Below are 72,089 nucleotides of genomic sequence, written 5' to 3' on the forward strand. Positions count from 1 at the left end.
GAAAATGAAAGCATTGATGACATGTTTGGAAGATTCCAAACCGTCGTTAATGGGCTCAGAAATCTTGATCGCAAATACGAAAATGTTGATCAAATCATAAAGATTCTAAGATGCCTTCCCAGAAAATGGAGACCCAAGGTCACAGCCATTCAAGAAGCTAAAGATCTCAGCACCTTGAGACTGGAAGACCTCCTTGGATCTCTGAAGGTTCATGAAATAGAGCTGGCTCATGACGAAGGATTGAAGAAGCAGAAGAACATTGCATTCAAAGCAAACAGTTCAAAGGCCATTCAAACAAAAGAACAATCTGAAGAAGAAGAATCCTCAGAAGAAATGTCTGATGATGAACAAGCCCTTTTCAACAGAAAGTTCAAAAGGACGTGGATCAAACAACAAAGAGGAAAAGGAACATCAAGGATGTAACGCCCCGATTTCTCGAGTGTTACACAGTAACTTATTAACCAATTTTCGTAAAGAGTTTTCGTCGATTCACTTATTAATCTTGAATTAATGATAAAAGTTCAATTTTACAAAATTCTCGAAACTTAACCATTTCAAACTTGCGGAAATAATTATCAACTTAAACCTCAAACTTTGTTAATCATTGAAAAGAGTATGAAATAAATATCCGGAAGAAAACTTCAAAGTAAATTACATCAAGTTAAACTATCTCAACTAAAATAAAGTAATGGTTCAATACTTCCAAAACTCGGTACTCTCAACCCAAAAGAAAAATGGATGTCTCAAAACCCAACCATATCCTTGGCCCCTTCCTCTTTATCTTCTTCCTCTTCATCAGAAGTGTAGTCGTCATCCGGTAGTGGCTCATCACGTAGCATCAACTCCCAAGAATGAGTCGTCGCCATTATCTTCACGACCATCTACCCCCCCCAAATAAACACATAGCAAACAAGCAGGGTTAGGTCTAACAAAAAGAATGATAATGAAAAAATCAACAACAACATAATATAAGTACATTATATGTCTTTTATGGGAAAGAGTCAGTTACTAACAGAATCTCACATCATACAACCCACCAATCCTGCCTTGGCCAATCACTTACATCCGCAGATGTACAATCACGTGAAGCTGCAATACTTCACAAAAATCTCATGGTGACCGCAGTCAACCCAACACGTGGAGCCGCAATGATCCACAAAATCTCTAGGTGACCGCAGTCAACCTTTTCACGTGGAGACCAACAGTCAATCCACAATTCTCCCTCGCGTGCAAGCCCATCGTTCTCATGGACTATAGTCTACACTAGACCTATGCCCATAATATTCACATTTACTTGCAAGCGAGTTAATTACACGTTTCTCTTTGTTTAAGTCTCTAAAGTCAACCTAGAGTCTTACATCAACATCGCATAAATACAACAATTAAACGATCACAGACACATCGGGAATTACAGCTAGATGAGCGACCCTTTGAACAATTTCCAATAATATCACAATTCACGTAAGGCATAGCATAAACTTACACTTACGCATGGCACATCATGGCATAAATTATCAAATAAGGTAACATAAGGCTTATGCATGGAAAACAACACATTTTCGCAACTTAGCTTTTTGGACAGCAGAAACAACGTTCATTGAAACTGGTCTACAGAATGCGTACTCCAACCAAAAATCATGTATAATATCTTTCTGGAAAGATATTTTAAAGATCTACAACTCTCTAGTTAAAATCATTTTCATTTGAGCCCCAGAATTAGGTGATATTACTCCTTAAAGTTTCTGTCCGACACAGGGAAAAACAGCAGGTATGACAGTTACCCAAAACGACCTACAACACACAATACTAGACCAAAATTTATGATCTTTATATTCCTGGAAAGCTCTTTCGAATATCTAAAATTTGTATGTTAATCATTTCTTTATTTGGCGACCAGAAACAAGTGAAAATAGGACCTGAAGTTTACTGTCCAGCACAGAAATCTGACAGAGAATGCATTTGCCATCAATTTCGTTTTAGCATTCTATTCTAAGGGTTCTAAGTCATCTACCAGCATCAAATATAGTAACATGTTCACAGTGTAACCCAATATCACATGGAAAAAGTCCAGCACACATCGCATATTCAAAACCTCAAGCACATCAATCAAGTTCATACATAAAATCATGTCAAAGCATGGCAATATGGCCTAGACATGCTACCCAACTCCTAGGACCAGCCCTTACCTTGGCTAACTTGGTGAAAAGGAAAAGGTTTTGGTGAAGAAAAGGTCCAAGAACGCTGCTGTCCACGTCCCCTCACTCTCCCTCTCAGCTCTCTCTCTCTCTCTCGCAAGGTTCTCCCTCTCGCGCGTGCGTCACTGGCGGTGGTGGCGGCTTGATCGGTGGCATGTCTCTCTTGCTCTCTCTCAGGTTTTCACGTGGAGCTGTATGGTTTCTGTTCTTGTTCAGAATGAGGGGAAAAAAAGGGTTTTCCCCCCCTTATTTCCCATGCAACCCGCGGCCTCACACACATGTGGACTAGGGTTTCATTTTTTTTTCTTCTTTTCACTTAAGCCTGCAACCACCCTTGACCCATTAGTAATCACCACTTAACCAGGTCCAAATTACAGATAGGCCCCACTCTTTATAGTTAAAACCCAATTAAACTCGGAATTAAAAGGAAAATACAACACTTAATCCGCTGGCACATTACAGCCCGATCCTTGCTCAGTAAAATTCGAAAATCTCGAGCTACAGAGGTCGGAATGACCTGATTCTACTTCGAGAATTTTCTACACTTAAAGGGCTACGACTCTCATGAAGGACGTTTTCCGAAATGAGGTCGTTAAGACCCTCTCAAAATTCACACAAGTTGACAGTTGTAATCTGTCAAAACTCAAACTTAGCCAAAAGTCTTATTTTATTCAATCTATCACTTAAGCATTACATAAGTAAGTCTAGGGTCTTACAAAGGAAGGACAACAAACGGGACTCAAGCATGAAAAAGAAACCGCTCACTCACAAAGGTGAAGTGGCTCAAACTTAGACAAAAGCAACATCACCTGCTTCGAGTGCAAAAAGCCAGGACACATCAAGCCGGACTGTCCAAGACTAGCAAAGAAATCAGGCAAGAAACCCTTCTACAAGAAAAAGAAAGCTCTAGCTGCTGGATGGGATGAATCTGAGGACGGTTCAGAAGATGATGATGAAGACGAAGATGATGATGCACTCTTTGCTCTTATGGCATCTGCAGAAAGCTCAGATGATGAAGATGATGATGAAGTAAAATCTGAAAACCTTAAGGAAGAATTCAATGAACTACTTGAACATTCATATGCTCTATCTGAAAAGTACAAAACCTTGAAGAAACAATTTGCTAAATTACTACTCGAGCATGAAAAAGTCTTAATAGAAAAAGATCATGTAGTTAAAGAAAATACTGCTTTAAAGGAACAGGATTCTGTTAAGGAAGTAACTACTCTAAAGAAAAGAATTAAAGTATTAATAGATGATCTATCCACGTTTACTATAGGTCATGACAATCTAGTTAAATTGTGTGGAAATAGTCGCGAATTGTACGATAAAAGTGGACTAGGATTTGATAGTGAATCAGCTTCATCCAGTGAATATATGTCTGATATATCTTTTACATCATCTGAATCTAGTCAAAGTAAGTTTGTCGTAAATTGCAAGATTGAGCGAGATGAACGAAAAACCTCTTATGAGAAGAAGGTTCCTTCAAAAGTTATTGCTAACCCCTCAGGACCCAAGAAATTCTAGGTACCTAAAAAGTCAATTATCTCTATTGCAGACCTATTTAACAGAATGAAGGAAACGCCAACAATGGCACCTGGACAGTGGTTGCTCGTGTCACATGACGGGAGAAAAGTCTATGTTCCCAAAGATCCAAACTAAAAGAAATGGTGGATCGGTTACCTTTGGTGGAAATCAGAAGGGACTCATTGTCGGAGAAGGTAATGTTGGTAAGGAACCACTTCCTGTGATTAGTAATGTTCTATTGGTTGAAGGATTAAAACACAATCTACTTAACATAAGTCAATTATGTGATAGTGGGTTCACTGTTTCCTTTAATAAAGTGAAGTGTAGTGTCACTGATATTGATGACAAGATCATCTTTGAAGCTCAGAGACAAGGGAATCTATATAAGACGAACTTGGAAAACCTAGCAAATCAAAATGTAACGTGTCTAGTATCATCAGAGGACAATACATGGCTTTGGAATAGGAAGCTAGGGCATGCTTCCTTAAGGACCATCACTAAAATCATAAGTAATGACTTAGTACGTGGTCTGCCAAAACTAAATATCAAATTTGATGTTACATGTTCTGCTTGTGTTCAAAGCAAACAACATCGTACCTCCTGTCGTGCTAAAAACTTTGTCAGCACCAGCAAACCTCTGGACCTGTTACATATGGATTTGTTTGGTCCTACTAGAGTAGCTAGTATTTCTGGAAGGAGATATTGTCTTGTCATAATTGATGACTACACAAGATTCTGTTGAGTATTCTTCCTAACAAGTAAATATGAAACCTTTCGAGCATTCAAGATTTTCAGCAAAAGAGTTCATAACGAAAAAGGATACTGCATCACAACCATTCGCAGTGATCGAGGAGGAGAATTTGTAAATGAAGAATTTGAAAAATTATGTGAACAAGAAGGCATTACTCATCAATTCTCTGCTCCTAGAATCCATAAGCAAAACGGAGTTGCTGAACGAAAGAACATGTCACTTCATGAAATGGCAAGAACGATGCTAAGCAAAACTTCTCTACCCAAGTACTTTTGGGCTGAAGCTATTGAAACTGCATGCTACATCGAGAACAAAATTTCCATGCGACCTTTGTTAAAGAAAATTCCTTATGAGCTTTGGCGCGGAAGACGTCCTACCGTTTCGTACTTTCATCCTTTTGGGTGCAAATGCTTCATACTCAACACTAAGGACAATGTCGGAAAATTTGACAACAAATCTGATCAAGGTATTCTCTTAGGATACTCTACTCACTCTAAAGCGTATAGAGTTTTCAACTCTATGACGAAAGCCGTAGAGGAATCCATCAATGTCAAGTTTGAAGATCACTCAACCGAATCAATCAATCGTTTAGAAAGAGACTTCCTAAACCTTGACCTATCTGATCAAGATGATGATGGTCTCTCCAAAGAAGCTCAACCCTCGAACATCTCACATGTAGAACAGTTCACTACTCCTCAACCAGAAGCTCAAGAACAGTCTGATCAAATCATGACGTCAAGTGGTATCTCTCTTCCAAGGGAGTGGAAATACAAATTCGATCATCCACCAGAATAGTTTATTGGAAGCATCTCAGAAAAAGTCAAGACAAGGTCAGCCTTCAGAGAAGAATCCAACAGCGCATTTATCTCAGAGATTGAACCCAAAACCGTAGATGAAGCCCTACAAGATGAAGGATGGATTCTAGCCATGCAAGAAGAACTGAGTCAATTTAAAAGAAGCGAAGTCTGGACACTTGTACCCAAACCAAAAGGAAAATCAATCATTGGTACCAAGTGGGTCTTCAGAAACAAGATGGATGAAAATGGAAAAGTAACTAGGAACAAAGCAAGACTGGTAGCTCAAGGATACAATCAACAAGAAGGAATTGATTACACAGAAACCTTTGCTCCAGTGGCCAGAATTGAAGCAATTCGTATTCTTCTAGCTTTTGCATGCCAACATTCCATTAAACTATATCAAATGGATGTCAAAAGTGTCTTTCTAAATGGAGTAATAGAAGAATAAGTCTATGTGAATCAGCCTCCAGGTTTTGAGGAGCCATCTTGCTCCGAGCATGTGTTCAAACTTAAGAAAGCTCTCTATGGTTTAAAACAAGCGCCAAGGGCTTGGTACGATCGTTTAAGCAGTTTTCTCATGAAGAACGGTTTCTCAAGAGGAAAGATTGACAACACCTTATTCAGAAAGCAACTGAAAGATGACTACATTCTTGTACAACTGTACATTGATGACATCATCTTTGGAGCCACTAGTGATAACCTATGCAAGGAATTTTCAACTCTCATGCAAAGCGAATTCGAGATGAGTATGATGGGGGAACTAAAATTCTTTCTTGGTCTTCAAATCAAGCAAGAGAAAGAAAAGATCTACATACACCAGACCAAATATATAAAGGATATACTCAAGAAATACACCATGCAAAACTCAAATAAAATGAGTACTCCTATGTACCCAAACACTGTTCTAGACAAGAATGATGAAAGCTCACCGGTCGATCCAACATCGTACCGTGGAATGATAGGATCTCTCTTGTACCTTACTTCATATAGACCTGACATTATGTTCAGTGTTTGCCTATGTGCCAGATTCCATGTAAACCCTCAACAATCTCATCTCAGTGCGGTTAAATGAATATTTAGATACCTAATAGGTCCTGCTAATGTTGGTCTGTTATATGAGAAAGGTAGTGATTTCAGGCTGAGTGGATACTGTGATGCTGACTATGCTGGAGATAGAGTTGAGCGAAAAAGCACCAGTGGAGGATGTCACTTTCTAGGAAACTGTTTAGTTTCCTGGTCTAGCAAAAGACAAAGCACCATATCCCTATCCACTGCTGAAGTTGAGTGCGTAGCAGCTAGCTCGTGTTGCACTTAACTTCTCTGGATCAAGCATCAACTTGAAGACTACAACATCCATGAAGATCACATACCTTTACTATGTGATAACACAAGTGCTATAAATATAGCGAAAAATCCAGTTCAACACTCAAGGACAAAGCACATTGAAATATAGCATCACTTCATCAGAGATCTAGTTGGGAAAGGACATATTGATATGTCTTATGTTCATACTGAAGATCAACTTGCTGACATTTTGACAAAACCTTTACTGGAAGGCAGATTCTCTGACCTAAGAGAAAGAATCAATATGCAATATGCAAATTGAAGATATAGAAATGCAAGTTTGCTATTTTGCAGGTACCGTTCAATGAACTAACTGGGTACAGTTCAAGAGCCATCTCAGAACGAACTGAGCCAACTGCATACGTGCCACATCGTACTATGAGTTTATCTTTGCTACTGTTCAGCCTTTCCTGAAAATTGACTGTCAAAAGTTCAACGTCATCATATTTGTGACACGTGCTTCAACAGTAATTTTCTGAAAAGTCACATCACATTCAATGCTCAACAGTTACTCAGTCAGCCTTTATCGCGTGTGCAGCCCCAACTCAATTGTTTAATATTTTCTCTTTTCAAGGAAAACCGCTCTTTGCACTTCCTTCCAAAACCGTCATTCCATATTCCCAATCAACATATCTCTAAAAGATTTTGCAAACTTACTTCACGCTTTCTCATTTGCAAAATACTCTCTCTCTCCTCCAAGAAAAGCAACTTCATTTCTCTACAAGTTTCTCCTCTTCTCAAAAACCTAATGGCCGGAGTTCTTGCAACGGCCTCTAAGGCCCCTTCCAAGAAAGGTGGAAAGACACCCTACACTAAGGCTGAAATGGAGATTCTGAAGAGAAGATCTGAGAAGATCAACCTACAACGGTCTGTTCAGAACCAAGAAATAGGAGTTGTGAAGACTGAAAAACTGGGTGATAACGCTCTGGTTTCACCAAGATACCTTGATATGAAGGTATTTGCATTTGTAAAAATGGCAGGACTCACGGACCTTCTCTATCAAGACTGGGAGACGGTGTACAATGTAGCACAGCGTGAAGTTTATGTGCCTCTTGTCAAAGAATTCTATGACTGTGCTGTGGTGAAGAATCGTGAAACCATCAGGTCAAGAGCGTACAACAAAATCATTGACGTCACTTTGCAAGACGTCGCTGAGGCTCTTGATGTGAGTCTGGATCAAGGTGAGAAATACTCTCCCTCATGGTGGTCAAAGACAGAAGACTACCGTTGCATCTGGAAAAATCAAAAAGATCCCTTGCTAGTGGAAGTGAGCAATCTTAGAGATGTGCTCAAGTTCAACAATGCTGTGATCAGCAAAGTGGTTCTTCCCAAAGATGATGCAAGAGGACATGTAAGCGCACATGCAAGGTATGCAATTTACAAGATTGTAAAAAGGGTGAAGATAAATCCTGCTCATTTGATGTGGAATTACTTGATTAACTTCCTGGATATGGGAAAAGGATACCTTCCCTTTGGGTCCCTACTGACCGTGATTCTTGAGAAGAAAAGAATTACTGCTGAATTTATGGAAAACAAGGCTGAACAATTGGAAGAGGATATGATCTGGCCCACTCCTATCAAGCTAGGAGATGTAAGCAAAATGAATATCCCTTACGATAATTCAGAGGTTCCTGATTAATACCTGAAAAAGAAGAAAAGAGTTGTAAGAGAGAAGGAGAAAACATATGCAAATGTTAAAGCTGGTAAAGGAAAGGTGAAAACCTTGAAAGAACTAGCGAAACAAATCAGCAAGGTTCCAAGCAAAAGAGTCGTTTCTGCTGCTTTGCGAATCGCACCGTTCTCTGAGGACGAGCCAGAACAGTCCAGGGACGTGCCTAAGGCACCTACTAAGGAACGATCCATCCGGATCATCAAAGGTGGAGTTCCTGTACAATCTGCTTCTCATCTCATCGCTTCAAGAACAAGATATGGGCAAGGGTCTCCTGCTTGCAAGCTTGCAGAACCCAAGAAAAAGCTTAAACGTTTAAGGAAGCAGTTTGATGATGAATCCACTGTACAAGTTCAACAGCCTCACTACTGCAAAAGGAAGATTTTAGCAACTTAGACTCCAACTTTCCACACCACGAGGTAAACCCTGAAATCTCAAATCAAGAATTTGTCAATTCTCAGTTTGATGATTCATATGATCCACACCACAACATCACACCACAACAACCACACCTTTCACCAAAACCACTTTCACCCTCCTCACACCAAGAAGAATTCACTGTGAATCCCACTGATCACAGTTCACCAAAATTTTCTCATGTTCTTACTATGGATTCTGTTGGTAAATCCGCAAGTGTACGAATCCACCCGGTTTTAAATATCGAACCACAGGGATTGTGAGTGACTAAATTCAGCTTAAGCCTTGAGTTTGAAGGTTTGTTTTATTGAATCAAAGATATGTTGAAGTAGTAATAAGGAAAAGGAAAAATAAAAAGACAATTCAGAAAATAACATGCTTTGGGTTCTTGTTCAACTAGTCAATTCAAGTACATCATTCTAAGCACATGTTCTCATGGATCTCTCCTTGATGATATAACCTAGTTACTCACTTATTGATTCCTCACATAAGCAATTCTCTCATACTAAAAGCTAAGCCCAATTCCTTGTGTACTTAGTCATTTATATGAGGTTTTAGATCATGCAAATTCAGCCATCAAACCCCAACCCTTCCTCTATTCCTAGTAGCAAGTATAGAAGGGGTAATCCCAAATCAGTTCCCTAATCTATAACAAACTTCCGTTCTGATTATAGAATAGTATAAAGCAAGCATGCATACAAGCTTAGATTGAAATTCAGAAAATGGGATTCAAGGGAAGAAGAAGAACATGTGGGAAAGAACTTAAGATTATAACTCAAATATAAAAAGTCTTACAAAGAAATCCAAAGCAAAAGAAGAGAGATTAGCCAAGCATGGCAAGAGTCATGCTTGGCTAAAAACCTGAATTACAAGCTTAGAAGCCCTCTCACACTCTCCTAGATGCTCTACCTCTGAGTTTATGTAAAAATGAAAGTATCAAAAGATTACAAAAGAAAATGACTAAAATCCTATTTATAGGCAAAATTCCCGAGTCTGGGCTGTTCTGGGTGCTCAGGCCTGAGCGCCAATTGCATGCCCAAAACATGCTTTCTGGAGCTAATTGGTGCCTAGGTGCCCATTCTCAGCGCCTAGGCGCTTAAGCTCGCCTGAAAAGGACTTTTTGGCTTCTGAAACTCCTCTTTTCAATCCTCTTTAAGTTCTTCATCAATTCCATGCTTCTTGGCCTTCTTTCTCCTTCAGTTTCTGCTCTCCAAACCTAACCAACAAGTCAAGGAAGATTCTAGAAGCTCCAAGAGCTCATTAGCACAAGAGGTCCTTCATAAAACACAACAAAACCATGCAAGTCCTAAACTTTACTTAAAATGCAAGAAAACTACCTATAAAACTACTAAATTACCAAAACAAAATAAAGACTAAAGAAAAGAATAAAAATGCATGAGAATGCATGAAACACTACATGAGACACAAGAAAAAGACTCAAAACCTACAAGGAAAACCCTAAAAACATCATATAAACCCGGGTCATCAGATTCCTCCGATGAGGAACGCACTGTTCAACAAACCAAGACAAAATCTCAACTGTTTAATTTCTTCCCTTTGACTCTAGCAACCCCAATTGATCAACCCTTTCAAAACACTCCACAAGCACAAAATAATGAAAGCACCCCAAAACCACACTCAAGGCCAGGTGCAGTCTGCATCCTATCTCAGGCGAGAAAGAGGCGTCTTCAGACACTAGTGTCCTCTGCTATTAAGCATAGGCGCACTACAAGAACAACCAAGGCGCACTTCAAGGTCTTTCAGGCAAAACTGATTAAGAAAATTGAGAAGGCTCCCAATCATTCTGTGTCTGTCTCATGGAAAAGATCCTCTAATGTTGGCTACAAATATCATTTGGAAGCAAGCAAGGTACCAGATTGGGATGAATGGCAAGTTTGTGCAACTAAAGGCTATGTTGGCACACTGTCCTACTCCCTTCTGAACAGGTTAACTGCTTTAATTGTTTTCTTGGGCAACTGGGTCTTCATTTTGCTGCCAAGGAACATTCCAGACATCCTTATGCGTCCAGAAAAACTTCACATCGTCAAAGGAAAAGCAAAACTTCAGGAAGAAGGTGAATGTTCAGCTCCGCTGAACAATGCAACCAGAGATGAGCAACTCATAATTCCTGATGCTGACAATACTGTTGATGATCAAGGGAATGAGCAAGAGAACATGGAGCAACCTATGGAAGATCAATTTGTTCGCAGAAGCGATTTTGAGGATCATAAGAATCAAATCAACACTCTCTTCTATGATCTGGCCTCAAAGGTTGACCTGCTCCTGAATCGTTTTGGCTAATGGCCACTCTCTACCTCTATCGTTCTATGTTATTTATCTCTGGCCTCCAAGAATATTTACACTTTAATTCTTGACCTTTGTCATATCCGTACTTAAGTTATCCTATATGCATGTCTCTTTTGGTTAACATGTCTTTTTAATAATGCCAAAGGGGGAGAAGAGAAAGGAAAGAGAAAGGGTAGAAAAGATAAATTTTTTTCCTCTAAATCTATTCTATAGATAATAGTTAAAACATAGATTCATTTAGTCAGAGGGAGTGGGAGTGAAGCGAATGAAATTCTTTTTGAAAACATTTCTAAACTCAAAATTCTTTGGAAACTTCACTAAACTCGGGGGGGAGGGGTTTATTATGTCAATTACCTCTTTCTATAAAATTTGTCATTATCAAAAAGGGGGAGATTGTTAAGTTCAAACGCATCATAACGTTTTAAAAATCTTATTTTGATCATAACAATTTTATAATAGAAGTTTCATTGAATATTTAACTACTGATAACGTTCTCAATTTTAGGAGAAATTCGGACATATGTCACACGCTTCAACGTTCTATCAATTCTTAAAAAGATATCTATCTCAGAAACTAGAAGGAACTCTGTCTTTACAGAACCGTTCTGTAAGTGGTCGCGTAGTTTGAAGACTCAGACCATTTCAATGCCACGTCATCAGTCAGATATATCAAGACAAATTTTGAGCGCCAAACTTTTAGTTTGATTTCAACCGGCTGTCTTACATTCAAATCCAATGACAACCATTTGAGTTTCATTCAAACTGAATCACATGAAGACAAGTTTGCTTTAGCAAAAGGCACGCTGACCAACGAGGAAAAGTTCAAGCTGTCAACATCAAATTGCCAAATTGTTTCTTGTCTGAAAAGTATCCCAAAGTCTATCACCACCTACTAGCTGACAAACATCACCTTTTGAGCTAAAGGATAGACTTGCTTCAGAAGTAACATTTAATGAAGCTACCAACCAAGCCTTTTGAATCAACGGCCCGATATCATTTCTCAACGGCTATCTCAACGGTTGGATATTGTCTCACAACGGCTACAACACTAGCAAGCAAGTATTTAAGACATTCTTGAAGATCTGAAGGAAGAAGAATTAATTCAGAGAATACAAGCATTCAAGCATTCATTTTCAAAACTTCTCTAACGCATTCAAAGCTCAAGCAGATATTCCCAAGTGTCAAACACAAGCCATTAAATTCTGCTCAGTGAAAGAGAAAACCTCGTACCTTAAAAGAGTCATATCTCTTTATTCTCTTTACACTCCTGTAGTAACTCTTAAGGGATCCAATAGTCAGATCTGAACCCAAACACTTATAGTTTCAGTTCAATAAAGTCTCTACCCTTGCTCTTGAAAGAAGAGAATCTTCGTAGAGTGATTTAAATCTTTGTAAGATTTTGGAGAAGTCTGGTACAATACTTATAGGAGGAGTCCTACAGAATACTTGGAGAAGTCCGTGATAATACTTGGAGACGTCCTGTCTAATACTTGTATTGGAGAAGTCCTTGATACTTGCTAGTGAAAATCTTGGTGGTGGCCAAGTACTGGACGTAGCCCAATTGTTTGGGGTGAACCAGTATAAATCTATGTGTGCTGATCGTTCTGTTCTATTTACTGTTTTACTTCCGCTGCACTATACAGTTTGTGAAAAGTCACACTTAAACGTTTTTACCAAAGAACTAATATCCTTTTCATAAAACAAAGTTTAAAAAAGTAATTTTCAAGAACACAATTCAAACCCCCCATTCTTGTGTTACTTATTTGCAACTCATCTCCGATTGTTGGGGCTTCGGCCGTCATATGTGGTATTTCTTGGTTATTGCTATTGATTGATTCACATGCTATACGTGGTAAATGGTTAACCATAGGATGTGTTGATATATGTGCCATGTTTTGCCGCTTCTTCTTCTAGACCGTTTGAGCCGGAGGATGAGCCTGACACTACTACTGCCATTCGCTTCAGGCCATCTGCTTCCTCCCGTGGTTATTGCGTGGTACCATTGGTCCATGTGATGGAGGGGGATGTGATCGTTAGAGTGGTGGATGCGGAGACATGAGTGTCTTGTTCGGTGTCTCGGTTTGAGAGGAGAGAGTGCATAGATGTGGATAGCGAGTTGATCATTCTGGATTCTAACTCTGACGATGACTATGCCAGGGAGTATGAGGAGGAGTGTTGAGACACGCTTCTCGGGTGTTTAGAGTAGGAGTATGTGTTGTAGCACTGATTGTCATTTCTCATTTTGGGGCAGGGTAGGTCCCCAACTTATAGCTTTTTGTGTGGTTCTCTTTCATGAGGATCATATGACGTTGGTCGGGCATAGGAGGTCTTGCTGAGGCCGTTTTGGACTGACTTACTCTTTTGGAGTACTGTACTTACATACTTGTGACTCTGATTATGGTTTGTACCTATTAGCCTCCGAGCATCACTTCCAGTTACTTTCCGTCACTGGAGGTTTCTCGTGACGTTGACTTTTACTTACAAGGGGGGTTGTATATATATTGTATATTAGTTTATGTTCATCGCATTGGGTTGAGTCTTTATTTCGTTGAGTCTTTTATTTAAAACAAAACAAAAATACCTGCTTTTCCGCTTTTTTGTTTTTTAGTTACTAAAGTGACCCCCCAAAATCGGGGTGTTACATTGTTGTATCAGATCCAGCCTCTCCCAATACGGTGTGGTTCGAGGATGAACCAAGGGGAAGTTGGTGGGCCTGTGATGCCCTGAGCTGACGACGGTGAGGATTGATCGCCTTCTATGTGGAAGGACGCACCACACCCGAACAAGAGGTATTCTGAGACTGTGTAGGGATGAACTATATAGTTGAGGAAGGCATATATGATTTGATTGTACTACCCACAAAAACAAGTTGAAACTTCTTTTCGGGAGCCCAACTCATAATAACTTCATGGTTAAGTGTGCTATCCTTGGAGTAATATTGAATGGGTGATCTCCTAGTAAGTTTTTCCGGGAAGTGCGCGAGTGAGGAAAAAGCGCACTGAAAAGACTCGTGTTGTTACCGTGAGGCCAGTCGTCAGAATGGGATGTTACAATAATTCTAAAAAATGCCTGGAGAGGCAATGGCCAAAGAATACTCGGTAATGCCTGGAGAGGCAGTGGCAAAAGAATACTTGTTATGGCTGAAGAGGCAGGGACAAATAATAATTGTATGGAGAAGTCCTTAATACTTGAGCTTAGTGAAATCTTGGTTCTGTCAAGGACTGGATGTAACCCTATCGTTCTGGAGTGAACTAGGATAAAATGCCAGTGTGCATCGTCTACTCCTTTGCTCTTACACTTCCGCTGCACTAAACGATACCAACGAAGATGATAAATCTTTATATAGTTTGGAAAACCAAATTTTTTATGGGCACAATTCAACCCCATCCCCCTCCCCCCCGGTTTCTTGTGCTACTTTGATCAACTTCAAGTGGTATCAGAGCTTCGTCTCTGAATACTAACACCTTAACATGTGTGGAGTAAAGATCCATGGGAAGGTCTTCAAGATCAATTTACCTTCAAACATGCATCCAAACCATCAAGCAAGAAGATTTCATAGGCATCCAGCTCTGAAGATCAACAAGATATCTGATGATTAAGGACTTTCCAAAGTCGAAGAAATCACTTCAGAAGATCAAGCAGAAGACACTCGAAGAAAACAGAGAGGTTTACACGATAATCTGTCTCAAATCTCAAATGGAAGAGTTGACTCAACCAGCAGTCAAAAGGGCAAAAGGTTTCGTCCATAAAGAAAATTCAATCCCTATCAACTCAGAGAATTCCTGTTGTTGACAAACGAAGCTCCACAGTTGATGAATGGACCTTGTCTACATGAGCAACATGAAGCTCTCCCCAATAAAGTCAAGTAGAAAAACTCCAACAACTTGATAACACCTTGTGTAACATTTCTATTTCCAAGAGAACAAAGATAGAGGAAGTTTCACAAGACCAGATAGTCAACACCTTGAGTGACTAAACTCTTGCAGTAATGTCTGCCCCATGAAGTCTGCACTCAAAACCGTTGGCGTTGCCAAGTTCAAACGCCAGTGGCATCATTAGTCTATATGCTTCTCTCGGTTGAAGTCAGCTAAAAGAAAGTAAAGGCCCCGGTTATTCATTGCCAGTGCAGTTTCCCATGGAGTGTGTTGTTGAAAAACCAGAAGACGAGGCCATCGTGGGGTTAGACACTATGCCTATAGTAGAAGAAGTGCAAAATGGACATGTCGTTCATTCATCCATTCATATTGAGGAAGTACTTGAAGACGAAGCAGATGAAGAGTTGGAGACGCCACTTGAACATGAAGGTATAAAAAACGATAGAAAGGGGGGGGTTTGAATAGCGTTTTCAAATAAAACTTTTCCCACTTGAGATTTTAACAAATCTCTCAAACAAAGAATGCAAAGTGCTAAGATAAGAGTTGAGAAAAGCACACAAGGATTTTATCCTGGTTCACTTGATAAATCCCTCAAGCTAATCCAGTCCACCCGTTAAGATGATTTCTTCCTTCTTAGAATGAAGGCAATCCACTATTCAGAGTTTGTTACAACTGCACTAGCAACATGCTCAGTGACTAACAATACAATGAACTAGTAAACACTAAGATTCACTCTCTGACTCAAGGATCTGACCAACCTTGGTCCCTTAAGGAAAAACAAACTAACTGTTTGAATGTTTGGGTTTACGATGAAATGCTTCTCATAAAGCTAAGGTAAACACAATGAGATCGGTTTGAAGAAATATTGCTAAGAGAATATTTTAATATTGCTTGATCTTGAACAAGGTTTCTTCAGCGGCATCTTTCATCTTCAGCCTCTTTATATACTCCAAGGATTAGGGTTGTATCCGTTGCATGGATTGCTACCGTTGGAGGGCAAATCTGTAACTTCCAGATTCTGTTGTGGTTGATCGTCTTAGGTAAGGTCGTCAGGATAGTACAATTGCTTTTGTACTTGGATAACAACTTGACCTTTATCCTAGATGACTTCTGATCAGAGCGACGCTTCATGTTGGAACTTGTGAGGCTTGGTGATCAGAGTCAGAGGGAAGCTTGGATCCTCTGACCTTCATAACTTCTGCTTCTGGACCTCAGAGTAGAAAGTACTTGGTCTTCAGAGCCAGCTTACTCTTGGACTTCAGAGTCTTCACTTCTCAGCTTATGGACCTTAAGAACTTCTGATCCTTCAGAGCCTCTGGACCTTCAGAGCTTCTGGTCTTCAGAACTTCAAGTGATCTGAATCCATATCAGAGCTTGTAAACTTCAGAACTTCTGAAGCAGATACTACTGTTCAAAAGAACATAGTGAGTGCGAAAGCGTTGCATAGGTTACTCTTTGGGCATAGTGCTTCTGATAAGTGTGAGTATTGACAAGAGTCAGAGCCTGTCACATAAACACTCAGAAAACAACGTTAGAGTACCATAATTATTCATACACAATAGTTAACAAGTAATCATCAAAACATAGAGTTGTACTACATGATCAAATCTTGATCTTACAATCTCCCCCTTTTTGATGATGACAAAACCAAGTATTTTGATGAACAATTCTTAAACAATAAACTGAATTCACTCAGAGTATAGAGAGTAGAGAAAAACTTATCCTGAGATGAATGGTTTATGTTGCTCATTCTGAATCCAAGTCACAGCTTGATTCTGAGCTTAGCTCCCCCTGAATCTAAGACTTAATGAAAGCATTAGTAATATCTAGATTCTGAGCTAAATAATAAACTAGATCAGAGTGAGAATTTATGACATAGATAATATGTGAATATCAGAGTGCATAAATATTCAGAGTCATGAGCAAGGTAAAGGTATCAGAGTCAACTGATTGAGCATACGATCACTTCAGAAGAAGTGAAAATGTATTCCTTGTATGTGCCCACGGACAGATCTATGGTCATAAAGGTGGAACTTTTGAATTCTCCAAAAGAAAATGAAATCACACTAACACAGCATACACATCAAAAACTGGGTTGTACTCCCCCTTTTTGTCATAAGCAAAAAGAATGGGGTGTGAAAAACTTAGCTTGAAGTACAAGGTACTCCCCCTTAGAGAAGGTCTAAGCTAAAAAGATGGAGAAAATAAAAGGATTAAAGAAAAAGTAGTTAATTAATGCATATGCAGAAAATTAAATGCGAGAGTGGAACGTTTACCACCGGCCAAGGAGTTAAAGGTAAGCATCTGTTTCCAATTAATAATCCTCGAGAAACTGCTTCAGCAATAACTTCTGGATACTGAACCGAGCTTATAAATAGCGGTTAAAGCATAACAGTCTTCACATATCATCTGCTTCTGAAATCAACATTGCAATGGCATCCTACATAGCTTGCATCGAAGAACTAAGGAAGAAGGCCTTTGATGAAGATCTCTTCATCAATGTGCGGCATCCAGAGGATCCGAGTGTCTATAGTCTGACAAACCAACTATTAGGCATAGGCCTAAGTCCAGAAATGGACAACATCCTCAGAGGGTTCCTCGCTTTTGTAGAGGAGCTTCAAGATCTTTTCCAGCGGGAGCTGGATAACTTTGTCAAGATAGAAGCGTTGGAGACTGCACTGGAGACCATGGCGGAGGGTCTTGAGAGGCAGGAAGTGCGCCGGAGCTTGGTCCAAATAGAGTATAGGCAGCATCGTCTGGAGCTTGAGAAAGCAGCGATGCGTAGGCAGTGTAGATCTTTGAAGAAAAATCCTCCTTTTTGAATGTATGAATGCAAATGTATGAATGATTTTAATAAAATAAGCTTGTTTGTTGATTAATGCATATGTGTAAAACTAAGTAACAAAGAACAAGTAATTATGCAAGCACATAAGAAAAAAAAAACATAGTCTGATAAAAAGAACAGAGTTAAAGATAAGAAACTATAATAACATAGTAATAAAATCAGAAGAAAAGAGAGTTCCTAAACTAAGGTTTAGTTGTCCTCTTCAGAATTTCTGCGCACATCTCTTGAAGACTCTGGAGAAGAGCTTCTTGAGAATCAAGTCTTCTTTCAATAAGGTCAAGTCTGGAGTCTGACTGAACTAGAGCAGACGGAGCAGCTTGATCAGAGAGTGGAATCTCAGAGCCTTGTGCAGAGTGAGGAGCTTGTGTAGAGGTTGAGGCGATGTCTGTGACCTGAACATGAGCGAGCACTTGAGCTTTAAGGATTGCAGCCTCAGCTTCTAATCTTGCAGTTTGTTCCAGAGCATCAAGCCTAGCAGACTCATGTAGAGCTGCTTCAAGCCTTGCAGCAACTTCTGCTTGCTTTTTCTTCTATTATAGTGTAGAGCTTTTCCCTTAAGCGTATTTCATGTAGAGCTTGTCTTCTTCTGTTTCAGGCTTCAAATCTATGTCTAGCAGCATTAATTCTGGCCTCTCTTTCTTCATTGTAAAGTAACATCATCTCATCAATCTGGTTATGCATCCAATTGCACAGACGACTCCAGTCTTCAGCAACCAAGTTAGGTTTCTCACTGTGTTCAGTTTGACCATACAAGTTGCGAATGCGTGTTGATGCTTGATCATGAAATAAGTTGAGGCAACTAAGCAGAGTGTCTGGTTTAGGGTAAGTGTATGAGATGATGGGCAGATTGGTTTCAGGTGAGGGAGGATGATTACTGCAAGTGGCTTCAGAGGTACCTTGAGGAGAGCCAATATTCAAAGTCTTAGGAACAGTGGTATTGGTCTCAGGGTTTTGGTTTGAAGTGCCAGTGTCAATATTAGGAAACTCAAAGTCAACAGATTTGATTGAAGAGAGATTTGAAAGGGACACTTTAGAGAAATCCTTTTCCTTCTGAGGAGGAGGAGAAGGAGGAAGAGAGGGAGGAGGAGGGGGGGCTGAGTTCAGAGGGACCGCATTGATTGGAAAAACAGGAGCTACCAGAGGTTCTGGTCTAGGTCCAGGATAGCGGTTTGGGCTTGGAACTTTGATGAAATGCTCAGGAATCTCTGAGATCCTTTCACTTGCAGTTTGAAAGAATTGGCAATTAGATTCAGATTGTTGGATGGTGACGAAATTGGAGTATTGGTAGGAAAAGAAACAGATGGAGCGGGAGAGAGATTTTCTCGATCAGAGTGATCAGGTGATTTTGGTTCAGAGTCTGGCTTTTCAGAGGTTTGTGTTTCAAAAGCTTGTGTTTTAGAGGCTTGTGGATTGTATGGAAGTATAATAGGTGAGGTTGGTTCAGAGGGTTTGGGATTTTGAAGCATTTGCCAGAGGGGTTCTTCCTCAATGGAAGGTTGAATGAATGAAGGCCTAGGTGGTGAGATGTGAGTGGTTGTTTGGACAACAGGTGTGGATTCAGGAAGAGGGGAAGGTAAAGCTAAGGCTGGAGTGGGGTTAGACACAGCATCAACAACATCAAATTCATCTTCATCAGTAAGAACAACGAACTTACTTGAATTCCTGACTGAAGATCTGGTAACTCTGGAAGTAATTGCTGCTCGAGTAGGTTCCAGCTGAATAACCTTTGTAGCAATTCTGACCTTCTTTTTCTTCTTCTGAGGTGGTTGCTCATCATCATCACCATCAGAGTCATCCTTTGTTTCAGCAGTATCCTCTTGCTTACTCTTAGTCTTCTTCTTCTTGGGTGATTCAAAATCAGGAGGTTCTGGCAGAACTCTGAAGAACTCATCCACATCAATTTCATAGCCTTGCCTCTTCAGATCATCAAGATAGAACATGATTGCCTCTGGATCATGAACCTTTGACTAGAGGGGGTAGTCTGTGAGAGGGACTCTTCTTTTCCTGACTTCATCTGTTGTGGCAGCAGATTCAGCTTCAACTTTCATATCTATCAGACCCATCTTCTCCATTGTTGTAGGAGTGAAAGCATCTCCAACAATAGTTGAGAGATCTTTAGTGCATCCTGCTTTGGTCAGAGCTTTTATCAACTTGCTCTCAATGAAGAAATCAGATAGTAGCCTTCCAAAAGGAATGTACTTGATTGTAGGCTTGGTTGAGGCTGCAGTTGTTCTTGACTTTCTGATGCAGTCCTTGAGATAGGTGAACAAGAAATGTAATTCAGGTTCCCTGTAGTACGAATGTCCTGCACGATGATAGGACAACAGGTTCGACAATCGCTTAACAGTAAAACAGAACTTAAACCAGAAACAACAAAACACAAGGATTGTTAACCCAGTTCAGTGAAAAACTTTCACCTACGTCTGGAGGGTTTGCACCCAAAGAAAGGAAATCCACTATCTCAAGATTCAGGAATTACAGACACTCATGAACACAACAGTTCATAGTTCACTTCCTAATCTACCCAATGTATTTCTACTTAGAACCTCAACCTAAGTATGAGAACCCCTCTCACTTTCTCTCAATCACTGCCACAGTGATTGGTGAATACAATGAACAATCAGAGTTTGAACGCTATCAAACACACAGAACCCTTCTTTGCTTTATAGAATCAGTGAGCAAAGAGGATTCACAACTAACAAAGGACAAAGAACAATCACAAATCCTAAAACACTTGATCTCTCTCTCTTAGCTTCGGTGGTCTTCATGTTTTAGGTCTTCATCCTTTTATAGACTTCAGCAGCGGTAGCATCGGCTCTAGGGTTACCATGGGCTGAAGAAACAGATTGCAGCAACAACAATTCAAAATGCAATCTTGATAGATTTGGTTTACTTATTGCACACGTAAAGATATAAACCAATCTTTTAACAAAGATTGTTTCAACAAATAACAACCCATAATTAAAACCCTTCTGGAATAGCTACTTGCACCTTAAGTAACTTGAAAACATATCTTCAAATAATCTTCAGAGGGCCCACAACAGAAACTCAAGCTAAGGACCGATGCCCTAGCTTCACGGAATCAGATGCCACGGCATCTGCTTCGACAATCAGTTGTTTTTGACAAAATGCAAGGCAACATGTACCAACAATCTCCCCCTTTGTCAAATTTTGTCTAAAACAACACATAAACCAGAGAGGATAAAAATAGAGAATTAGAGAATCAATTCTCCCCCTTAGTCAGAGCTCCCCCTCAAAAGATGCATCCACACTAACAAAACACTTAGCAGCAAAAACACACAAACAGAAGTACGATCAGGCCTTAGCAAATGATGACTCCACAATAGATCATCTTGAACATCAACATATCAGAAATACTATCAGAAGCTACGTGCACATAAGCTATCCCCATAAAACCAGAAGATGCAATATAAAACAAAACATAGCCATTGTCTTGAACTTGTCTTCAAATTTAACAGACCAAAGCTAACACTAGCAAAACACATAGTCTTCACAGTAGCAGCATAGGTCTTCTTAGTAGCAGCACAAATTATTACAAGTCATAACAGATAGAATCTTCAAATCTTTAAACTACAAATTACTCCCCCTTTTTAGCACAAATTTGCAAAGGGTGCACAAATACATCTAAAAACAAACGACAATAGCAGAAGTACATAGCCATCTAGTCTTCAGAACTGGATTCCTCTCTAGACTCTTCTGCACTTTTCTCTGCACTCTCATCAGACCCTTCCTCCTCTTCATTGCTCCCAGCCTGAGCAGCAGTAGCAGCAGCACTTTGCTCACCTCCTTGGCGTTTTTCTTCCTACAGCTTGAGAAGCAAAGCATCAACCTTGAGCTTCCTGGCAGTGCTCACCCTAATTGTCTCCTGCAAAGCCTTGGAGACTTCCTGTAATTCAGCAATGATGGCCTGAGTTCCAGATTCAGTCACAGGAGGGGCATATGTCCTACTGGTTGGCATGGCAATGTCAAGGACATGTGGCTCCATAAACAAACGTTGATCCAAGGTTATTGGAACTCTACGAGACATAGCTGAAGGTATGAAAAACGATAGAAAGGGGGGGTTTGAATAGCGTTTTCAATCTAAAACCTTTCTCACTTGAGATTTTAACAAATCTCTTCAAACACCAAAGATAAATGTGCTAAGATAAGAGTTGAGGAAAGCACACAATGATTTTATCCTGGTTCACTTGATAAATACCTCAAGCTAATCCAGCCCACCCGTTAAGGTGATTTCTTCCTTCTTAGAATGAAGGCAATCCACTGATCAGAGTTTGTTACAACTGCACTTGCTACCTGCAAAGTGACTAACAATACACTGACTTAGCTATCACTAAGATTCACTCTCTTAGTCTTCTCAAGGATCCGATCAACCTTGGTCTCCTTAAGGAAAAACAAACAACTGTTTGAAAGTTTTTTGGTTTACAAAGAAATGCTTCTCAGAAAGCTAATAGTAAACACAATTAGTACAATGTGAAGAAAGATTGCTTTGAAAGAATATTTGAATTTTGCGTGAGCTTGACAAAGTTTCTTCAGGCGGCATCTTTCATCTTCGGCCTCTTTATATACTCCAAGGAATTAGGTTTGGAAGTTTGCATGGAATGCTACCGTTGGAGGGCAGATCTGGGTTTTCCAGGTTCTGCTGTGGCTGAATAAGTTAGGTAAGGTCGTCAGGAATGGTACAATTGCTTTTGTACTTTGGATAGTGAGATGACCTTTATCCTAGTTGACTTCTGATCAGAGTGAAGCTTCATATTGGAACTTGTGAAGCTTGGTGATCAGAGTCAGAAGGAAGCTTGGATCCTCTGACCTTTGTACCTTCTGCTTGTGGACTCAGAGGAGAAGTACTTGGTCTTTAGAGCGAGCATACTCTTGGACTTCAGAATCTTCACTACTCAGCTTCAGGACCTTCAGAGCTTCTGGACCTTCAGAGCTCCTGATCCTTCAGAGCTTCTGATCCTTTAGAGCTTCTGATCCTTCAGAGCTTCTGATTCTTCAGAGCTTCTAGTGAGCTGAATCCATATCAGAGCTTTATGATCTTCAGATCTTCTGAAGCTTGATCTACTGTTCAGATTGACCATAGCACGTGCGAAAGCGTTGCGGATGTTACTCTTTTAGCAAAGTGCTTCTGAATTATGTGAAATAAGACCAGAGTCATGTCCTGTCATTAGAACACTCAGAAAACAACGTTAGAGTACCATAATTGTTCATACACAATAGATAACATGTAATCATCAAAACATAGAGTTGTACTACTAGATCAAAACTTGATCTTACAATAGCCACTTCATCAGTCTTGAGAATCTGAGGATGTTGCTTGATAATGATCCCAGTAAGAAGTGAGGGAAAAGAAACACGCAGCTTCACAACACAAGTATCAGCATGCTTCAAGGTCTGCTAAAAAACAAAAGCACTAAAATCAAATGCAATAGACTTGCCAATCCTATAGATCAACTTGGCAAGGGTTGCAGAAACACCAGAGGTATGCTGAGTAAGAACCCAATTCACAGCACCAATCCTATTAAGGATTGCATACTTCACACTAAGATTTCCAACGGACAACAATCTCTTGATGGGCCACTTCTTCACATGTCCAGCAGTAAGTTCCTTGGCAACATCATCCATGGAAACTTCCTCATCAGCAAATTCAATGGCACTTCTTCCAAGTGTTTGATTTATCACAGCAGGTGAGAACACAACACATTCAGCCCTCACAAAAACCTTCCTGAATTCATCACTCTCAGGAAGTCCAACATCCACAGAGAGATTCACCAAGAATTCTTTCACAAGCTTCTCATAGCACCTTCCAACATTCTGGATAGTCTTCATCAGACCTGCTTTTTCAATAAGTGCAATAACATCTCTGCATTCAAGAACATCAGGGACAACTTCCCTTTCCTTGGCCATTCTTCTCTTACAAACAAACTTCCACTTCTAAACATTCTCTTCCAAGTGAAAAGACACTTTATCAATAGGAACAGCAGGAACATTTTGAGGAATACGCTTACCAGAAAACTTCTTTTTCTCAGAGGGTCAAATGTCCTGGACATCGGCTTCAGCATCTGACTCAGAATCTTCAACATCAACTGGAATCTTCCTTTTCTTCTTCTCACTTGGAGTCTTGATTTGTAGGTTACAGGAGATGACTTGGATCTCTTTGGAGAAGTAGGAGTGACTTTAGGAGTAGAGACCCTTCTTTTTCTTTTTATCCTTGCAACAACGCTATCAGGAATGGACTTAACTAGGGGCACATCATCAGAATCATCATCAGAGATGTCCTGAACAAGACCTTGAGAAGAAGTGGACGAACCCAAACCTAAATCTCCTCCCAGCTTTCCAATTCCGCTGCACGAAGTGCTTCCCAATCCTCCCAATCTTTGTGAAAAGGGCTATGATTTGGGGATATCCCACCAATATCTCCAAATCAGAAATCCCATCGATAAATAGAGGAAAAATCCCAAGAGGTCGCAACTCAATCCTCCATGCAGCTTCCCCCTTCGCCCTCTCTGCTTCATCTTCGTCATCCACGTCGTCTTGTTGAGAAGAGTCGTCGTCGCCCCTCGCAGTGCCTTCGGTCTTGGTTGACGACGTAAGAATGCCAAGTTCATGAGGAACCCTAGCAGAGGAAAGGGTCGAAAGTTTTGCCATTGTTCCTAAATTTGAAAGAAAATTTATAAGAAAATTATGCATAAAAAATCCACAGAAAAAATCTGTAGAAATAAACATTTTTTAAGTAGTGATGGATGTTGTACCAAGTAGTTATGCTCGATTAGAGGTTTATCTTGCGGGGTGATTTGAAATGGATACTTGCTTGGTTGTATTCATGTTCTGTTGCAACTCCTTAATCTCTAGTTTTGTTGTTTTTTCTATTGGTTCAATAGTCTCCTATTGTATTCATGAACTTTTACTTATATATTGTCATTTAACCATTCTTTCTCTAAAACTTTCTACCCTTAAGCTCTCTCTGTGAATTGGCTCTGCATGGGTGGCCTCTGCCCCGTTCAGGTGCGGTGGAAACCCTTTATTGAACCTTCCTTTTCGTTTTCTCCCCTTTCCTTTCCTTACCTTGACTTAATTTCTCTCTCACTAGGATCGACCCCTCCCTTGCGCCGCCCCATCGTTTTTTCTCCTTCCCTTTTTCGTCATACTTGCCTCCCAGAGTCTCAACATTATTTATTTTATGCTGAGGTCATGGTTCACTTCGAATTTGGCTTTGATGGGGCTTTTTTCCGTTCTGATCTGGCTCTAATGGGTTTGGTGGTGGCTGGCTTGTTTGTGGGTGTTGGCACTGGTTCTCGGGGCGTGTTGCGGTTCATCTGGGCGCATCGTTCTAGGTGTGGGGCGGTCGGGTTCCCGTTTCTCCAGCCAAGCCTCTTGGTGTTCCAAGAACTCGATATGAATTGTTCCACATAGCCCACAAGGTCCCAGTTCGGGATACTCCTTATGTCAGAGAAAAAAATGTTTAGTTGATTCCTTGTAGAAAAAAATGTTGCGGTTGTACTTGATTCAACAATGGTTGACTTTCAATGGAAAGCGCATGAAGACTGTAAAAAATCAAGAGTCAAGTCTCTGTGGAGCAAGAAGCCACTATATTACTGGGAAATTTGGGATGGACATTGATGCAGTAAAAAAACTACATAAAAGCAAACTTGAAGCTTCCTGAGCCGTGTTTTTGGGTTCATTTCGGTTTGGTGTTGAATGTTGTTTATTCTTCTTTGTCTTTCTGGTGATTCTTCCAACTTTGTTCGTGATGTGTTGGAAGGTGGAGTTATGGATGAAGACACAGTACATCTGTTGTTGTGTTGGTCGTTGTCACAGATCTGTTTTGGGGGATATGGTTTTGGGCTTCTGGAGTGCTGCTCGAGGTCGACAGTGAAGGTCGGGCCGACTATGTGCTGATCAGGAACGTTGTCGGGTGTTGTTCCCATTAGGTTTTTATGATTTCGCTTTCGGGTTGATGTCTTGTGCTGGTTTGCATCCCCTCCAATTACAAGATGAGCTCTGTTTTTGTTGGGTTATGTGACTTTTCTTTGCAACATATCGGTCCTAGACAGATGCTCCTTCTCATTGGTCATTTAATGTTTTATCTGGGTTTGGATCTTGTCAATGTCACTTGCAATTTTTCCTGCATTTTGTGCAGGGTAGGTGTTTTATTAGGTGTTAGAATTCTAAAGTTATATCTTTGAGCGCACCAAAACAATTTGATTTTTAGGTATTTATGTGTAATGTTGGAGGAGATTATGCTCGCTTTGTTGAGTTTTGTTTGTACAATTAACCATTCCATCTAATAAAAAATTTTCTTACAAAAACAAAAACTTTTACTTGTATTGGGTTAAAGTACCTCTTGTACGTCTAGTCAATTTATCTTTCGCTTTATAAAAACAATGTGAAGGTGAAATTGGCCATAAAGTACAGGAAAAAAAAGTGAAGGATTTAATTAGGTGCATTCACCTTTCATGCAACTTTGTAAAACCAAGCCACCATAGACCATGTTATTTCTCATGTTGTGAAGGACAAAAATTAATTTCATTCTTTTTACGGGAACCTAATCCATATTTTTTTAGAAGAGGCACATACAAAGAAATGCACATAAATATATGGCAAAGTAGCTATCATTAAAAGAATACAATTTCCTTCGACTTTGAGAATGAAGGAGAATGATCATATAATCACTGGAAGCTTAACTTGAATGATGTATTTTATTACATAATTTATAGAACCGTTAGTCATCCAAAGTCTAATGTCTTTTGAGAAAATTCGTGAACCATTTTGCGGATAGCTTTTGGTATCTCTTCAATCCATTTTTGTAATCCACAAAATTTATTCCAAATCGCACTGTATAACCTGAATTCCATTCATAATTGTCCAGCAATGACCATGCGAAATATCCTTTGACGTTTGCCCCATCCCTTAAAAATTCACCAAAACGAAAGTATTAAATTAGATATACAAAATCAACATTAAGAAAATACATGTAAAAAATAACTCACCTTATTGCAGATTGAAGATAAAATAGATGCCGATAATGATAGTCAATTCTGTAGGTGTCTATGAGAGCTTCCTCTAATGATAGTGTTGGATCATTGAACTCATCAATACCTACAATTCAAGTGCAATTTGCAAAGTATAAATTCTTTCATACATGATAATTGTTAATATATGTTAAGAAAAATTCAAGGTAAACATTCAATGTTATATTCTGTGATTACAAATGTAAAGTTTAATGGATTTACCATTTTCAGTAATGTAGATTAGAGGGTTGTTGTACTTTTTCTTGATATAGAGCAACAATTCTTGAATTCCTTTTGGATAAACATATAACCAACTTGAAGCGGCCTGCAAATATAATTAGAAACATAAGTTATTGCTATAGTCAAACAAATTTTGAAAATGCTATATTGACATACATATTTTTTAGAACATCCGATGGACATGTGCTTAGCAGTGGTATGAACCGATGCTACTTAGTGGCTTAAACCGCGTTAAAAAGTATATCCATTGGATGTTAAAAAAAGCCATATGTCTACGGATCATTAGCCAACAAATTGTTTCTAAAGATAAAAAATATTTATTAGATAATTAACATGGAGATCATATAGCGCTACACAATACGTACCCTTTGACCTATAGGATTCCCGTTACGCTCAGCTACCATAAAAAACAAAAGATTTTCTATTAATTATCAAATTAACTTATATATAAGGAGTAATAATTTAAAGAATTGATAGATAAAGATGTGCTTACTTGTAAGATTAGCAAGAGAGTCCGTGAAGAAATAGGGTCTATCATTGCTTCCAGAAGATGCGTTGGCAGCATAATAAGTGGTGTAATAGTTTAGTCCAAGAAAATCAAATGAACCTTTAACTAGACTAGCTTGCTTCTTAGAAAACTTTGGTAATCTGCTTCCGACTAGTGAACGCATACTCTGTGGATAGTTTCCAAATGTCAATGGATCCATAAACCTACAATCATTGTGTACAAATGAAAATTGACTCGATGAATCATGAAAAATAAGGCGATTCATAAGTTAAAAGACTTTTTTTACAAATTAATTTTAGCACATGATTAACAAACCTATTGTCAATAATATATAGGAAATAGTAGTAGTAAAATGATTTATGGATGAGCTAAGTTTTTAGAATATTCTACTATTGCCCATGAAAATTACTTGACTTCAGATGTGTTTTTAGTGAGCTAAATTAAATTTTCAGGGGTTTTCTAGTTCTAACGGATTGTTGGGAGTGGTTTTAATTTGATGTGCACTAGGTAGTGCAACAGGTTCTATGTTGTCATTTGTTCTTATGTTGGTACTGTAATGAATTGAAGCATCCTTTTACTTCAAATAATTTATATTATTTGAGAGCGTTTCAAGCAAATACCATCCAAACATGAAGTCAACTGCTCGTCCAGCAGCGTCATGATCATATTTGTTATCTGAAAATGGTTCGAACCAATGAGTCACCAATGTTATTCCTATAATACCCTTTTGAGATGCCTGTGTAGAGAATTCAAACTTGGTAGTTAGTTAACAATACCTACGATGTATGTTATGAGAATGAATTTTTTACATGAGAATGATAAGAATAAATCATGAATTTTAAAAATGAATGATCAAATATTAAAGTTATGAATGTTCACGTGACAACTTAAAAATGTCATGTCACATGCTTGACTTCATGTGCTCATCTTGGTCATTCATAATTAGATCCAACGGTCATAATTTATTCATATCATTATCACATTAACTATACATCCCCAACTTAACACCACTAGTAGTAAGTATATTTAGTCATTAATTCACAATAGTACAATGAACCTGATATTTCTTCTTGTACACTTGAACAGCTTTTGCATGAGCAAGAAGTAGGTGGTGTGAAACCAAATATGGCTCTATCCCTAAATCACCACCGGTGCAATTTGGATTAACCCATTTAGAACATCGACCCGGTGCAAATGCCCCAAGTACGTAGCCATTGCTACTGTAACCCCATGGTTCATTCAAAGTAATCCAATGCTTCACTCTATCTCCAAATTCCTTGAAACATAGCTCCACATAATCTTGAAAATCCTCTCTGAAAAATCGATCATGAACTTTGACATGTAAAATATAAATTTATGCATATACATACCTTGAATTTAGGTGCACATATGAAATTTTCATTTTAAATTGATATTAAAATTTCATGATTAAGGAACTATACTCTTTTTTTTTTTTTGAAATAGGAACTATACTCTTTATTAATAAAAGACTAAATTATCCAAAAAAAAACCAAAATAATTAAAAAAAATTATTTTATGACTTTGTATATTCTGACCAAGAAAAATTTGCTTCACAAGTTAAAATAACTTTTTGTAAGTTAATATTAGCACATAAAGATCATATTGTAAATAAGACGTACTACATATTAGTAGTAAAAATATGATTCACCAATAAACTAATTTTTAACATGATCCCACAATAAAGTTGTGCTTATGATATTTTTCTTTCTGTTTTTACTTATTTGCAAAAAGGACGGGGCTAAGGCTTAACTTGGGCGGAAAATAAATTCAGCCAAGATCGGTGTACATCCGGTGACTAGTGAATGTTGATCATTAAAGAGAGATAAGAAAAAAATAGATAGATACATCATAAATTTAAGGATATAATGCGATCGAAAAAGTGATAGAAAAAATAATATTCTAAGGTGTATATATTATTTCTGATACATGTATCATTACCGACATAAATTTTATAGCACTTACACAATTTCAGGACTTAAGAAACCACCATACTCATCTTCCAGAGTTTGGGGAAGATCCCAATGAAAAAGTGTTACAAATGGTTGTAGACCTGCAGTGATAAAATTCAATTTATTATTTTAATTTGTTATCGATTGTTTGAGAGAAAAATAATAAAATACAATCGAATTTCAATTTTGACCATTAGCTAGCAGTTCGTCGATGAGATTGTTATAATATTTGATTCCTTCTTGGTTGATACCTCCACTGAGCTTTCCTTCTATTAATAGATTCATTGAGAGAAAAATATAAAACGGTTAATGTGTAATATCCATCTAAGCAAAATTAATAAATAGGAATTAAGAGTTAATAATTACATATTAATTTCACTCACTTGGGAGGATTCTGGACCAAGAGATGGAAAATCTGTAAGCATCCAAATTCAAAGACTTCATGAGTTCAACATCCTCCTATTGTGACAAAATAATTTATTAATAGAAAGTAGAGAATGATTTCTATACTTAAAAAAAGTATAAAGTTTTTTTTTTTTGAACTTAAAAAAGTATAAAGTTAACCAATCATATTTTAGTAATATAGAAAAATATTTAAAAAGTTATTACGTGACACATTTTTACAATCTCATTGGTCAACAATGAAAAAAAAACTACGTGTACATGTACCTTTTTCTTTGCAAAATAAATGTGTATATCAAATATTCTTTTTAGTTTTTAAGTAGTTTACAACCTATGCCACTTAATTTCATTTCCTTGTTGTCATTTGGAAATTTGATCATACCTTGTAGCGGTGATACTGGTCAATCGAGACATCTCCGGTGCTTCTATCCGTTATTTTCTCTGCATGTTTCATATTTATTATTAGATTATAGAGAAAAATTAGAGCTTGTTTTGATTTCCCTCTAAATTTAAAAACTATATTCACAACCAATTTATAAAATCTATTGTTCATAAGGGAAAACAATTATTTGAGCCATAAGTTTCTCGAAACTCGGATAATTATCTTAAAGTTTCAAGAATACATTTTTATTATTGTCCTGAGTTTTTTTTATTTTATATTTTTAAAAACTAAAAAGGTATTTAACAAAACAGTAATCAAACACGTTGTTACTCCTTAGTTTCCCATCTTTTGTTTGATTGCAAGTTAGAGGGAGAAAATTTGAGAAATACGTACCTGGATATTTATGGCTGAAGGTATCCCATATACTTGGTTCTCTACCGCCTTCTTTTGCTGCACCTTCATACTGTATATTATCATCACAATCATTTAAAGAAATTTGATTTGAACCCTTGAAAATCTTAATCAAGTGGTTAAAAAATGAAAGAAATATTCTAGTTGCTATTACCACCTTATATTTATTTAAGAGAAGATAATTTATACTATTTTTTAACTCATATTATGCCGTGTAAGCCCCATACGTTTCCCAATTTTCAAGGAAATATTTCAAATAGATTATGATAAACAAATTCTTAACTCAGGTATTATTAATTTCAAAAGGGAAAGAGGTATGTAATTGCTGGTTAGTATTCATGTGTGTGCTCTGGGCACTAGTGAATTGATGTTTTTGTTGGTTGAGGGTGCTTCCTTTTCAGATTGTACCGGTACATTGCTCGTAATTAATTTGTAAGTATAAAATTTGTAAGGGGTTGTCTAAATGAACCATGATAAATTTTGCAAATAGGAAATGTGATGTACGTAAAATTGTCAACACTATTAGTTTAGTTACCAAATAGCTATGATTTTTTTTTTGGAATGGGAAAATCGTATTAAGCCAAAATGTTCCAAGGTTACAGAAAATCATATATCAAGAAAGAATTAGCCTCAAGATTCCAAAACGGAAGATGCACAGCAGACGCAAACAAGAATTCACAGTTATTTAGCTTTGAATTTACTACATCACAACCAATTCACAACTTTTTAGTAACAATGCACCGGTGCGCCACTAGTTGGTGTACAGTAGACAATTCTCCTAGATAATTTTTAATAAATATATATTAGCACGTACTTTAAAATAAAAATTATAATAATTTTTTTTAACAAATTGAGATAAAATCTATTTATATTGCACCAACTGTTTTTGTTTTACCTTGTGTTCTCTCTTTCGTTCTTTATTGTTATGTTTTTCTTTCTTTGTTTCTCTATTGCTTTGTTTTTTTTTGTCTTTTTTCTGTAACTGTTGGTGATTTTGTATTGGGCTTTGTCCCTCTTTTCTCTCATTAATGATATTTTGGCTTTTAAAAAAAACTATATCTGAATGCACTAACTAAAAACTATAGAAAACGTCAAGTCATAACTAGCTAGCTAATTCAATTTGGATGGAGAGTCTTTAAAACTATAGATTGTAACTTGACGTAGCTAGCTAATTAATTCCTGTGCTCAAATTCTTTGAGAGTCTTTAAATAAAGATTGTGGCAGATTGGAGAGTTGGTATCGCTTGAGATTTGGTTTCTCAAAAAATCGGGTTAAGTTTTTAATCAAATAACTTTTTAGCAAGTCTTTAGCTAGTTGATTAGCTGAACATGACAAACATAGTCTATATGTGAAATTAATTATTATACATGTTATAGTTATTAAAAGAAATTAAATGGAGTAAATTCCAAGAAATTTCTGTTTTTTAATATGTAGAGGGATTATATGAGTTATAAAATATGAATTTAATAAACTTAACCACTGAATTTAAAGTTTCAAATAACCAAAAAAAAAAAGTTTCAAATAAGCCAATCAACTGTAATTGTTGGATATTCATTAGATAATTTCAATTTCATGGACGAAATGTATTTTAAAATATACGTAAATATTGACTGTAAAATTATATACTTATGAATTTCTTATTTAACTGCAATTCCGTTTACATAATTATCATAATAATATGATGTAATTTAGTGGTTCGATTTGTTAAATTCATCTCATATAAAAAATTATTAAGCAGAGGGACTCCCTCTTGCAAAGAGTTAGTTTGGAGTAACTTGATTTCTCACACAGCCACGGGCTCGCGCATGCACACATATAAATTACCTGGTATGAAGCAGATGCTGTCCCAAAAATGAAGCCTTTGGGAAAATTGCTTCGTCTCATTGAGGCATCATCAAGAGTGGATGCAGCAGATGTTGCAAATGTAACCGATGATAATGTACTAGTAAGATTGAAGAAGAGGACAAGAAGTAAAAATGCGTTGAATGCCATATCAAAGATAAGAAGAATAAGAAGTAACACAGACTAGTTTTATGTTCCAAAAAGTGATGCAGTGCAGGGGCCTTAAATAGTGCAGAAAAACTCTATGAATTGGGATTAGAACGTGCGGTTACTCATGGTCAAGTTTAGTGCCAGTGGATTAGGAAAACAAAACGATTGAAGTGGTCAAACTATATATATATTTAGTAACAAGCAAGAGATAAGTGCAATAAGAATCAATCAGTTTTGCTGTGTAGCAAACACGTAGTGACATATACCATTTTGTTTTTTTTTTTGTTTGATTTTAAGTGAAAAGAGAAGGATGTGATGAATTTTGACAGAAAAATTTACACTTTATTCTACTTGTTTGGATGGTCAGGAAAATGTATGAAATCGAAAAATTTAAATGTGGGGCCCACATTGCAGTTTTCATGCCTAACCTGAGAAGAAAATTACTTGAGGGAGGACTAGAAAAATTCAATTTTAACTTCAAATGTTTCCCCAAATCCCACCTGTTTCTAACTTATAGTTTACACTATTATTGCAGTTTATTTTTTTTCCCAAATCCAATGTGTATTTTTTTTTCCCAAATTCAATGTGTTTATTTTCTTGCACGCTTTTCTTTAACAAACTGCATATATTAAGAAAAAGATGAAACAAAGGTCATTATTCCATGATGAAGCAATGGAAGAATCGCATTTTAAACATGTTCTGGAATAAAATCCTAGGGTAGAGCAAAGAAGCTCAAGAGTAATATTGTGGTAATAAAGAACATGTATTATATATCATAAGCTCCCTCTTATATAGATGGTGAACCTTGGTGGTATTCTTTCACTAGCATCCCTGCAAAACAACTTTCTTTACAAGGACAAATTTGATTAAAGTATTTCATTAGCATTCTAGTTAACAAAACGTCTTTGTAACTTGCTGAATCTCTTGGTTGGTTGATCGGATATGAGAGACACATTTGGTAAGGCGATAAATGGTAATAAACAGTAGTTATAATGGATTCTCCACCAATTATTATTGCAACAATATGATTTAACGGGTATACTATAATAAAGGGAGGAATAAAAGGCTATTCATTAGGCACCTAGATAATAACAATAATAGGGGAGCAATATTAAAATGGGTTAACGTTTAAAACCGCAAAGGGTGATATCAATCCTAATAATGCCAATTAGGAATAGTAACAGCTAAATGAAAAGATATGATACGTTGATAAAGTTAGGGGATTTAGTCAAAAAGGAAAACATAAGTCATGAATGTAAATTCAAATTGTATTGATAGGTGATTAAATGATCATTAATAATCATAACTGATATATCAAAATGATAAATGTCGTTCATACCATCAAGTAAAAAATGCATATTAAAGTTATATAAATGTAATAATCTTAAAAAGCTAACTTGGAGCAATAAAATTGATTTCACATAAGATCGTGAAAAAATGTGGAACAGCAAGGTTGACTTAATCAAATCAATTCAATTCCAATATTTAAATGACATCACATACACAAAAGGAAGTTTGTGCCTTATAAGTGACAATTATTGCAGTCTAATTCACAGGTTAATAAATTCATACAATAATCAAATTCTTCAGAAACTCACGCATAAATCATGTTAATTCACTTCAATTGTCTTGAATGAAAACGGTATCCAACCAAACTAATCTGGCCGAAAAAATCAAAGCAACAAATAATACCCCTCAATTTATGAAAAATTTTATTTAGATAAAATTACGTCTTATTCTTATAAATCTTCTAAATCAAATAGAAATAAAAGTATGATAATAAACCTGGCAAGTATCATACTTAATTAAAAATAATGAACCTGTCATTACTGAAATCGAGTAATTCTTCAAAGAATTAAATTGAAACGTCCCTAAGCATGGGTGAAGTTGATTAGGGAGAGATATAGATGTGTTGGCCGACCAATTATTGCTCCGCCAGGGGTTTTTCGTGGAGTTCTTACCACTGCTTATGCTTCCGCAGCCGCTCACAGATGTGTGATCAAACAAGGTCTTCTTCCATTGGTTACCATGGTAATCTGTTGCTCTTTTTATCCCAAGTTTGTCGTTGAAGAGTTGATTTTCCTTGTTACTCTAAGGAGAAATAGTTATTTTGACACAGAATAAAAACTAGTTGAAATAAAACTGCACATCTAATTATTTTAGTAACTATAATAATAAAGAAGGACGAAGCTAGCAAGAGAAAAATCAAGTGAAGAGTAAGTTCATCATGAAAACCAAAAATCAGCATAGATTGAGAAGATGCACAACAAAAAACCAGCATATGATTATGATCGAGTTGGAGCACAACATGCAAGGACCCTCAGAGGTGGTATGTCAATATCAGGATCACTTGGGGCCGAGGAAAGTTTTACCGAGCCCCACGGTGGGCGCCAATGTTCTGGAATAAAATCATAGGGTAGATCAAAGAAGCTCAAGAGTAATATTGTGGTAATAGAGAACATGTATTATACATCATAAGCTCCCTCTTATATAGATGGTGAACCCATAACCCTAGTAATAAATGCATTGAATGAGTTGACTAGGTTACATGATTTAGGGAGGAAATCAAGGGGAATTATAATAACTACTTTGACTATTCTTAGGGAGAAAAGGGGGATGAATCTGGACTCCACTTCATGCTTGGTTGTCTACCTTTTGGGCTTCCTTACTTGGTTCATGGGTCGTTCTGCTTGGAAGCACGCTTGGCCCAAAAGTCCATGACGGTACAAAACCTTCTCAATCCAGACACTAAAACCTGTAAAAATAGACATTTTTATCAGGCTATGGGCAACAACATTACTACCAGGACCACAAATGAAAAAATAAGAATATCAAAACAAAAAACTAAACTACAACAATCATCAATAATAGAGTCAAGGTAGGATATGCACACTCTACTTTCTACTGCAAAACTATTGTTTTTTTATTAGTGGCTGAGGTTGCTCTCATGTTTTTATTGAGGTAATCCTATAATTTGCATTTTGCCATATTATTATTGATTTTTTTTATAGGGTTGAACACATACACTTTATCATCTTAGATAAATTTTACTATATGATATATACCATATATTTTTATTTCTAACTTGACTTTTATATAAAACGATATGATTCACGAGTTAAAAAATAGGTTTTTCGATCCACAGTTTCACCGCTATGCTTTTCAAACACCTTTTTCATTCTTTCTCCTTATCCTAACTTCAAAATCACATCATTTTCCACTTATATTCTTTCCTTTTAATTATATTCTTCCACTTATATTTCTTTTGCTCATTTTAACTCCTACAACTAATTAAGCACACAAGTAAATAGATTAACCATCACTATTGTATGTCAATTTTTCTATCCCATCAATTGAATGATAAAATGATGTCAATGTTAATTAAAAGATACATGTGTGTTGTTGGATATTAATTTACATCAGTGATTTTTAACTGATATGACAGTTTAATTTGTGCACAGTGAATGACACATGAATCGGAAAGATAAACTAAGTACAAACTTATTTTTTGGTATATCAGAAAGATAAACTACAACCCCCCCAGGCTGATCCCTGAATCCTTCTCCCTAACCTATATGTCAATCAACTTCTACAACTTGAGCTATCAGACAATAAAATACCAATTTTGATTACATATTCACATTTTTTTTCTTTTTATCTCTTTGTTTTCACAAGAGCCCAACACCGCCCCGGCCCAAACCTTATTTTGGGCTGCTAAGACAAACTTGATTCTAAATTTGGTCCCAACTTATGTCTGTAATTACTAATTTGACTAGTTTCACTTTTTAGCCAGTTCTCCTTTGTTGGCATAAACAAGAAACAGCGGCTTGCTGAGGTAACGGTGTGGATGGCGTCTTGCTGGTCCTTGTGGATAACTCGTAACAGTATTATTTTCAAGGATAATGTTTGGGACGGTGGTTTGGTTGTGGAATTAATCCAGGTTCGAATTTGGCACTGGTTAAAAGAGAAAGTGAGGGAGTTTCATTATTCATTATATGAATGGAAGTCAATTCCGGTCATATGCCTCTCTTCTCTTTGAATTTCGTCATTGGGGACATGGGTTTTTGGCTACCGTTCGTTGTGCGTTTGGAGTGGAGGTTGTGTTGTATTTTTTTGTCTCTTCTGCTATGCATTCTTGGCGCTGGACGTCTGTTGTTGTGTGCATTTTGGGTGATGTATGTTGCTGCTATATGTTGGGGCATTCTTGGTTTACTTGGAGCAATAGTTTAAGTTTGTATGGGAACTTAATCTGGTTTGCATTATGCAGATGGGTTCTTTAAACTTTGTTTATTTTTTCTTTCATTCTTTATTTTTCTCTCTTTCTTTTTTGGGTTTAGCACCCTTGTGCTATTTTTGAATACAATTCTTTGACTTACAAAAAAAACTACATTTTTTTATCGGAAAAAACAAGCATATATATATATATATATAATAAGTCTAATATTAATACTCCCTAAGAAAGTTCTTGAACCATTTTGCAGAGATTTTGGTATCTTGTGAAGCTGTTGTTGACTTGTTGCAATCAACAAAGTCCATTCTAAATCTCACTGTGTGTCGTTCAGCCCATTCAAAATTGTCCAACAATGACCATACAATAATATTGTCATTTCACACCGTAGGCATTCGGTTGTGTAATTTCACCAAAAACTAAACAAAATAGAAAGGACAATATTTTGTATGTTCTCATATAAAAGGGTATAGTTCGTTAGTGAGTCTTTTATTTTAGAGGATAATGTAAGTCATCAAACTATTGATTTAGTTGTTGTTCTATCCTAAGAACATAGAGATAGGGTATAGTACCAATGTGAGAGGATTGCGATGTGAAAATCCTAGCGAGGAAAAGTGTAATCGCATAGAGAGAGAATATAACTGAATTTCAAGCTTGTTATTTCTCAAATGAGCTAAGAGTCCCTTACAATTAGTAACCACCCCTTATTTATAGGCTTGGGGTTGGGCCTAACGCCCCGAAACGCTCTCAGTGGGCCGGTTGGGCCTCTTAGGGGAGGCCCAAACTCCCGGGTCAAATCAATTTCCTGGGACAAGCGCCCCTGGGCGAGGGCCCCCTTGGTCTCGCCCAGTCCACAAGACACCGAGCTCGAAGCATGAGGGCTAAGAGTGTCTTAATAATTGAGGCGTCCAGTACGAGAGAAACCAACTAACGTCAAAGTTTAGTGACCAAGGATAATTGCCAACATGGCATAGTAAGTAAAGCTAAAGCTAATTTATGAATCCCTTCACGAGCCCCTCCGAGTCCACAAGTCCACAAGTAAGCTTGCGGTGACGGCGCTTGGTTCCTCGCCCAATTACAGTTGTGATCACCGTGAATCATGGTTGCCTGACGCGTGTAAGCCATTTATAATGTACTTAAGAAGTGCATAGGTCAGCGAACCTGCAGAACCCCAACCGCTGTCCTCGAAACGTCCCCTCGAACCGCAATAAAGCCTGCCAATTTGAATTTAATCCAATCAACCGTCATGATTTTTATTTAATGCGCCACTCCCGCTTCCCGAAATACGCGTCCTTTCCCCCAATAATCATTTCATCTTGTCATCTTAGGTCACGACTCCTTACTTAACGGTGAACCATCTCCTTTCTTCTTTCTTTATTACCTCATCCCTTACTGCCAACTGCCCTCATACTCCTCCGGCTCTCACAACGGTTTCTCCTGACAACCCTGCAAACTCCGACCTCTCATGCTTCCTTCTTCACAACTTCTCTTTGGTTAGTATTCTCATCCCTGTTTTTACTCTTTCCTTTTGTTTTCGCGATGCCCCCAACAGGAACCCCTTCTTCTGTGGAGGAAATCAAAGTCCACCGCTTGAAAACCTTCGCTACTCTCCCTTCCCCAATCCAGAACGCTCCTGACCAAGGGATCCTTGACCAACCCTCTGAATTTGTTACCGGTGACTCTGTCTCTGACCTCACCCGCAGGGTTGGGGGTTTTTGTAGCACCCCGTCGCTAGAAAACCTCCTTCGCACCACAGGTTTCCAGGGCCAAGATTGCCCGTGGCAGCACCGTGCACTTAAGAACCCCAAGTACTCCCATTTCTTTTTTATGTATGAGTATATGTTCCTTGACCTTGGCATCAAATTCCCTTTCTCCCCATTCCTTAGCCGAATGCTAAGTGCCGTCAACGTTTCCCCTTGCCAACTTCACCCCCGCGCCTGGGCTTACTTGAGGTGTTTTGAAATTCTCTACAGCAATGTCGACGTAGTTCCCTCAACTGCCCTCTTCTTCTTTTTCTTTCAAGTGGATTCCCGATCCCTGGGGTCCCTTGGCTGGGTCGAACTGGCGCCCCGCCCGGGCCGGGAACGACTCGGCCCTTACCAGGGTGACCCTGAACCTTGTCTGGCTCACCGGTATTTCCGGGTCGTCGTTTATCCAGCCTATCCCTCATCCTTTACGCGGAGAGGCTGGAAATCCGATCTTTCTAAAGCTTCCTTGTCCGTCAGAGAGAATTTCGCTCTCGGGGTCCTCGCCCGACTTCCCCGCCTTAGTTGTGCTGAATTACTCGGCGCCCCCACGGGCTCCAAGCTACTCCCGCGATTAGGTTTCTCCTTTAAATTCTCTTTCCGGTACTCTCTTGACCTTTCTGCTGCTGACAACACCTTTTTGTTTTTGCCTTTCAGGGAATATGAAGTTCTCCACCGCTGAGCTCCTGAAGGCTTTCACTTCTGGGAGTACCAAGGTTTTCTCCTCAGCCCAAGTCGGGGATAAAAGGAAATGCTCGCCGATGCACGCCGAATCATCCAAGAGAAGAGACTTAGGCGAGCCAAACCCTCAGACTATCCCTTCGACTAGCACAGATGGAGGACCAATCGGGTCTGAACCTGCCGCCGTGGATCCCCTACTGGTGTCCACTCATCATGGTGAGACGGGCGCCTCTCTGACTCAAACACTCCTCCTACCGTGGCCCCATTAGAGGGGCAGAAGTCACCTTCCTCCGACCGCCCGCCGTCTCCCTCACCCGGCTCGACTTCCTTTGACCCATCAACCCTACACCTTCCCGGGGCTGATGGTGAAGGAGAAAATCCTCTTGCGGACCCCTCAAAGGATCCTTCCAGTGACTCCTCCCAATATCCCTTTGTCTTGCTCCTTTCTCACCCTTACCTTGAGAAACTGAGGGATGCCTCCAGCCAGGACCCGCAGAATGTTGCGCAGGAAGCCGTGTCCAACCTCCTCTACGCCGGGTGTTTGTTCGCGCAAGTGGCTCATCGAGCACGACCTCTTGCTGGAGTCGCCGAGCTCCGCCAGGAGGTGGAGAAGTTGCGTTCTGATAACCTTCAGGCGACCGATACTTGCTCTACATTGTCCAACCAGTTGGTAGCAGAGGAGGGCAAGGTCAAAAAGATGCGGCAAAAGCTCAAGGAGGCGAGGCTGGCAGTGTTAACGACGAACGAGAAAGGGGAAAAGCTTGAGACCCAGGTCGAGGAGCTCCAACGAGACCTTGACGTCAAAGAGGTCATTGCTGCTTCTCAGGTGGAAACCTTTGCCGCCAAAGACAAGGAGATCGCCACCTTGCGTGACGAACTGGCAGGCAAGGGTACGACCCTCGTCGAGGCCCAGGCGGATCTGGCGTCTAAGTGCCAGCTCGCGGATGACAAGGATGTCCAAGCCAAAGCTCTAGAAGAGAAGATAAGAGAGGAAGCGGCCAAGGAGCGCGTTCGCAGCTTCTTCATTGCTAGAGCCCAAGTTAAGCACCTCCACCCTTCCGTCAACTTCAGCTCCTTGGGAGTTTTTAAAAGGGTCACCTCAATCGGGTTGGAGGGTCCAGAAGATCCGCCGGAAGTTGCCCATGTTGATCTCGAGGATGCTGTGGAACCAGAGAAGAAAACATAATGTCAACTATCCTTAATTATTGTAACATCAGTACTTTTTTGTAATAACGTATTTGTTTCAATTTCACGTTTAGACTTTAAATTAATTAGTTCAACTTTTATTTCCTATGTCTGTTTAGTCGCTCTCCAAAATTTCCCACGCTTCCCTCTCAGTCTCCTTGGGTCTGAAATACGTTCGACGACATTGATGGTGTGTGGGGTTTAACTAGAACTTTTGCTCAGTTTCGAACTGAGGATTTGTTCACACGCTTTTCCCGTAAGATTAGGTGTGGCCCCGCCAGCTTTACTTGGCGAGGACTTACAGTGGCTCGGGACCCAATGGCCAAGTGGGTTGCCCGAGACTTAGCCTAGTTAGGTTTGCTCGCCCAAATTTCGGGGAGGTTATTTTGGATAAGAAGCTTATCCGCACACGTCGCCAACGGGTGACAGCGAGCAGCGTCGGCTTTTCCGGAGCAATCCCCAGACATCAAGGTCATGTTGGGATTGCCACCTTTAGGGAATTTTTCCCACCTAGCACTTGCCACAATTCAGTGTGATTGAAATCGCTTGATACAATTTTTGTATTTTCAATCAGACGTTATAGTCAACAATCCCAAGACATCAAGGTCACGTGTCTTTGTTTTTACAATTTTTAGGTGTTTCAGCCAACAAACTCCCGAGATGGAGAACAAGAACATGTCTTTGTTTTTAATTGTGCGGTCTTCATGAGTCTTGTTTAGTCGATTGCTCCCGCCTCTAATCCGATCTCTTCCTCAATCTTCAGTTGTAGTAATACCTCAAGCTTGATGCGTTTCAAGATCACGGCACTCGCCTCCCATCTAAACTCTCGAGGTGGTAGGCCCCCTTCCCCAACGCTCTCAAGATTCTGTAAGGGCCTTCCTAAAACTGACTCAACTTATTACCCACATTCCCAGTTCGTTTCTTAAGAACCAAATCTCCCTCTTGCATCGCCCTTGGGCGGACTTTTGAGTCATACATCGCCGCAGCCCGCTATTTCATCGCAGCCTCTCTGATATGAGCCTTATCCCGCGTTTCCGACAGCAAATCCAGCTCAACAGCCATGTTAGAAGAATTCTCGCCCTCGAACTATGGTGTCGTCCGCAAAGAGTTGTTGTCTATTTCCACATGCAACATGGCGTCCGCCCCATAGGTCATCCTGAAGGGGGTTTCCTTTGTGGTTGAGTGCGGCATCGTGTTGTAGGACCAAATCACAACCAGGAGCTCGTCTAGCCAGGCCCCCTTTGCCTCGGAGAGTCGATGCTTTAATCCTCGCAAGATCACTTTGTTTGTTGACTCCGCTTGGCCATTGGTCTGAGGGTGCTCCACTGAAGAAAATCTCCGTTGTATGCCCATTTCCTCATAGAACTCCCTTGCTTGTTTGCTTGTAAACTGCGTCCCATTGTCCGAGACGATCGCCCTCGGGACCCCAAACTAGCACACGATCATTTTTCAGTAGAAACTTACGATCTTTCCCGCGGTAATGCTCGCAAGGGGTTCGGCTTCTACCCACTTTGTGAAGTAATCCACCGCTACAAGGATGAACTTCATGTGTGATCTGGCGGTCGAAAAGGGTCCCACCAGGTCAACTCCCCCACGGCGAAAGGCCATGGTGCGCTGGTTGTGGCCAATTGCTCTAGCGGGGCCTTGGGAAAGTCGGCAAACATCTGGCATTTTTCGCACTTCTTCACAAATTCCGCACAATCCTTCAACATCGTGGGCCAGTAGAACCCTGCCCTGAGCACTTTGCACGCCAAGGACCTTCCCCCGATGTGGCTGGCGCAGACTACCTCGTGAACCTCCGCCATGACGGCCTCATACTTTCCGGGCGGCAAACACCTCAGGAGGGGCGAGCTAAATCTTCTTCGAAAAAGCGCGCCATCAATTAGTGTGTAGTGTCCCGCCTCTCGCCTGTGCTCCTTCGTGTATTTTAATACCTCGCTTGGCCTTCCTGCCAGGATGTCCACGATGGGGTCCATCCAAGTTTCCTGGCGTTCGACACTGGCCACTAGCTCCCCCTCTATACTCGGATTGGCCAGTGTCTCCTGAATTACACTCTGGTTATTCCCAGGTTTCCGGGTACTTGCTAGCTTTGCCAGGGCATCCACTCTTTGATTCTTCGCCCTTGGCACGAACTCAACTACCACCTCCTGCAGTTGACCCATGAGGAGTCGCATGCGCTCCAGATATTTTACCAGGGCAGGCTCCTTTACCTGAAACACTTCATTTACTTGATTTGCTACCAGCAACGAGTCTGTTCTAACTAGCAAATTGTCGATCTGAACCTCGATGGCCAACTTCAAACCCGCGATTAACGCTTCGTACTCCGCCTGATTGTTGCTTGCTTTGAACTGAAATCTCAAAGGCTGCTCTAGTATTAACTCCCCATGCCCTTGCAGCGTGACCCCTGCTCCACTCCCATTTTCATTCGACGATCCGTTGATGAATAGTGTCCACTGCGTACTTACCCTCTCGCCGACTTCCGGTGTTAACTCTACCGCGAAATCTGCTAAAGCTTGCGCTCCTATATTCCCTCTCTTGTCATACTGCAAACCATACTCCGACAGCTCCATTGACCACGTGACGAGCCTTCCCGATAAGTCTGGCTTCTGCAACACCTGCCTTAAAGGTAGATCAGTTCTTACCTTAACCTGAAAGCTCTGGAAGTAAGGCCTTAGGCGTCTGGCGGTCACGAGCACAGCGAGCGCCGCCTTCTCAATCTTCTGGTACCTGATTTCCGCACCCTGAAGTGTGTGGCTCACAAAGTAGACTATTTTTTGTTCGCTTTCCGCCTCTGGGAGAATTACTGAGTTGATCGCATGGTCGCTAACAGAGAAATACAGATGTAAGGGGAGGCTTTGGACAGGTTTTGACAGAACTGGCGGTGCAGACAGCAGTTCCTTGAGGAGACTGAAAGCTTCCTCGCATTCTGGACTCCACTTGAAAACCGCATTTTTCTTAAGGCACTTAAAAAACGGAGCTGACTTGTCGCCCGAGTGAGGTAGAAATCTGGAAAGGGCCGCAATCCCCCCGTTAGGCGCTGCACCTCTTTCACACTGCCTGAGCTCTTCATTTCCTGAATTGCTTTGCATTTGTCCGGGTTGATCTCAATTCCTCTCGATGTTATCATGAAGCCTAGAAACTTTCCTCCTTGTATACCAAAAGAGCACTTTTCTGGATTAAGTCTCATGTTGTGCTTTCGAAGCCTACCAAAAGCTTCCAGCAAATCTTCATGATGATTCGCTCTCAGGACGGACTTTACGATCATGTCATCCACGTAGACCTCCATGTTTCTTCCTACCTGATCTGCGAAGACCCTGTCCATGAGCCGTTGATATGTCACCCCAGCATTCTTCAAACCAAAAGGCATTGTCTAATAACAGTAATTCGCCCTGGCGGTCATGAAGGTCGTTTTGTCCTCGTCCGACGAGTTCATTTTGATCTGGTGGTAACCTGAGTAGGCATCCATCAGGCTCAGCAATTCATTGTCGGACGCCTCGTCCACTAGTTTGTCTATACTCGGCAAGGGGTAAGAATCTTTTAGGCATACCTTGTTCAGATCTGTGTAGTCCACGCACATACGCCATTTTCCGTTTGCCTTCTTTACCATTACCACGTTCGCCAACCTTGTGGGATATTTGATTTCTCGGATAAATTCTGCCGCCAATAATTTGTTTACCTCTTGCTGAACGACCTTCTCTGTAACACCCCGATTTCGGTGGTAACCAAAAGATAATAAAGCGGAAAACATGAGTATTTTTTTTCGATTTGTTTAAATAATTAAACGAAAGACTTAATGAAGTAAAGGCTCTACGACAGAAGACAATATAACTAATGTACAACATATATTTACAGCCCCCGCTGTAAGTAGTGAACCACGTCACGAGTATCCTCCAGTGACGGGAAGTAACCGAAAGTAGCGCCCGAAGGCAATATGTACAAACCAAAGTGAAAGGTCAAGTGTTCGCAACACAGTCCTCCAAAAACGAGAATAAGTCAGCCCAAACGGCCTAAACAAGACCTCCTAGTCCAACCAACTCTCTGTAATTTCCATAAAGAAAACCACACAAAAAGCTATCGGTCAGGAAACTACCCTGTCCCAAAATGAAACATGACGGTCAAAGCTATGACTCTACTCATACACTAATCCTGTCTAGAGGAGTTCACACCAGCACTCACAACTACATGCTAGCGTGATCATCGTCCGAATCAGAATCCAGAACGACTAGGTCAAGGTACGCAACCCTTCCCCCTCTCGCTACTGCGACACGCTCCTGTGCTGGTCTCTCGGGTTTAGAACCCGAGCCAAGGTCATCAATGACAGCAACAATGGGTGAGCTGGACTCTGAAGAAGTCACTCCCACAGGCTCCTCCTCCGAGGGGTCCTCATCATCCGAAGATGACGGTGGTGGTGGTGGTGCTCCTACATCGGGTCCGCAGTGCACGCCGGGTGGCAGGTTGAAGCTGACTGTACATCTCCTCAAAACTCCTTCCGTCAAGTGTCCCAAGCTGTCGACACGGTCCTCCATAATCCTCCCCATGTAAGTCGCTCGGTGGCCAGCGGGGTCGACCACCCATGAGTCGGGGTCCTCCTGATCAAGCATCTCAAATCTAGTCCCCCTCGAAGGGTGGACCATCGTGAACCAATCCGCCAAAGACATCTGACAGAAGGCGTAGTCCGCCAAAGCACACACAGAAGACGCGAGGGTCAACTCCAAAGAATTACATAAGTAATAATTCCAGTAGATACAGTTTAAGGGATAGCTACTTAGGCTTAGAAGTTAGTGATAGCATCATAAAATTGTATATTTCCCAATGAATATAAATGACAATAATAACAATTAACATGCATCAAGTAAGATTAACAAGTATCAATCACATTCGGCAACTAAATTAGTATGCATGTTGCATGAATGAGATGACGAGGAACAAGATGCAATCCAGAGGGATGGGCATCAACGAGTTAGCCCTAACACCAGCCACGGTGGGACCATTTCTGCTCGCGTGTCTCTTATACCAAACAAAAGGTAGTCAGATCAGTAGTAAACCCCGAAGGCCTGCCATTTCCCTTTGCTACTAAGAATCACCGCAGTGTTCTTATGTGGAAATCCGGGTCTTATGACCATTTTGGAATCCACCGAGGTCCGGCATCCCACCGTGTATTAACCCCAGAAATGTGTGCATCAATGCAAAGTGATTATCCAAACAACGTCTCCGACCTCACTCGACACGTCGCCACGTGTTCTAACTAACTAATTGTCTCTAAAAAGAATACCCTAAGGTAAATGTCGATTCTGCGACAAAAGGCAATTAATTATAAAAAAGTATTATCTCATGATGATTTCTCGAATCATCCGACTCATCTCCATCCGATGGTCAAAAATGCTCAGCGAGCAAAGAGTATCAACATACTCGGAAACTATCCGTTTCCCCGGCTTATCTTTTAGATAGCCAAACAACAAAACTGCTCATCGAGCAAAAGAGTATCGATATACTCGGAAACTACCTGTTTCCCGGCTTATCTTTTAGACAGCCAAACAATAAAACTGCTCCTCGAGCAAAAGAGTATTAACATACTCAGAAACTTATAGTTTCCCCAAAATTTGGATTCGACGACACTTCTCATTTTCCAAAACTAATATTCAAACCCTAAGTTTTCATTCGCGATTGTTATCATTATTTAAAGGTTCAGAGGTTGTTTAGTACTTATGAATTTTCCTTGTGAAATAGTTCCCATTTAGTTTTATCGCAAATCTTATGAGTTTCAAAGATTCCATAATCCCAAGTAACTCCCAGAGAATGTCTCGATCCTCTAAAACGATAACAAGGCCCGAACCTTCGTTCGTCCCGTCAAACTTTCCCAAAATCTCATAATAAATTTGGCATAACTGCCCGTTATCCTCACTCTGAAATACAACAGATATATGTGTATTTGCATAGTCAAATTAGCACAATCCAAATCATGGCACATATATCAACACATCCTAGATTAACCATTTAGCATATAGCATATAGATCAAATATCACACATCCTAGATTAACCACTTAGCACATAGCATGTGAATCAATCTCAAAAACAATCAAGAGATGAATAATCATCATTGTCAGCCGAAGCCTCCGAAAACATTTCCCAGTCAAACACAAACAAGTACATAAACAGTAAATCAAGTCGAATTCGTCGACACCTAAAGCATTAACTAGTATTCAGTGAGTTGCCCTCACTTGTAGCTCCTCTAGTGTGATCCTGAAGCGTTCCTTCACAATCTTCTTCTTCCGCTCCTTGAAATTCCTCAAACGAACCTTAGAACAAAAACCACAGAATTCCATCATAATCAGTCAGAAACTCAGCAACCACTACTTACTAAGGTTACACGAAGTAGCATATACTCCGAAGTACGATAATCTAACGCGATAGGACAAGTTTTCGAAAAAGGAATTTTCTCCCCCCCTTGGAGGTGCTCACGGCCACACACACTAATTGTGTGCGCCGATTTTTCTTCGATCAAACTTGGTTCCTAGGCTATCATTAGTCGTAACTAAGGCGAACCAAAACTCGGAAAAATTATCGGATCGAAAACTGTCACAGGGGTATTTTGGTCAATATTTTTAGGTCGGAATTTCAAAATTGGAAATTCGAAAAACAAATTGGATGGGGACGTCACCAACGACGTTTATGACAACTAATCCTACTAGCGCTAAGCTAAGTCGAGAGTTTTAAGCCTAAAGGGTGAAACTTTAGCCAAAAATGGGTATTTCAAGCAGAATTGAAACTCAGCGGCATTTCGGCGACATTCGGCAAAATGTAATCCGCTAAACATGCTCTTGGGCACGTAGGGAAGAGGTTTAGATAGAAAGATGAAGTTATTTGGACAGTTTTGCAAAAAGCTCAAAACTTAGAGCACAGAAAGACATAGTGAAAAACGACGGAATTGACGATCAGAAGTAAGGATTAGCATTTATACCTCGATATCTTCAAGTAGCATTTGTCAGAACAACGATCAAGCAAGAAACGGCGAAAAATCTTTTCACCCTCTTTCTCCTCTAAGCTCGCGGGTTTGGGATGAAAATGGTGAAGGGTTTTGGTTTTTTTCTCCTATTTATAGGGGATGGAAAATGCGGGAAAATGAAAATTTTGCGATTTCGATTTTTCCTGTGCCATCCTCCGTGAATTCTAAGATAGGTTCTGGTGACAGAATTCCAGAACTCAAAAGAGCTTTCTTGGAATTAAGGTAAACAATCCAAAGTCGGGGTAAATCTATTTTACCCGAAAAAGTACTTTTTGCAGTGAATGTCGGATGAGAAAATTTCCTTCTGAGGAAAGATTGGAAACATCAAGAGAAATGGGTGTACACGTGTGGAATCTTCGTTTGAAGCTCCGAATAGAAAAGGTCTTCATCAACCGTTCATTTTAGGTTTCTTGAGCTATCAGGGTTTTAGTTTCGGCAAACCTCCGAGAATTGGAATCGGACGTTCGTACACTCTAGGGTTTCGCATCGAAACGCTTGTCATGGAAGGATTAAGAGAAGTTCTAGCATTTCTCTGAAGATTTTTGGAATTAGTTTCCATCGTGTCTTTAAGTGCAAATTAGTCGTTTACTGACGCTCTCGCCCTAGATATAAGCGAATACTACTTATGTTATGACTTTTGTCGACTTTGATACAATCCTTAGCCTTTTCCTGAACTTTCTCCTTCATAATTTTATTCCATTCGATAAACACTTGTTCAGGTTTTCCTTCACGATACATCAAACCTAATTGTGAATAGGAATTTCATTCACTTATTCTAAGCTAAAAACTTGGGTCTCACATTACTACCCTCCAAAAAGAAAGTTTCGACCTCGAAACTTAAGGTTCAGTAAAAAGTTCCGGATGCTGTTCCTTGATCTTTTTCTTCAGCTCCCATGTTGCATCGCCGATGTCTTTGTTCCAAATGACTTTCACCAACACAATTTCTTTTCCCCTTAACTGTTCTATCCTTGTGTCACCAATGCTGATTGGCGGTGTCTCGAAAGACAGGTCATCCTTCAACTCGATGTCATCAAGTTCGATAACATGCGTCGGATCCGCAATATACTTCCTCAGTTGCGACACATGAAACACATCGTGAATGTTTGATAGAAATGGCGGTAGTGCGATCTGATAAGCAACTGGTCCTACTCGACGAGTAATTTGATAAGGTCCAATGAACTTTGGCGTAAGCTTTATTGACTTAATTGCTCAACCAACTCCCGTAGTCTGGGTAACTCGCAGAAATACATGGTCTCCTTCTTCGAATTCTAGAGTTCTGTGCCTTTGACCGGCATAACTCTTCTGTCTACTTTGAGAAGTCTTCATTTTCTCTCTGATCTGCTTGATCTTCTCGGTTGTCTGCTGTAGAAGTTATGGTCCTACTTGTTGGGTCCAGGTGGGCCAGCATCCTGCCTGCAGGTAGCATTCGAAACGGGGCGCTGTCTGCTACGCTATAAGAAATAACGTTGCGCCCTCACTAACACCAATTGGTTTTGGCGTAGTGGTAAGCGCGTGATCCTACAAGTGGTATCAGAGCCAGGTCCCGTGTTCGAATCCCACGGAAGGCATGCTGTGCAGCTAGTTTGGCTGGCAGGTGCTGGGGGGGGGGATTGTTGGGTCCAGGTGGGCCAGCATCCTGCCTGCAGGTAGCATTCGAAACGGGGCGCTGTCTGCTACGCTATAAGAAATAACGTTGCGCCCTCACTAACACCAATTGGTTTTGGCGTAGTGGTAAGCGCGTGATCCTACACTACTAACAAATTATCTCCATCTTGATACCAACACAAAGGTGTTCTACACTTGCGACCATACAAAGCTTCATATGGTGCCATACCTATGCACGTATGAAAACTGTTGTTGTAAGTGAACTCAATCAATGGCAATAGATTATCCCAACTGCCCTTGTTGTTTAATACGCAAGCTCGTAGTAAATCTTCCAATGATTGGATAGTCCTCTCAGTCTGCCCATCAGTCTGTGGGTGATAAGCAGAACTTAATCTCAGCCTTGTTTCCAATGCCACCTGAAGAGCTCCCCAAAAATGTGAAGTAAACTTTGGGTCTCGATCAGAAACAATACTAGTCGGTACTCCATGAAGGCGTAGAATCTCAGCTATGTAAATCTCCGATAGTTTCTCCACGTTGTAGGTAGTTCTTACAGGTATAAAGTGAGCCGACTTAGTCAATCAATCCACTATTACCCAAATCGAATCATATCCCTTCTGAGTTCTTGGCAAAGCCACGACAAAATCCATTAATATGCTATCCCATTTCCATTCTGGTACATCCAAGCTTTGTAGCATACCCAAAGGTTTCTGATGTTCCACCTTAGCCTTCTGACATGTTAAACACGCAGCTACCTACTCAGCCACTTGTCTTTTCATTCCTGGCCACCAAAAATTCATCTTCAAGTCCTGGTACATCTTTTTCATTCCAGGATGAATGCTCAACTTGCTCTTGTGACCTTCGTCCATAATCAACCTCCTCAAGTCAGGGCTGTTAGGTACGCAAACTCTATCCTTACACCGCAGGATATTGTCACTTCCTATCTTGAATTCCGGGTCCTTACCCTGAATTACCAAATTTCTTTTCCCGAGTAGAAATTCATCTTGTAACTGTTGGTCTCGGATTTCTTCCATTAACCCATTGGCGATTCTGATCATTCCGAACTTCAGTTCTCCTTCTGACGATCTCACATCTAAGCACAAATCTCGAAATTGTTCCAGCAATTGCAGCTCTTAAACCATCATTGATGAGATATACTCTTCCGGCTCAAGGCATCAGCAACAACATTAGCCTTTCCAGGATGATACTGCAGAGTAAACTCATAATCCTTGATAAATTCCATCCATCGTCGTTGTCTCATGTTCAATTCCTTCGGCTCAAATAAGTACTTCAGACTCTTATGATCACTGAATATGGTAAAAGTGCATCCATATAAGTAATGTCTCCAGATTTTCAGTGAAAATACAATGGCAGCTGGCTCTAAGTCATGAGTCGGATAATTCTTCTCGTGAACCTTCAATTGTCGTGAGGCATAGGCCACTACTTTCCGATGTTGCATCAGCACACATCCTAAGCCTTGATGCGAAGCATCACAGTACACCTCATACGGTTCCTTTGGTTGCGGTAGGACGAGTACAGGTGACGTCGTCAAACGCTCCTTCATCGTCTGGAAGCTAGTTTCGCATGCTTCGGTCCATGCAAAAGGTTGATCCTTCCTCGTAAGTTGAGTCAAGGGTCCAACAATCTTGGCGAAGTTCTCTATGAAGCGACGATAATATCCCGCCAAACCGATAAAACTCCTAATTTCAGTAACAGTCCTTGGTCGTTCCCATGCCAACACGGTCTCTACCTTTGCTGGGTCCACAGCTATACCCTCTTTAGAGATCACGTGGCCTAAGAATTTGACCTCTTCGAGCCAAAATTCGCACTTGGAATGATTGGCGTATAATTCCTTCTCCCTCAACACTTGTAAAACCTGGTGCAGGTGCTCCTCATGATCCTTAGCATCCTTTGAGTAAATTAGAATATCGTCGATAAACACCACGACGAATCGATCTAAGAATGTATAGAAAGTCCTGTTCATGTAGTCCATGAAAATAGCGGGTGCGTTTGTCACCCCAAATGGCATCACTAAATATTCATAGTGTCCGTAATGAGTTCTGAATGTCGTCTTCTGGATATCCTTAGTCTTTACTCTGATCAGATGGTAACCCGACTTCAGGTCTATTTTGAGAATATCGCAGCTCCTCGAAGTTGATCCATCAAATCATCAATCCTCGGTAACGGATACCTATTCTTGACGGTTACTTTGTTTAGTTGTCGGTAGTCGATACATAATCTAGATCTCCCGTCCTTCTTCTTCACCAATAAGACTGGCGCTCCCAAGGCGAAACGCTTGGCCGGATAAATCCCTTCGACAGAAGATCCTCTAGTTGAGACTTCAATTCTACTAACTCCGCTGGTGCCATATGATATGGTGCAATCGAAATCGGCCATGTTCCTGGTACGACGTCAATAGCAAACTCGATGTCGCGTACAGGCGGCAATCCAGGTACATCTCCGGGAAAAACATCAGTGAAGTCTCTCACAACTGGAATATTGTTAACTTCCGGGTTCCCTTTACTCTCTAAGCTTAGCAATATGGAGTACTCTTGAGATCCTTCGTTCAAAGAGACACTAATGTGATTGGCAGATAGATACTCGAAAAGATCCGAGTCAGGGAATACCACTCTCTTTTGGTGATAGTCAAAAGACGATGATAGTGAGACAACCAATCCATTCCTAGGATAACATCTAGGTTCTTGAGAGTTAGACATACTAGGTTAGCATGATAGACTCTATCTCTATATGTCACCGGACAGTACATGCATGCAGCATTAGTAAGTAGGGTTTTAGCAGGGGTAGTGAAAATAAGATCAAAGCTCAAAGCAGTAACAGGCAGTTTCAATCTGGTCACGCACTCCCTAGAAATAAACGAATGCATTGCACCGGAATTGAAAAGTACAGTTAGGAGATTACCATCAATCTCGCAATTTCCTCTAATCAGGCCATCAACTCCTTCAGCCTCTTCACCATCCATGGTGTAAACTCTCGCTTTTGCAGCAGGGCGTTTTCCTCGAGCAGTGTTAACAGTCGGTTCCGTCTTGGGTGCCCTGCACTGACCGGCAGTATGACCCAGTTTGTTACAATTAAAGCACTGGGGTCTCGTGTCCGGACAAGCATTAGCATAGTGCCCCGGCTTCCCACATTTGAAGCAGGTCACCTCCCTGTTCAAAGTCTGATCTCCAGAACCCCTAGCAGTACCAGTAATGGGTCTATAAGATCCTGAGTAAAACCCTCTCCCAGTAGAACGCAGATACGGCCTCTTGTTATGAAATTTCCCTTTACCTTGATAGTTTTGAGAGCCTGACCTCATTGGCCCTCCAGTTCCAATACGGTTCAACCTCCTGTTCTTCATCAGTTCCACCTCCGTGGCTTTCTCAACTAATGACTGAAAGCGCATGATTTCTAATGGCCTCACCGAGTCCTCGATATCAGGCCTCAGTCCATTGACAAAACGCTTACACATGTAGCGTTCATCAACGTGATCGTTGAAAAATTGAAAGTGTTTTGCCAGAGACTCCAACTTGGAAGCAAATTCAGGTACAGACATACCTCCTTGACGGAGTGTCAGAAACTGTGCCTCCCGCTCGTCCCGAGCACTAGTTGGAAAATACTTTTCCAGGAATGCAGTTCGAAAGGAGTTCCAGTTGATCTCCTCGTGATTGGCTTCCATAATTCCCCTGGTTCCTCTCCACCAGTACTCAGCATCACCAAGAAGCAGATAAGTTGCTATGCCCACCTTGGCACCTTCAGCAGTCTGCAACACACCGAAAATCTTCTCAATCTCCTGGATCCAAAGATCCGCTTTGTCCGGGTCAGTACCACCCGAGAACTTTGGTGGATCTTGTCTCCTGAAGTCATTCAGTCACTTGTTCTGATCCAGAGTCACTTCTCTCTGACGCTGGTGTTGGTCACGTGCTTCTTCAGCAGCACGCCTCATAGCATTATCATTAGCCTGTGCAGTCACGGCTTGGGCCATAGTGGCCATCATCTCAGCTAGTTGGTTAGTATTTACCATGTTCTGTTAAGTCAAACAAACAGATAGTACTCATCATAAGATAGTATCTGGCACAACTATACAATATGATTAAGTAATAACTTCAATCAATTCTAAGCGAAAAATCACTTGTAGACAATCAATTTTTACTCTTTGCAGAGTCACACAACCTAGCACAGAAGACCTATTCCCCAAAGACTCCTGAAAGACTCGACAAGCTCTGATACCACAATGTAACACCCCGATTTCGGTGGCATCACTTTAGTAACCAAAAGATAATAAAGCGGAAAACATGAGTATTTTTTTTTTCGATTTGTTTAAATAATTAAACGAAAGACTTAATGAAGTAAAGGCTCTACAACAGAAGACAATATAACTAATGTACAACATATATTTACAGCCCCCGCTGTAAGTAGTGAACCACGTCACGAGTATCCTCCAGTGACGGGAAGTAACCGAAAGTAGCGCCCGAAGGCAATATGTACAAACCAAAGTGAAAGGTCAAGTGTTCGCAACACATTCCTCCAAAAACGAGAATAAGTCAGCCCAAACGGCCTAAACAAGACCTCCTAGTCCAACCAACTCTCTGTGATTTCCATAAAGAAAACCACACAAAAAGCTATCGGTCAGGAAACTACCCTGTCCCAAAATGAAACATGACGGTCAGAGCTATGACTCTACTCCTACACTAATCCTGTCTAGAGGAGTTCGCACCAGCACTCACAACTACATGCTAGCGTGATCATCGTCTAAATCAGAATCCATAACGACTAGGTCAAGGTACACAACCCTTCCCCCTCTCGCTACTGTGACACGCTCCAGTGCTGGTCTCTCGGGTTTAGAACCCGAGCCAAGGTCATCAATGACAGCAACAATGGGTGAGCTAGACTCTGAAGAAGTCACTCCCACAGGCTCCTCCTCCGAGGGGTCCTCATCATCCGAAGATGACGGTGGTGGTGGTGCTCCTACACCGGGTTCGCAGTGCACGCCGAGTGGCAAGTTGAAGCTGACTGTACATCTCCTCAAAACTCCTTCCGTCAAGTGTCCCAAGCTGTCGACACGGTCCTCCATAATCCTCCCCGAGTAAGTCGCTCGGTGGCCAGCGGGGTCGACCACCCATGAGTCGGGGTCCTCCTAATCAAGCATCTCAAATCTAGTCCCCCTCAAAGGGTGGACCATCGTGAACCAATCCGCCAAAGACATCTGACAGAAGGCGTAGTCCGCCAAAGCACACACAGAAGACGCGAGGGTCAACTCCAAAGAAATACATAAGTAATAATTCCAGTAGATACAGTTTAAGGGATAGCTACTTAGGCTTAGAAGTTAGTGATAGCATCATAAAATTGTATATTTCCCAATGAATATAAATGACAATAATAACAATTAACATGCATCAAGTAAGATTAACAAGTATCAATCACATTCGGCAACTAAATTAGTATGCATGTTGCATGAATGAGATGACGAGGAACAAGATGCAATCCGGAGGGATGGGCATCAACGAGTCAGCCCTAACACCAGCCACGGTGGGACCATTTATGCTCGCGTGTCTCATATACCAAACAAAAGGTAGTCAGATCAGCAGTAAACCCCGAAGGCCTGCCATTTCTGTTTGCTACTAAGAATCACCGCAGTGTTCTTATGTGGAAATCCGGGTCTTATGACCATTTTGGAATCCACCGAGGTCCGGCATCCCACCGTGTATTAACCTCAGAAATGTGTGCATCAATGCAAAGTGATTAGCCAAACAACGTCTCCGACCTCACTCGACACGTCGCCACGTGTTCTAACTAACTTATTGTCTCTAAAAAGAATACCCTAAGGTAAATGTCGATTCTGCGACAAAAGGCAATTAATTATAAAAAAGTATTATCTCATGATGATTTCTCGAATCATCCGACTCATCTCCATCCGATGGTCAAAAATGCTCAGCGAGCAAAGAGTATCAACATACTCGGAAACTATCCGTTTCCCCGGCTTATCTTTTAGATAGCCAAACAACAAAACTGCTCATCGAGCAAAAAAGTATCGACATACTCGGAAACTACCCGTTTCCCGGCTTATCTTTTAGACAGCCAAACAATAAAACTGCTCCTCGAGCAAAAGAGTATTAACATACTCAGAAACTTATAGTTTCCCCAAAACTTGGATTCGACGACACTTCTCATTTTCCAAAACTAATATTCAAACCCTAAGTTTTCATTCGCGATTGTTATCATTATTTAAAGGTTCAGAGGTTGTTTAGTACTTATGAATTTTCCTTGTGAAATAGTTCCCATTTAGTTTTATCGCAAATCTTATGAGTTTCAAAGATTCCATAATCCCAAGTAACTCCCAGAGAATGTCTCGATCCACTAAAACGATAACAAGGCCCGAACCTTCGTTCGTCCCGTCAAACTTTCCCAAAATCTCATAATAAATTTGGCATAACTGCCCGTTATCCTCACTCTGAAGTACAACAGATATATGTGTATTTGCATAGTCAAATTAGCACAATCCAAATCATGGCACATATATCAACACATCCTAGATTAATCATTTAGCATATAGCATATAGATCAATTATCACACATCCCAGATTAACCACTTAGCACATAGCATGTGAATCAATCTCAAAAACAATCAAGAGATGAATAATGATCATTGTCAGTCGAAGCCTCAGAAAACATTTTCCAGTCAAACACAAACAAGTGCATAAACAGTAAATCAAGTCGAATTCGTCGACACCTAAAGCATTAACTAGTATTCAGTGAGTAGCCCTCACCTGTAGCTCCTCTAGTGTGATCCTGAAGCGTTCCTTCACAATCTTCTTCTTCCGCTCCTTGAAATTCCTCAAACGAACCTTAGAGCAAAAACCACAGAATTCCATCATAATCAGTCAGAAACTCAGCAACCACTACTTACTAAGGTTACACGAAGTAGCATATACTCCGAAGTACGATAATCTAACGCGATAGGACAAGTTTTCGAAAAAGGAATTTTCTCCCCCCCTTGGAGGTGCTCACGGCCACACACACTAATTGTGTGCGCCGATTTTTCTTCGATCAAACTTGGTTCCTAGGCTATCATTAGTCGTAACTAAGGCGAACCAAACTCGGAAAAATTATCGGATCGAAAACTGTCACAGGGGTATTTTGGTCAATATTTTTAGGTCGGAATTTCAAAATTGGAAATTCGAAAAACAAATTGGATGGGACGTCACCCACGACGTTTATGACAACTAATCCTACTAGCGCTAAGCTAAGTCGAGAGTTTTAAGCCTAAAGGGTGAAACTTTAGCCAAAAATGGGTATTTCAAGCAGAATTGAAACTCGGCGGCATTTCGGCGACATTCGGCAAAATGTAATCCGCTAAACATGCTCTTGGGCACGTAGGGAAGAGGTTTAGATAGAAAGATGAAGTTATTTGGACAGTTTTGCAAAAAGCTCAAAACTTAGAGCACAGAAAGACATAGTGAAAAACGACGGAATTGACGATCAGAAGTAAGGATTAGCATCTATACCTCGATATCTTCAAGTAGCAATTGTCAGAACAACGATCAAGCAAGAAACGGCGAAAAATCTTTTCTCCCTCCTTCTCCTCTAAGCTCGCGGGTTTAGGATGAAAATGGTGAAGGGTTTTGGTTTTTTTCTCCTATTTATAGGGGATGGAAAATGCGGGAAAATGAAAATTTTGCGATTTCGATTTTTCCTGTGCCATCCTCCGTGAATTCTAAGATAGGTTCTGGCGACAGAATTCCAGAACTCAAAAGAGGTTTCTTGGAATTAAGGTAAACAATCCAAAGTCGGTGTAAATCTATTTTACCCGAAAAAGTACTTTTTGCAGTGAATGTCGGATGAGAAAATTTCCTTCTGAGGAAAGATTGGAAACATCAAGAGAAATGGGTGTACACGTGTGGAATCTTCGTTTGAAGCTCCGAATAGAAAAGGTCTTCATCAACCGTTCATTTTAGGTTTCTTGAGCTATCAGGGTTTTAGTTTCGGCAAACCTCCGAGAATTGGAATCGCACGTTCGTACATTCTAGGGTTTCGCATCGAAACGCTTGTCATGGAAGGATTAAGAGAAGTTCTAGCATTTCTCTGAAGATTTTTGGAATTAGTTTCCATCGTGTCTTTAAGTGCAAATTAGTCGTTTACTGACGCTCTCGCCCTAGATATAAGCGAATACTACTTGTGTTATGACTTTTGTCGACTTTGATACAATCCTTGGCCTTTTCCTGAACTTTCTCCTTCATAATTTTATTCCATTCGATAAACACTTGTTCAGGTTTTCCTTCACGATACATCAAACCTAATCGTGAATAGGAATTTCATTCACTTATTCTAAGCTAAAAACTTGGGTCTCACATTCTCCTTTTCATCACCCATGCGCCGGCGTGTCTGGGTTACTGGCTTAATCCCAGGGTCCAATGCTAGCCTATGGCAAATGAAGTTTGGATCTATTCCCGGCATGTCCTTGTGGCTCCATGCGAAGAGATCCATATTTTCTTCCAACAATTTTGATAGCCTTTGTTCTTTGTTCTCAGTCAGCCTAGTCCCGATTTTAAGGACTCTGTCTCCAAATTTCAGCTGTTTGGTTTCTTCGATCGGAGTAGGCCTGTTAACGCGGCCTTCGCCTCTTGGATCCAGGCTCTCTTCTGGCACATCGACCTCATGGCACCGGTGTCCGGTCGATGCACTCTTCCGTCCGTACCGATCTACGGCGTTGCAGTAGCATTCCCTGGTGATTTTCTGGTCCACACTATTTCCCCCAATGCGCTCGCTTGCCAACGGATATTTGACCGCCAGATGTGCGGTTGAAATCACGGCACACAGCCGATTCAAAGTGTTTTTGCCGATGATTATGTTGTAAGATCCCACCGCCCCGAAGACTAGGTATCTTACGTTCAACGTTTTAATGTTCTCACGCTCGCCAAATGTAGTATCGAGGTCGAGGACGCCCCTCACCCACACCTACTCGCCAGCAAACCCCACAAGAGAACCTGTGTAAGGAGTGAGATCCCTCTCGTCCAATCCGAGTCGATCAAACGCATCGCCGTAAATGATGTTAGCTGAACTCCCCTGGTCCAAAAGCACTCGTTGTACATTGAGTTGGTTTACACGGAGCAGGACTACAATCGGGTCATCAAGATGTGGCTTCACTCCAAAAAATTCAGCAGAGGAAATAGTAATGTCTAGATGCGGAAAACCGAAAATAACCTCTGTAACCGCATTCACGGCCCTAGCGTATCGTTTTCTCGCCGCGCTTGTGACTCCGCCTCCTTCGAACCCTCCAGCGATCGCTCTCACTTCTTTAGGCATTGAATTCTTACCGCCTTGAGCCCTCATGGGCCTCCTTGCCGCCAAAAATTTCTCAATCTCGTGCTATAAAGCGCGGCATTCCTCTGTCACATGGCCCATCGCCCGGTGGTACTCGCACCATTCAACCGGTCGCGCGAGCGCCCTCGGTTCACCGGTCATTCGCGGCGCCTGCATTTCTTGGCATATTTTCGTCTGGTTCGGGCCATTTACGTACATCGACCTTCCCTCCCGCGGCCATTTTCGTCGCGATTTCCGCTGATCTTTTCTCCTAAACAGTTCAAGCTCCGTCACAGCCTCCGCCTCCCGGATTTCTTCATCATGCTGCTCGAGTCGGCTGGCAACAGCACGGATCAAGCGTTTCCAATCCCTACAAGCAACCGGCGCCTGAGGTGTTGGCAATCCACCTTCTGAGACCTCCAGTGAGAGCGTTGGAGGCTCCCGCTCCTCACTGCGCGGTCTTTCCATTGCGCGACGTAGCGGTTAGCCGCGACTCCGCGTCAGTTCTGCGTCACGTCGTCGATGGCGTGTCTCCATCAAATTCCCACCACAAAATAGGAATTCAGTTTAGAATACAAAAACGAAGGAAATTTTTCCGCAAATCGAACCTCTTTCAATCGAAATCACAATCAACGTAGTTCGGAAATCGAAATCTACCGTTCCCCACAAACGACGCCAATTGTTCTATCCTAAGAACATAGAGATAGGGTATAGTACCCAATGTGAGAGAATTGCGATGTGAAAATCCTAGAGAGGAAAAGTGTAACCGCTTAGAGAGAGAATATAACTGAATTTTAAGCTTGTTATTTCTCAAATGAGCTAAGAGTCCCTTACAATTGGTAACCGCCCCTTATTTATAGGCTTGGGGTTGGGCCTAACGCCCCTAAGAGCTCTCAGTGGGCCGGTTGGGCCTCTTAGGGGAGGCCCAAACTCCCGGGTCCAATCAATGTCCTGGGACAAGCGCCCCTGGGCGAGGGCCCCTTGGTCTCGCCCAGTCCAGTTGTTTTAATAATTTTTTAAAGTAGGTAATCACTATTGGTGGTTGTGAATTTGTGATGACTTATTTTACCATTTAAGGTACTTCCTCCTCCGTTAATGTAAATATTTCACTATTTTGATTTTTTGTTATTTATTTTGATTGATTTGTCACTTTTACAATTGTAAGAGACATTAATTATGTTTTACAAATTGTATCTTTAACTTATTATAATTCGTATTAGTGATAAGAAAATTCAAGAGTCAAAATTAATAAGAAATAAAGAGTATATTAGGAAGTTAGAAAGATTTTTCAAGTTTAATTGCATTTTTCGTCTTTGATCCGTCGCATTGGTATGATTAAGGTCCCTTATTTTCAAAATTAGAAAATTGGATCCCAAGCTTTAATGACGTGAGCAAATTGGGTCATTTCGTTAGAGTATCGTCCAATAATTATAGAAGCGGGTGATGTGGCTCTCATTTAATGATGTGACACTCCAACAAAACCTCCACATAGATGTCATGCCAATAGATATGATTAAAAATTTTATGAATTTTACAAATAGCAAAACATAACCCAAAAAAAATTCGCTACTTCTTCTTCTCCTTCTTCCCTTCTCACCTCATCATCTTCTTCTTCCTTCTCACCATTGTCCTGCACCACCACCACTCCTACTGTAATGCCCCGATTTCTCGAGTGTCACACAGTAATTCAAACGTCACAATTTTCGTAAAGAATTTTCGTCGATTCCATTATTAGTATCCAATTAATGACAAAGATACATTTTACGAAAACTCTTAAACATTAACTTTAATTAACACCCAAACCATTTAAGACCGAACTCTTCCATTTGTTATCTTAAAATAAACCGAACGTGCGTTTGATTGGAAACGTCGAAATAAGTAGAATCGAATAATTGAAATAGTACTTGCATTCAAAATCGAGAGCAATAGTATCAATACCCATGTGTGAAATTAATTAACCAAGTACAAGTATTAAAACCCATTACATCCGAAGGGAAACAAATGAAACCATAAAGATAGTTCAACAAAATAGAAATTTAAAAGTTCGATGCAAATAGCTCTCAAGCCCCCTCCGAGGTAGGAATGCTCTCAATCTTCGTCTTCACTGCTTATCTCATAGACCTCTTTTTCAAAGAAACCTCTGAGTTTACGACGCTTCTTGGGAATAGCCATAACTGGCGAATCCTCAGCATGATCTCATGCACAGCAAGCTTCAACCTCACTTCACCAGGCCGGTCCTGTAGGTACATGCCAACACAATTTTGGCTTGTCCTCGTCCTTCAGAACCTCAACCTTGGTTTGCGTTGGAACTTTGGTCTCCACTACCGGTTGCCTTGACTCAATCGTTACTTCCTCTGAAGGGTCGATCTCCACTAAAGATACATGTGAGCCTTCGTCCTTTGGGAAAAAGAATCGTGGAGGTATGTATGGCATCTTGATTGTTCCACCCACCATACGCTGCGATTCCACGATGTCCCCATGTATGTCTCGACCCGTGAGCTTCGCATCGCCGACATAAATGTGTCTGGCTCCAGATGTGTCGGTCACCCAAGCCCGATCTTTTCCCTCATCATACAGGGTCAGCTCCCAGGAATGGGTCGACGTCGATGTCTTCGTCAGTACCATCTACCCCCCCTCAAAACAACACAAAAGTCAAACAAGAAAGGGTCAGGTTCCATGCAAGACATAAGAATATAGCAATCACGTCACATAATAACTTTTCGGCTTAAATATGGTTTTATTTCAGTTAGTCACCTAGGTGTTCTGTTAAGCTAACGATCCTCGCACCACACAACCACCGCAATACCTTGGCCAATCTCTAACATCCGCAGATGAACAATTCTCGAGGGGACACACATAACAACCCTCAGTTCTCGGGGAGACGCGCAGTCGATCCCAAGGGGACACACAGTACAACCCTTAATTCTCAGGAAGACATATAGTCAATCCAACACCCTCGCGTGCAAGTAACCGTTGTCTCTAACGGCACCATCGTCCTCAAGGTCCATAGTCAAACTAGACCTATGTTCCAATTAAGTTTTCATTTTACTTGCAAACGATTAAATTCTTAGTTCTCTTGGTTCAAGGCTCTAGTTTAGTTTGTCAACCTAAAGTCTTAACAATTTCAACGTCGGAAGTAAAACATAACGACATGAAATGTACACAGCCCAGTAGGAATTACAGCTGGATGAGCGACCTTTACAGTAATATTTCAGTCAGGCAGTGCACATGATACATCAATTCTCATAACAACTTTCTCATACATTTCATAACATATTCTTCACGCTTAGCATAACGACTCCAACTACTTGGTTTTCATGCGACATTAACACAGATTACAAGGCAAATCCATCAATCAAACCATCAAGCAAGATTGTGCATGAATCAAAAGAAAGCAACTCGCCGAAACCCTCCAAATAGGGTTCGGCCGAACCATAAAATGGCTCCAGGGTTTTTAATTTTTTTTCTTTCTTTCGTTTCAACATCACAATCCAACAACCAGCCAATAAACATCAAGAATACTCATCCAAGAATTCAGTTTCAAACAATCACTGATATACATGCCAAATCATGTGAAAACCAAGCCAATTTAGCAACTTTTCATGGATTTAATACATAAAATCATAGCACCATATGATGAACACCAAATAAGGAATAAATATCATGGTTATCATGCCAAAAAGTACAGCAACAAGCAACTTCACAAAACATCATGCAGATCATTCAAGATCTTAGCTTTTTTCAAGGAATTTCATGGCAAAAACCTATAGACTCTACCCTTAACCGAACCAGCCCTTACCTTGGCCAAAGTTGATGAAAAAGAAGAGGTTTCGATGCTAAAAGGGACCCCAACAAGCTGCTTTCCAGCCCCTCTTCTTCCTCTCCCTCCTCGAGCTCTCTCTCTCTCTCTCCTCGCGCCCTCTCCCTCTCGCTCGATCTCTATCTCGTTCTCTCCCTCATTCTCTCGATTCCCCTCTCTTTCTTTCTCTCTTTTTTCTTTTCTTTTCTTCTGTTTACGTGAATGGGAGAATGGTTGTGTTTCTATTCAGCCTTGGTTCTATTTTTTGAAAATAAAACTCCCCCTCCTTTTCCTTCTCACCACCGGCAGCACAACACACACATAGACTGGGTTTTGTTTTTGTTTTTCTTTTCTCCTTCAAGCCTAGGCCCAACAACATCCTAATTAACTCCTCTAATTATCATTTTTTCATAATTAAAAAGTCAAATAAAACCTCCCCCCTCCCACTAAACAAAACAGGCGGCTCACCCAACACCCTAGGGTTTCAAGCCCAATTTTCTACCTTTTAATTAATTTAATAAAATTTAATTAATTAATTAATTAATTAAGCTGAACTAAATAAAATAAAACATATAAGTCACATAGATCACTTATAAAACTTAATCTCATAAAATCATCCAAATCGACTATAGCCCAAATCACATCAAAATAGACCGATAATCTTATTTAATAAAATTAGGGTCTTACACCTGCTCCCACCCCACCAAAAACCACCTCAAATGCCACTCAAACCTCCACACCAACCCATAAAACAATAAACCCACAGAAACCCAACCTCACTTCTTCATCCACAACATCACCACTTTAGCCACCACACCGTACCCACTCCACCTCAACTCAAAACAGACACGACATGCCCTCCACCCCTCCATCCAACCACCACTAAACTAACCGCACCGAAACCCCTAATTTATGCTCCACCATACTCGCAACCACTATTCCACCAAGACACATATGCAAACAAGATCCAAACAACCTCATATTCATCATCAACTCTAGCCCCCAGATCAAGAGAAAACAAGAAAAAGGAGAAGAAGAGTTTGATGAGGGAAAAGAGAAAAAACAATAAGAAAACCCTACTAGAATTCGAAAATCTAACTCAACTCAAAAGCTATCTCAAGAGTTAAGGGTTTCTCTACCCTTTATAAAGACTATCTACATCATATTTCTAATCAATGCGAGACTACTAACACACTCCTTTACGCCAACGACTGGAGACTTGGAGCGTGGAATTTGCAGAACTAGGTCTAGACATCTGCGATGAGGCCTAAATATGGAAGACCTTCGCCGACAAACTGATCTATGATAGATTCTTATATCATATTATAACTTGGGAGGGGTGGGATGGGTAGCTCACTTGGTTGGGCTAAGGGTAGAAATAGGTCTTGGAGATGGAGGTTCAGGGTTCGAACCCTGAGGATGAGCATTTATAATTACTAACAACTAAACACTAACATTTGCCTATAAAAAAATATTAGAATTTGGGAGTCGTAACTCAATCCAAAAGCTAGCTCAAGAGTTGAATGTTGTTTTACCTTTTATAAAGACTATAAATGTCATATCTCAATGTAGGACTTCTAATAAATCCAAACAAACAACCCACACAAGGGTTTGAAATCACCCCTCCCTTTTGATGGCTTTCCTTTTTCGAGATTGTTTTTAAACTAGGGTTTCAAGGTGTCCGGATTCAATTTCAAAATCGGGGTAGTTGGGTTATGATTCAAGGATGGGGTGGTGGTGGGTTTAAGCTCCGACAGGAGAAGGGAGACCTAGGATGGTGGATTTGAATTATTTTTATAAAAGATGGTTAGCTCAAGTGGTAAGAGTTAGGGGACATAAGGGTTGGGTGGGGTGAAGGGTGAAGGATCCAGAGTTCGAACCCTGAGAAGAAACTGATTTACTAACATTATTACTAACAACTAACATTTGCCATTAAAAAACTTAGATTTTGGCATATCCATGAGAAATATCAAATCTACTATTGTATTTCTATGTACTATTATATTTATTTGTGAAGTTATCATTTATATTATTTACGACAATTGTAATAGCTGAAAGAACTTTCTTAGTCATGAATATTATTTTACACATAGAGAATGTTTTAAAATATACTATTAATAAGAAAATAATTTGCTGTTTTCACTTGAAAACTCTTAGAAAAAAATCTTGATTTAAGCTCATGATTTTAATATATATATATATATATATATATATATATATATATATGTGTGTGTGTGTTTGTGTGTAAAGCTCACTTGAGCTATAAGTTGTAAGACCCAAGTTTTAAGTTTACAATAAGGGAATAAAATTCCTATTCACGATCAAAAAGCTATGCTTCATTCCTCTGTTTCTCCTGTGGCTAGGGTTCCTCTTCCCAACCCTGGCTTGCGGCGGCGCACGATTTCAGCCTCTGCCAGTGATGCCCTTGTTCCTGTGGGAGATGCGGACGAAGATGGAGACACGTCTCACAAGTTCGACGTCGCAGATCGAGAAAGAGGAAAAGAGGGGTTCTCTTGTTCGACGACTACCCTGTTCGTCGATGGGATCTCTGATTTCGTGGACTACTTCCAGATTTGGTCTCTCTTTGGTCACATCGGAAGCTTGGTAAATGTCTTTGTTCAGAAGCAGAGGAGGCTTGGGAGGGCCTGCCGTTTCGGCATTTGTAGCAACTAATCCTAAAGGCACTAAGTCGGATTGCGGCTTTTCGACAATAAAGTTTCAATATGTGCGCAAAAGGGTTTTTGTACAGTTTTTCAGATCTTTGACAACTCGATCGAAATCGGCGCACAACGGCGAGTGTTCTAGGTTGTTGGGTAAGTATAGAAAGTAGTTCAAAAGAAACATCGGGAAAAACGAACAGTTTTACGAAAAGCTCGAAACTTTGAGCACATAAATAGCTAAAGAAACGCGGCAAAAAGAGTGATCAAAGGTAAGAATCAAGCAAGTTACCTTGATGCCGTGAAATAGAGACAAACAGCTCGAAGATCGGTCGAGAAACGACAAAGTTCTTCCTCTCTCTTCTCTCCTTCAAACCTGTGGCCTCTATGTGGTGAATGGGTAAGATATTTTGATTTTTCTACTATTTATAGGAGAGAGAAATCGCGGGAAAAAAAATATTTCGCGATTCCGATTTCGCGACAGAATTCGAGAACTCAAAACAAATCTCTAGAATTTGAGAAAAACGATCCAAAAGCGGTGTAAGTTAATTCGCCCCGAAAAACTACTTTTTGTTGTGAAAGTCGGATGACAAAACTTCGTTCTGAAGAAAGATTGGAAACGTCGAAAGAAATCTGGCAACGCGGATGGAAACTTTGTTAAAAGCTCCGAATAGAAAAAGTCTTCATTCAGTGATTGAATTTAGGGTTTTTGAAGCAAAGAAATTAGCGTCGTCGGACTTCCGAGAAGTGAATCCTATCGTGCGTACAGTCTAGGGTTCCGAAATGAAACACTGGTCGAAGGAAAAATAAATAGAACTTCTTATTTTTCCAAGGATTTAGAATTTCGCTTAAACAATGCTTTAAGAGCGGAATTAGCCTATTCTGGACACTCTCGCCATAAGGCGGGTGTGCAGACGACTCGCACTAACTCCTAAAGCGACTATGGTACTATCCTCAAGCAATTCCTGAACTTTCTTCTTCATTAAACTTTCTCAAACGGCAAACTCCTGTCACACTTACACCGATCCTACGCGTGAGTCGGAAAATAAGCATTAAATCCAGTTCTGCAAATCCGGGTCTTACACATCCGATGGTCAAAACTGCTCAGCGAGCAAAGAGTATCAACATACTCGGAAACTACCTGTTTCCCGGCTTATCTTTTAGATAGCCCAACAACAAAACTGCTCCTCGAGCAAAAGAGTATCAACATACTCATAACTGATTAGTTTCCTCAACACTTGGACTCGACGACACTTCTCATTTTCCAAAACTAAGATTTGAATCCTAAGCTTTCCTTCGAGATTAACCATGTAGCACTTATCATATAGATCAAATATCACACATCCTAGATTAACCATTTAGCACATAGCATGTAAGTCAATCTCAAAAACAATTAAGAGATAAATAATCATCATTGTCAGCCGAAGCCTCAGAAAACATTTTCCCAGTCAAACACAAACAAGTGCATAAACAGTAAATCAAGTCTAATTCGTCGACACCTAAAGCATTCACTAATAGTTCAGTGAGTAGCCCTCACCTGCAGTTCCTCCAGCGTTATCCTCAAGCGTTCCTTCACAATCTACGCCTTCCTCTTCTTGAAACTCCTCAAATGAACCTTAGAGCAAAAACCACATAACTCCATCATAATTAGTCAGAAACTCAGCACTCAATACTCACTAAGGTTACACGAAGTAGCATATACTCTGAAGTACGATAATCTTACGCGATCGGACAAGTTTTCGAAAAAGGAATTTTCTCCCCTCCCTTGGAGAGCTCACGGCCACACACTTTAATTGTGTGCGCCGATTTTTCTTCGATCAAACTTCGTTCCTAGGTTATCATTAGTCGTAACTAAGGCGAATCTAAACTCGGAAAAATTATCGGATCGAAATCTGTCGCAGGGGTATTTTGGTCAATATTTTTAGCTCAGATTTTCAAAATTGGAAATTCGAAAAACAAATTGGATGGGGATGTCACCAATGACGTTTATGACAACTAATCCTATTAGCGCTAATCTAAGTCGATAGTTTTCAGTATAAAGGATGAAACTTTGTCTAAAAATGGGTATTTGGAGCAGAATTAAAACTCGGCGGCAATTCGGCGAGAATCGGTGAAATGTAATCCGCTAAACATGCTCTTGGGCACGTAGGGAAGAGGTTTAGATAGAAAGATGAAGTTATTTGGACAGTTTTGCAAAAATCTCAAAACTTAGAGCACAGAAAGACATAGTGAAAAACGACAGAGTTGACGATCAGAAGTAAGGATTAGCATCTATACCTCGATACCTCCAAGTAGCAATTGTCAGAGCAACGATCAAGCAAGAAACGGCAAAAATCTTCTCTTCCTCCTCCTCCTTGAAGCTCGCGGGTTTGGGCATGGAAATGGTGAATGTTTTGCATTTTTTTCTCCTATTTATAGGGGATAGGAAAATGCGGGAAAATGAAAATTTCGCGATTTCGATTTTTCCGGCGCCATCCTTCGTGAATTCTAAGATAGGTTTTGGCGAAAGAATTCCAAAACTCAAAAGAGGTTTCTTGGAATTAAGGTAAACAATCCAAAGTCGGTGTAAATATATTTTACCCGAAAAACTACTTTTTGCAGTGGATGTCGGAAGAGAAAACTTCCTTCTGAAGAAAGATTGGAAACATCAAGAGAAATGGGTGTACGCGTGTGGAATCTTCATTTGAAGTTCCGAATAGAAAAAGTCTTCATCAACCGTTCATTCTAGGTTTCTTGAACTATCAGGGTTTTAGTTTCGGCAAACCTCCGAGGATTGGAATCGGACGTTCGTATATCTCAGGGTTTCGCATCGAAACGCTTGTCATGGAAGGATTAAGATAAGTTCTAACATTTCTCTGAAGATTTTTGGAATTAGTTTCCATCGTGTCTTTACGTGCAAATTAGTTATTTACTAGCGATCTTGCCCTAGGTTTAAGCGTATACTAATCGTGCTATAACTTTTATCGACTTTGATACAATCCTTAGCCTTTTCCTGAACTTTCTCCTTCATAAATTTATTCCATTCAATAAACACTTGTTTAGGTTTTCCATCACGATACATCAAACCTAATCGTGAATAGGAATTTTATTCCCTTATTCTAAACTTAAAAACTTGGGTCTTACAACGACTAATGATAGCCTAGGAACCAAGTTTGATCGAAGAAAAATCGGCGCACACAATTAAAGTGTGTGGCCGTGAGCTCTCCAAGGGAGGGGAGAAAATTCCTTTTTCGAAAACTTGTCCGATCGCGTTAGATTATCGTACTTCAGAGTATATGCTACTTCGTGTAACCTTAGTGAGTATTGAGTGCTGAGTTTCTGACTGATTATGATGGAATTCTGTGGTTTTTGTCTAAGGTTCATTTGAGGATTTCAAGAAGAGAAAGGCGTAGAGTGTGAAGGAACGCTTGAGGATAACGCTGGAGGAACTGCAGGTGAGGGCTACTCACTGAACTATTAGTTAATGATTTAGGTGTCGACGAATTCGACTTGATTTACTGTTTATGCACTTGTTTGTGTTTGACTGGGAAAATGTTTTCTGAGGCTTCGGCTGACAGTGATGATTATTCATCTCTTGATTGTTTTTTAGATTGATTTACATGCTATGTGCTAAATGGTTAATCTAGGATGTGTGATATTTGATCTATATGTTAAGTGCTACATGGTTAATCTAGGATGTGTTGATATATGTGCCATGACCGTTGGATTGCGCTAATTTGACTATGCAATTACACATATATCTGTTGTGCTACCGAGTGAGGATAACAGGCATGTTATGCAAAATTTATTATGAGATTTTGGGAAGTTTGACGGGACGAACGGAGATTCGGGCCTTGTTATTGTTTTAGTGGATCGAGACATTCTCTGGGAGTTATTTGGGATTATGGGATCTTTGAAACTCATAAGATTTGCGATAAAACTAAATGGAAACTATTTTACAAGGAAAATTCATAAGACATTAAACAACCTCTAAATCTTTAAATAATGATAAAAATCTCGAAGGAAAGCTTAGGATTCAAATCTTAGTTTTGGAAAATGAGAAGTGTCGTCGAGTCCAAATGTTGAGGAAACTAATAAGTTCTGAGTATGTTGATACTCTTTTGCTCGAGGAGCAGTTTTGTTGTTGGGCTATCTAAAAGATAAGCTGGGAAACGGGTAGTTTCCGAGTATGTTGATACTCTTTGCTCGCTGAGCAGTTTTGACCATCGGATGGAGATGAGTCGGATGATTCGAGAAATCATCATGAGATAATGTGTTTTATAACTAATTGTCTTTTGTCGCAGAATCGACATTTGCCTTAGGGTATGCTTTTAGAGACAATAAGTTAGCTAGAACACGTGGCGACGTGTCGAGTGAGGTCGGAGACGTTGTTTGGCTAATCACTTTGCATTCATGCACACATTAAGAGGTTAATACACGGTGGGATGCCGGACCTCGGTGGATTCCAAAATTTCCATAAGACCGGATTTCCACGTAAGAACACTACGGTGATTCTTAGTAGCAGACCGAAATGGCAGACCTTCGGGTTTACTGCTGATCTGACTACCGTTGTTGTTGGTGTAAGAGGCACGCGGGCCGAAATGGTCCCACCGTGGCTGGTGTTAGGGCTGATCCATTGATGCCCATCCCTCCGGAATGCATCTTGTCAACCGGCATCTCATTCATGCAACATGCATACTGACTTAGTTGCCGAGTGTGATTGATACTTGTTAATCTTACTTGATGCATGTTAATTGTTATTATCGTCATTTACATTCATTGGGAGATATACAATGTTATGATGCTATCACTAACTACTAAGCCTAAGTAGCTATCCCTTAAACTGTATCCATTGGAGTTATTACTTAGATAATTCTTTGGAGTTGACCCTCGCGTCTTCTGTGTGTGTTTTGGCGGACTACGCCCTTTGTCAGATGTCCAAGGCGGACTGGTTCACGATGTTTCACCCTTCGGGGGGGACTAGATTTGAGATGCTCGATTAGGATGACCCCGGCTCATGGGTGGTCGACCCCGCTGGCCACCGAGCTACTTACTCGGGGAGGATTATGGAGGATAGTGTCAACCGTCTGGGACACTTGACGGAAGGAGTATTGAGGAGATACACTGTGAGCTTCAACCTGCCACCCGGCGTGCACTGCGGACCCGGTGTAGGAGCACCACCACCAATGTCATCTTCGGATGATGAGGACCCCTCAGAGGAGGAGCCTGTGGGAGGGACTTCTGCGGAGTCTAGCTCACCCACTGTTGTTGTCATTGATGACCATGGTTCGGGCCCTAAGCCCGTGAGGCCAGCACGGGAGCGTGTCGCGGTAGCGAGAGTAGGGAGGATGGTGTACATTGACTTAGTCGTTCTGGATTCCGATTCGGACGATGATCATGCTAGCATGTAGTTGTGAGTGCTGGTGTGAGCTCCTCTAGACAGGATTAGTGTAGGAGTAGAGTCATAGCTCTGACCGTCATGTTTCATTTGGGGACACGGTAGTTTCCTGACCGATAGCTTTTTGTGTGGTTTCTCTACGGAAATCACAGAGAGTTGGTTGGACTAGGAGGTCTTGTTTTAGGCCGTTTGGGCTGACTTATTCTCATTTTTGAGGGATTGTGTTGCGGACACTTGACCTTTCCTTTTGGATTGTACATATTGCCTACGGGCGTTACTTTCTGTTACTTCCCGTCACTGGAGGATACTCGTGACGTGGTTCGCTACTTACAGCGGGGGCTGTAATTATATATTGTACATTAGTCATGCTGTCTTTTATCTTTGAGTTTTATTTCATTAAGTTCGTAGTTTTATCAGTTAAACAAATCAGAAAAAAAGTATTCACGTTTTTCCGCTTTAATTTCTTTTTGGTTACTAAAGTGACGCCACCGAAATCGGGGTGTTACATTGTGGTATCAGAGCTTGTCGAGTCTTTCGGGAGTCTTTGGGGAATAGGTCTTCTGTTCTAGGTTGTGTGACTCTGCAAATAGTGAAAATTGATTGTCTGCAAGCGATTTTTCGCTTAGAATTGATTGAAGTTATTACTTAATCATATTGTATAGTTGTGCCAGATACTATCTTGTGATGAGTACTAATTGTTTGTTTGACTTAACAGAACATGGTGAATACTAACCAACTAGCTGAAATGATGGCCACTATGGCCCAAGCCATGACTGCACAGGATAATGATAATGCTATGCGGCGTGCTGCTGAGGAGGCACGTGATCAGCATCAGTGTCAAAGACAAGTGACACTGGACCAGAACAAGGGCCTGAATGATTTCAGGAGACAGGATCCACCAAAGTTATCGGGTGGTACTGACCCGGACAAAGTGGATCTCTGGATCTAGGAGATCGAGAAGATATTCGGTGTATTGCAAACTGTTGAGGGTGCCAAGTTGGGCATGACAACTTATCTGCTGCTTGGTGATGCTGAGAACTGGTGGAGAGGCACCAAGGGGATTTTGGAAGCCAATCATGAGGAGATCAACTGGAACTCCTTTCGAACTGCGTTTTTGGAAAAGTATTTTCCAACTAGTGCTCGGGATGAGCGGGAGGCACAGTTTCTGACACTGCGTCAAGGAGGTATGTCCGTACCTGAATTTGCTTCCAAGTTGAAATCTCTGGCGAAGCATTTCCAATTTTTCAACGATCACGTTGATGAGCGCTACATGTGTAAGCGTTTTATTAATGGATTGAGGCCTGATATCGAGGATTCGGTGAGGCCATTAGGAATCATGCGTTTTCAGTCGTTGGTTAAGAAAGCCACAGAAGTGGAGCTGATGAAGAATAGGAGGTTGAACCGTGCTGGAACTAGAGGGCCGATGAGGTCAGGCTCTCAAAATTTTCAAGGCAAAGGGAAATTTCAGAGTAGGAGGCTGTATCAACGTCCTGCTGGGAGAGGGTTTGCCTCAGGATCTTATAGACCCATGGCGGGTACTGCTGGTGGTTCTGGGAACCAGACCGTGAACAGGGAGGTGACCTGCTTCAAGTGTGGAAAGCCAGGGCACTACGCTCGTGCTTGTCCCAACACGAGACCCCAATGCTTTAATTGTAACAAATTGGGGCACACTACCACTCAGTGCAGGGCACCCAAGACGGAACCAACCGTTAACACTGCTCGTGGAAAGTGTCATGCTGCTAAAGCGAGAGTCTACACCATGGATGGTGAAGATACAGAAGGATTCGACGGTCTGATCAGAGGAGACTGCGAGATTGACGGTAATCTCCTAACTGTACTTTTCAATTCCAGTGC

The 72,089-nt window shown here is 40.5% G+C and overlaps 4 protein-coding genes across 4 annotated transcripts; 1 reads left to right on the forward strand and 3 right to left on the reverse strand.

The window, feature by feature from the left end:
* The first annotated feature begins 21 nt into the window (after positions 1-21).
* On the forward strand, positions 22-3,722 carry LOC130744438 (uncharacterized). Its single transcript, XM_057596624.1, has 2 exons — positions 22-368; positions 2,975-3,722. Exons 1-2 carry the CDS (start codon positions 22-24, stop codon positions 3,720-3,722), a joined length of 1,095 nt encoding a protein of 364 aa, XP_057452607.1.
* A 22,565-nt stretch (positions 3,723-26,287) lies between these two features.
* LOC130744688 (beta-glucosidase 12-like) lies at positions 26,288-32,691 on the reverse strand. Its single transcript, XM_057596853.1, has 13 exons — positions 32,493-32,691; positions 30,651-30,720; positions 30,258-30,316; positions 29,857-29,932; positions 29,665-29,742; positions 29,487-29,574; positions 28,561-28,816; positions 28,124-28,239; positions 27,489-27,706; positions 27,361-27,392; positions 26,978-27,080; positions 26,735-26,843; positions 26,288-26,653 (listed from the first exon to the last, which is right to left on the reverse strand). Exons 1-13 carry the CDS (start codon positions 32,658-32,660, stop codon positions 26,482-26,484), a joined length of 1,545 nt encoding a protein of 514 aa, XP_057452836.1. The 5' UTR covers positions 32,661-32,691; the 3' UTR covers positions 26,288-26,481.
* A 9,352-nt stretch (positions 32,692-42,043) lies between these two features.
* LOC130744439 (uncharacterized) lies at positions 42,044-43,866 on the reverse strand. Its single transcript, XM_057596625.1, has 2 exons — positions 43,543-43,866; positions 42,044-43,435 (listed from the first exon to the last, which is right to left on the reverse strand). The coding sequence occupies exons 1-2, from the start codon at positions 43,864-43,866 to the stop codon at positions 42,044-42,046; spliced, it is 1,716 nt and encodes a 571-aa protein (XP_057452608.1).
* A 2,834-nt stretch (positions 43,867-46,700) lies between these two features.
* Positions 46,701-52,508, reverse strand: LOC130744440 (uncharacterized). Its single transcript, XM_057596626.1, has 2 exons — positions 51,825-52,508; positions 46,701-46,796 (listed from the first exon to the last, which is right to left on the reverse strand). The coding sequence occupies exons 1-2, from the start codon at positions 52,506-52,508 to the stop codon at positions 46,701-46,703; spliced, it is 780 nt and encodes a 259-aa protein (XP_057452609.1).
* Positions 52,509-72,089: the final 19,581 nt, after the last annotated feature.

Source organism: Lotus japonicus, chromosome 3 (genome assembly GCF_012489685.1).
Source record: "Lotus japonicus ecotype B-129 chromosome 3, LjGifu_v1.2".
Taxonomy (NCBI): Eukaryota; Viridiplantae; Streptophyta; class Magnoliopsida; order Fabales; family Fabaceae; genus Lotus; species Lotus japonicus.

Coding starts and splice junctions, on each gene's coding strand:
- LOC130744438 (XM_057596624.1), top strand. CDS start 22: ATGTTTGGAAGATTCCAAACCGTCGTTAATGGGCTCAGAAATCTTGAT. Junction 369..2,974: donor CAAGCCCTTTTCAACAGAAA/GTTCAAAAGGAC, acceptor ACAAAGGTGAAG/TGGCTCAAACTTAGACAAAA.
- LOC130744440 (XM_057596626.1), bottom strand. CDS start 52,508: ATGCGCTTTCAGTCATTAGTTGAGAAAGCCACGGAGGTGGAACTGATG. Junction 46,797..51,824: donor GAGTCTATCATGCTAACCTA/GTATGTCTAACT, acceptor TTTTGTTCTAAG/GTTCGTTTGAGGAATTTCAA.
- LOC130744439 (XM_057596625.1), bottom strand. CDS start 43,866: ATGCCTTTTGGTTTGAAGAATGCTGGGGTGACATATCAACGGCTCATG. Junction 43,436..43,542: donor GCTCAGGCAGTGTGAAAGAG/GTGCAGCGCCTA, acceptor GCGGTTTTCAAG/TGGAGTCCAGAATGCGAGGA.
- LOC130744688 (XM_057596853.1), bottom strand. CDS start 32,660: ATGGCATTCAACGCATTTTTACTTCTTGTCCTCTTCTTCAATCTTACT. Junction 29,575..29,664: donor CGACGAACTGCTAGCTAATG/GTCAAAATTGAA, acceptor TTATCACTGCAG/GTCTACAACCATTTGTAACA. Junction 28,817..29,486: donor TTCTTAAGTCCTGAAATTGT/GTAAGTGCTATA, acceptor TCGATTTTTCAG/AGAGGATTTTCAAGATTATG.